A 70,259-nucleotide genomic window follows, 5' to 3' on the forward strand; every position below is an offset into this window, starting at 1 on the left:
CGCGATAAAATTGAATTATTTAATGTTGTATTGAAAATTATGTTTTTATTTATAACGAGGCAACTTTCGTAGACAACCTTATCTTTTCATATAATTCCATGTCTTTTGTGACACACATTTTTAAGTTTTCATTATAAATCAAATTAATATTTTTAGTTAGTTATTTCAGTCCAAGCAAAAAAAAAAAAATACCCTCAATTCTTTTTAATTAACATTAGGCAGAAATAGGATATTATAACAAATTGTCATTAAGATAATTTTGAATAATTTAATCAGATTTCTTTAGATTTAAAGAAATTGAAAGTTTCAATAAAATTGATAATTTTTTTATTCATTTTAGTATTTGGATAAAGTCTATATAGCACACTTCTCCTTCTTTTTCATTCTGGTACTTGTTATCTATATTCGTTTGAGAGTGATTCGGTTATCCGACGATCAAGTAAATATTCTATATATTAGAATGAGTAATATATTGATAAAAGTGTACCTTATTCTTATGTGATTGTGCTTATTTATATTGTTTTATGTCGTTTATGGATCGGATCTAATATGTATCTTTAATAAAAGTAATTATCATATGTTTATCGGATTTATAGTATGATACCTGATTTATTTCGTATCTCTTTATTTTCTATTAATGTAACCAATTTCGACTACTGATATTGAATGACATGACTCATTTGACTCCGACCGATACCAAAATTATTTTATTTTTAATATACGAACCAGATATTATTTTCTAAAATATATGAATATTTATAACAAAATAGAATGAGAATTTTCTTATTTAATATATATAATTATTTTTTTCAAAATTATCCTTAAGTATTCTGCTAACTTTTATGGAATCATTATATTTTTTTTCTTTTAGTATTTTTTACATTGAAAAGAAAACGAAGATAAATTAAAATATATTTTAAAAGTTTATTTTTTTAACTTTTTTATTCTAATATTTAATATAATTCATATTATTTATAAAGAATTTCAAAAGTACAAATGTTCCTAGCAACAACATCATAAATTCTTCTACATCTAAGCTACACTTAAAAAAAATAATTTAATAATAACTAATTTAGAGACAAAAAATAATTAGTCATTAATATGACTAAGTTAAATATTATTTTATAATTTAAAAATATTGATATATAAAATAATTTATATTATTAATTAAAATTTTATAAAATAATTTTTAAACTATATCAAACATTAGTTATCAAATTTTTAGCCACTAACTACTTTATATTTTAAAATAGTTTCTAATTTTAAATTAAAAACTAAATTATAATCTAAAATAGTTAATAGCTAAAACTTTTATAATTATCTTTGATACCGATTTAAAAACTATTTTATATTTTTTATTAATAAAAAACTACTTTAAATATCAACTATTTTTTAATTTATAAATTAATATCTAATTTAGTATTTTTATTGTCTTTAAAATTAGTTACTAAATATTTTTTTTTTAGTAATATGACAATATTAGATCCTACCATTCCATAAATGATCTTTCATTATACCTCAATCTTCCTCAAACATGGTTTTGTTGGTGACATTGTAAAGAGATGAATGAAGAAGAAACGTAAGCACAATGTTGGTCTTGGTAAAGAATAATGGGTCATGGAAGCATCATGGTTGTTGCAAGGGAAGTTTAGTTGGAGAATAAGTTAAGTATAGTTATATTGTGGCACTCGACATTAAGCTATAACTTTGTTTAGTTGGAGGGGAGAAAAGGTCAAAAAGTGAGAATTATAGAATTTTATAAGATGATAATTGTACCTAAACTTGTGTGTTGCCCTTTATACAAATTAGGAAATGCAGATCTTAATTATATCTGAAATGAACCCAGAAAAATTATTAAGGAATTAACCAACATGGAACACAGGGCCAACACTAATAAAGTAATTCCACTTTCCATCGTGATGCAACAGATAGCCACATAACCACCAATAAAAGAAGAATGTCACTAACTGGTGGACACAGTTTTGTTTTGTTTTTTTTTTCTCATGGAAACTCCTTTTTCCTTGCAATAAAAGTACTGCCAAATATAACGCCGTTTGGATCAATTAAAGTACCTCGTACCTACATCATATATATAATGTCTCCTTCATTTTGTATTTATAAATACACACTCCGTATAAAGTTGTATTTCTAATATTTCTATAAGCACATTATGTTGAAATCACATACGTATTCAATTCATATTATACTCCAACTTCCCCCATTTTTACCCTAAAAAGATAAATGCGCCTACCCTACAACACAAGATGTGTCTATATTTTATTAAGGAACTACTTTCTTTGATATAAAATACATATGGATGCATCTTAAAATTAGGTTCAATTACCTATCTAGCACTATTTACATTTTTATTTTCCCATCTAACACCTTTTTGTTTTTATTTTTCTATCTAACACCCTTTTGTTTTTATTTTCCTATCTATCACCCTTTTGTTTTTATTTCCCTATCTAGCACCATTTCAAAAATAAATTAAAAATAATTGATAATTTTAATTTTGAATACATTAAAAAATAAATATTTTTATTATTTAAAATAGTTAGAAATATAATTAATGAATAAAGAAATAAGTTTTTACAAAATAAAAAATAAAAAAGTAATAAATTAAAAATGTTTAGTTTAAAATTATTTTTTTTAAGAATGAAGAAAATAAAAAAATTAAACTCTACAATAACGTAAAAGTTGAATCTATAAACATAAATTATTATTTATTTTTATTATTATTGATGATGTAATCATGTTAATTTCAAGTAAAAAATACATAACATAATTATAAAAAATCTCAAAGTCAATTAGTATTAATTAATAGTGGACACAAAAATAATATTGAAGTGTCTACCTAAATGCAAAATCCTAAAAAAAAAACTAATGCAATTATTACACTTAATGCTTAAAATTGAGAAGAAGAAAAATGAAAAAATAAATATATATAAAAAATAAAAACACCAACATTGCAACAGGTCTTTCATGTTACGAAATACTATTTATGGAACTCAAAAAGGAAGAGTATTGGCCTGCATACACTGGTCAAATACTATGTCCAAGTCCCGACATGAGAAGAACCTTAAAGGTGAGGCCTAAGTCAAGTCGAATAAGGATTGATATGGACATAAAAGAACTACATGATCGAACAAAAAAATGTTCATATGGTCAAACACCAGGACACACAAAAAACATTTGTCCCAACATTACTGGATTGTACACTTCTCATCATTAATTATGTTCCATTTCGCACAAACTATTTAATGTAACATTGAAGAAAATATTAAATGAATGATCATCTTTCATTTATTTTCCTTTTCATGATCAACATATACTTATTTAGTATCGCCTTATATCTTTTATCTTTATCTTGTTTGGATTTTTTTTTTATATCTTTTATCTTTATCTTATTTTGTTTTGCCTTTATTTTATATCTTTTAAGTTTTTAGTTATTTTTTTTCTACCATTCTTTATTTATGTATGTTTTTTATTTTTATTTTATTGTTGCTGTTTTTATTTTCTATACTTATTTATTTTTGCATTTTTTCTTCTCATTTTTAAGCATTAAGTGTATCATTTACATCAGTTTTTTTTAGGATTTTACATTTAGGGTAGAAACTTCAATATTATTTGTGTGTCCACTATTAATTAATATTAATTGTAACATCCCTAAATTTTTACCCATATATATATATATAATAAAATAAAAGTAAAACAAACACTATCTACTTAACATATGAATATATATAACTATCTCATAATTGTATCTAAAACAAATATCCCTCTTCATAGGAATTTTAATATATACATCAAAAGTTTTAAAAACAAACAAAACATTCAAATTAAAACTATCACATCCTCCAGTTGCTCACTTAGGAGCTCTATTACCTGCAATCAATCCCATTTGCTCCCGTGTACAACACGATCATCACAGATAAAGAACAAACACAAACAAATAACAGGGTAAGCTAGCTGTAACAAAATTTTCTATATAATTTAAATTTCAAATTAATACACAAAATTCATAAATTCTCATACAATTTCTCAAACATTTCACATAACCATTAAGTGTCTATCAACAATTTCAATATTCATTTTTCTCATATCAGTCATCTACTGACTCACAACCCATAGACACTTGACTCTACTTCCGGAAGACTCGTGTGTTGACTTAGACTCATATATCTGCACCTATCATACTATCTCACTGTTAAATCCACACAGCTATGCGCATAAATAATCTCAATATCGTCTCTTTCCTAGTATGACAGGGTTAATTCATATAACATGTCAAGTTAATTATCTTTCAAATAACTTACTCATTCATGTAAACCTCTTTCGACTCTCACTACCTGAATAACTTCATCTATATGATTTCATTATCTCAGGAGAGTCAGGATATCTCCTTCTAGACAAATCCCTAGTCAATGCACATCCTAAACAATCTTAACACAGTATTTTCTTTCCTGAAAATACTATGTCTTGATTAAAATTCATATTTTGACTCTCACAATATCCAAATCACACAATCAAATCATACCAAAGTTTAGAATTTCCAAATCACACAACAATTCATTCACTAATCATATAAATATTTTAAACTTTTCTAAACAATTCAATTATATCTAAAAATTCACTTAAACACATAATTAAGTTCCAAATATATGCTTTCTAAATCAATCATCATCTAAAATCAAACAACCACTTCTCATCAAACATCTCATTTAAGTAATTCAACAAAATATTCAAAAATAGTTCAACTCATTTATATTATCATTCAAACATTTTAAATTTTCAAACACTGCAAGCATAAATTTGAACTGGTGACCACGTCACTCCCACATCCAGATCTTCTAACCTAGGGTTCTATATAAAATATAAAAACTAGCTTCCCTTACCTGGACTTGAGCAGATGCTCACTAAGAGCTCCAACCCACAAAAAGCTTAAGGATAACCTAACCTACACCGCAAAGTCCTGATCACAAATCTAACTATATCACTAGGACCCTGATCTAACAGAGACTAATTCTGAAGATAAAAACCTCACATGCAAACTTAAACTAAAAGGCACCCTAACCAAATCAAAACTAACTCAAAGGAAAATGAGCCAAAAATGAACTTACTCTATCTAAGATTCTAATCGGGCAATCTCGTAGAGTTCACTGCCAGGAGTCCAATGGCAGACTCTGATCATCAAACTGATGAGCGAGCAGGTCAGAATCTTAGAGAGAAGGGAGAGGAAAGGAAAAAGGGAACAAAAATGAACTTACTTTATGAAAGATTTTGATCGAGCAGTTTTGTAGATCTAGCTACCAGGAGTCTAATGGTGGACTCCGATCGTCAAACAAATGAGCGACTCAAAATCTTAGAGAGAGATGGTGGTTCTTTTAAAATGAAACCTAAATAACTAATTTTCTATTTATATAGCTTTTTTACTTTAATAATAAAATATTCAGATGTCATTTTAATTGTATCATTTCTACTCTAAGACTATTTTTCTCGGTCCTTACACTAATTGACTTTGATTTTTTTATAATTATGTCCTGTATTTTTTCCTTGAAATTAACATGATTACATCATCAATAATAATGAAAATAAATACTAATTTATGTTTATAAATTCAACTTTTATGTTGTTGTAGAGTTTAATTTTTTATTTTCTTCATTTAAAAAAATAATTTTAAACTAAACATTTTTAATTTATTACTTTTTTATTTTGTAAAAACTCATTTCTTTATTCATTAATTATATTTCTAATTATTTTAAACATTAAAAATATTTATTTTTTAATGCATTCAAAATTAAAATTATAAAAAAAATATTTATTTATTTATTTTTTAAATGGTGTTAGATAGGAAAATAAAAAATAAAAGAGTGCTAGATAGGAAAATAAAAACAAAATTGTGCTAGATAGGAAATTGAGCCTAAAATTAGAGATGATACAATTTACTAAATCCATCTATCTTGATTTGACTAGTCATTCATTCTTTAAAAAGAAGATGAGATAAATAGATCGCGAGTCATAACAAATATGATACCTTGAGTTTATTGGTTGAAATGAGTTGTTCAAGTTTGTTTGTTAGGGGTACTTAGGATAGGTAGAAGTCTTTGATTTTTATTTTTTATTTTTCTGTTTGTATAAGGGTTGAGTTACTCTTTAAGTGATCCATATTTATTTCTTTTTTTTTGTTAATACAAAAAAAAAATCTAATACCTTTTTCTCATATTTTATTTCAAAAGAAATATATGTATTAAAACATACATGTAAGTATTTTCGAAGTCTTTAATTGAATAAAAGTAAGATAGTGACAATACTGGACAATCCATTTCATTTTGATCTATGTATATTTGAGTTGTTAAAAATAGGTCGGAACGAGCTAACTAACATAAGACTTGTGAGAATAGGTTGAGCTTTTGATTCCACCTGCATAAATTAAAAGAAATTGAAATTTTTTGGTAGGATTTGTTTGAAATTTTTTAATTCCAAACTTGAGTATTTTATAAAAATAAAATAATTTACTACAATTATAACAATTATAAAAAAAAATCTTAAAGATTAATTATTTATGATTTACTACAAGTAAATAAGGAAGGATACTATAAAAAAAATATTAAAGTGGATCATAAAATAAAATTTAAATTTATACTTATAAACATATGATATTGATGAAATAATGACGAAAGTTATTCAGTCATATTCAACACTGAAATAATACTACACTAGAATAAAAGGTTAAAAAAATTAATGCAAGTTTGCGAGGCGGACTAGCTCATACTTTGACTCGCATGAGTTGCGAGTTATACGGAGAGAATCTATGAAACTTAAGAACTTAAATGTCTAGTCAATCTATATCTACTCGCATGACCACTCTCATATTATCATCCATATTATTATCTTTAGATTATAAATTTATAACATCATGTATTATTATTGTAAATTTACTTATATCTTGGTGAATTAAGAAGTATAAATATTCTAAAATTTTCTTTTCATGCTTAATAAATTAATTTGCAAGTTATAATATTTCTATTTGTTTTGAAAATTAATAATTTAATATATATATATATATATAGTTAGTTAGGAGTATATTGGGAGGGCAGTGAGAGGTTTATATATATATATATATAGTTAGTTAGGAGTATATTGGGAGGGCAGTGAGAGGTTTAGAGAGAGAAAGGGAAAGGTAAGGTTGTCTCCATGGTTGATACCTCGTTTTTCTTCACTAATATTCCGCCTGGTCATGAAGAAAGGAGCTTTGGAATATTTTCCAAAGATGGGGTAGAGTTCTGGACGTTTTCATACCCAAAAAACTTAATTATAGAAAACAACACTTCGGGTTTGTGAGGTTCAAAGGGGTGAGGGATGTTTGTGAGTTAGAAAGAAGGTTGGATGCTATTTGGATTGGGTTATGGAAATTACGTGTGAACATAGCCAGATACCGTAAGAAAGAACAGCCAAAGGAAGCACGTAATCAGAACCGGAGGGTGGAGGGCTCTAGAAAAGTTTGGAGCTAGAAGGAGATGCACCGTTCATTTGCAGAAGTGGTTATGTCTGGGAGTGCGAGTTTGCCTCAGGGAAAAAAGAGTGATGGTGAACAGAAGGAGCTCGAATTTGATTTGCCTTGTTTTAAGGTGGACGTGGAGCCATCATTGTGGCTCGAGAGTTGTTTTATTGGGAGGTTCTCGGAACTGTCTAATTTTCAGGCAGTTAAGGAGAGTGTTGTGGTGGGTGGTTATGGTTCGTTAAGTCTTAGCTATCTTGGAGAGAATTTTATGCTGCTAGCTGGTAATGGTGAGATTTCTGTCGCGAAGGTCATCGATGATAACAAAGAGTGGTTTGGGGATATCTTTGATTCTCTTGTCCCATGGGATAATTCTTTCTCCGTCTCTGGTAAAGTTGCTTGGGTTCAAATTAGGGTTTTACCATTGATGTTTTGGAATAGACAATGCTTTGAACTTATTGGGGAGTTAGTAGGAAAGTTTATTGAGGTGGATGAGGCGACGGAGGCACGAGAGATTCTTGAGTTTGCTAGATTACGGATCAAGATTCCAGCGGGCGGGAATGCAAATGTGGTAAAAAATATTATTATTAATGATTATCGGTGTCGGATAACCTTTGAAGAAGATACGTGTCATCGTTTTTCTCAACTTGGTTGCAGTAAGTGCATGGAATGGGGGCAGCTGTTTGAGGGGAGTTCGGAGGCACGCTATTTAGTCACTGATGATGAAGATGTGGTTGAGTCCGTATTTTCGGACATTGGAGGAGAAGATGATGGAGCTAAGGGCAACTTAGTTTTATTAGAAGATCCAGAGTTGGTAGATTTTTCTTCTAAAGTTGGTGTAGACCTTAAAGAGGGAGCAATGCCTGCTTTGGGAAGCCAAAACAATGAGTGGGAAAGGTTGGGAAGCCAAAACCGTGCATGGGAAAGAATGGAGATGGGCGGCGCATTTAAAGGGGTCCAAAACCATGTGTCTGGTGGTGTAAATGAGGGTAGTTCTAGAAAAGAGGGGGGGTGGTCTGATGAGTTTTTCTGTGTTGGACCTACTTTGGCCCAAGTACACGTGGTTGGTGGGGCGAAACAGCCATTGGTTTCAGACCCATCTGCAGACGTGGCAGACCATGTAGGTTTCCCTGCAACATGCAACTTTGGGGTGGGCGGAGAAGTGTATCCAAGTGGCGTTGCCCTTGGTGGTACGCCAGCCAGCGACGACGCGGTGGCTCCGATAATGTCGAATACTCTGCCTACGGAGAGGTGGTCGAATAAAGCGGAGATGAAGGTTGACGACGACACCGTGTTAGTTACGTCAACGATAACAGTGACGACGCCTCTTGGGCACCTACTGGGTGCGTCGGCGTGTGATGAGGTGGCAGCGGCGCCCGTTTACAGAGACGAAGGGCTCGAGGTCACCGGCGGAAGAGGTCTAGGTTACAATGAGCATTTGGGTGGTTCGCCAGCCGTGGAGGGCTTGTCTGAAGCGGCAGACGGAGGAGAAGTTGACGGTGCTAATAGGAGTGTCGGGAAGGAGTCAGTAGGGGCGGTTGAGATGGTGTTTTCGGCGAAGGCAGCAGGTGGAAAAAGACTTAGCAAGACTTTTTCTAAAACTAGCCTTAAGAATATGAGAAGGAAAGTTGCTCCGTCTTCGATGGCGGGTAAAAGGTTAGAAACTGTTGTCTCTTCTATTTCTGACAATGATGTAAGGAACTGTAATAATCGTTATTGGCTGGAAAATAAGGAATCGGAAGCCCAAAAAAATTGGAACATGGGAAAAGTTTTGGGGTTTTTGTTTGCTGGGAAGGAAGAAGTGGTAGTTAAAAATTTGCAAGCCTTGGAAGCTCGGGACAGAGATAACATGTTGCTCAAAAGGAAGGAGAGTGTAGTGTCTGATGATGAAAATAATTAGTTTGAATGTGAGGGGGTTAGGAGGAAGTAACAAAAGAAGATATCTAAAGGAGTTGATTTTCAAAGAACAGGTAGGAATGGTGTGTATTCAAGAGACTAAGTGTTCTAAGTTCGGAGAAGAGAATTGCTTCAATATGTGTGGTTCTATGAAATAGACTGGATTGAAATTGGGGCTATCAATAATGTTGGTGGGATTATTACTTTATGGAGGAGGAGTTGTTTCCATTTATTAAGTTATGTTAATGGGAATAATTTCTAGATTATTGAAGGAATATAGAAGGGTGGTGATGGAGTAAGAGTAACTATTGTGAATGTTTATAGCTCAGGTTCTCTGAAGGAAAAGAAAGCGAGTTGGGATGAGATTAATGCTCATAAAGCGTGTCAGTTAAACAAGATCTGGTGTGTAATAGGGGACTTCAACTCAATCAGAACAAAAGAGGAGAGGAAAAGTTTGGCTATGGGCTTAAATTATAATAGAGAAATGCGGGATTTTAATGAGTTTATTGGAAAGGCTGAATTAATGGACATTCCGATGGTTGGTCGGAAATTCACGTGGTATAAACCGAATGGTACTGCTAAAAGTAGAATTGATAGAGTCCTTGTCTCTAAGGAATGGATGGAGGAGTGGCCGAACAGTAAGCAGTTTGTACTTAGTAGATCTGTTTCAGATCACTGTGCTTTGGTAATTAAAGATTCCTGTCCAGATTGGGGTCCGAAACCTTTTCGCATTCTGGATGTCTGGTAAAAAGACAACAAGTTCAGGGAGTTTGTTCGAAGTAAATGGCTTAGTTATGAAGTTTACGGTAGGGGTTTGTTTGTATTCAAAGAAAAATTGAGAAGCTAAAATCAGATTTAAAAGTATGGAACAGAGACGTGTTCAGAGATGTTAATCTGAAAAGGGAGATTTTAAAAAAGAAAATTGAGGATTTTAATGCTCGAGATGATGCTGGTATCTTAGATGAGGAAGGCAGAGTGGAGAGGAGGTCTTTGCTAGCAGAACAAAATGAAAATGCTTTTAGACAAGAAACAGTTATTCATCAGAAAGCTCGCCTTAAATGGTTAAAAAATGGTGACCTTAATTCAAAGTTTTTTCATTCGACTGTTAAATGGAGGAGGGCAAGAAACGGAATTAATGGACTAGTAGTTGATGGTCTGTGGAGTGAAGATAAGGAGGTGGTTAAGGGTAAGGTCAGGAACTTCTTCAAGGCTAGATTTGAAAGTGTTGTTGGGCTTCAAGTCAAGTTGGATAATGTGCCTTTCAATTCTATTTCTGCTGCGGATAATGAGATGTTGGTTTGTACTTTCTCCGAAGAGGAAGTCAAGGAGGCTGTTTGGGATTGTGAAAGCTCGAAAAGTCCTGGTCCGGATGGATTTAACTTTGGGCACATCAAGTTTTGTTGGGAGTTTATTAGGGAGGATATTCTGCTGGCCGTAAACGATTTTGCTAGAGTCAGAAAATGGCCTAGGGGGACAAATGCGTCGTTCGTGTGTCTGGTCCCTAAGCTGGAGAATCCACAAAGTTTATGTGATTTTAGACCTATTTCTCTGGTTAGATGTCTATATAAGATCATATCGAAGTTGCTATCTCTGAGGCTTAAAAAGGTGATGAGTAAAATCATTGACTCGAGAAAGTCTGCGTTTCTAGCTGGTAGGGGAATTTTGGATAGTGTGTTGGTGGCCAATGAAGTCTTAGAGGAGGCAAAAAGGAGGAAGAAGAGCTGCTTATTTTTCAAAGTGGATTATGAGAAGGCTTATGATTCAGTAAGGTGGGATTTCATCAGTTATATGCTTGAAAGATTAGGTTTTTGTGAACAATGGATTGCTTGGATTAAATCTTGTCTAGAGTCTGCAACGGTATCTGTGTTGGTTAACGGCAGTCCGACTAAGGAATTCGTTCCTTCAAAGGGTTTGAGACAGGGTGATCCTTTGGCTCCGTTTCTTTTCCTTATTGTAGCTGAAGGTTTAGCAGGAGTGGTAAGGAATGTTGTCTTGTTTGACTAGGTGGAGAGTGTGGAGGTTGGGAGGAATAAGGTTAAGGTTAATATGCTTCAGTATGCAGATGATACCTTGTTCTTCTGCAAAGCAACAACCAAAAGTGTTTTCTGTTTAAAATCTATTCTGACTTGCTTTGAGCTGGCTTAAGGTCTAAAGGTGAACTTTCTAAAGAGTAGCATTGGAGGTGTGGGGGTTGATACTTTCACGATCAATTGTTTCGCAAAAATGCTTAACTGTGAAGTGATGAATTATCCTTTCAAGTATCTTGGGTTGCCTGTTGGGGGATGTCACAAGAAGGAAGCGTTTTGGGATGGGGTGGTTGAGAAGATAAAGGAAAGATTGGGAAGATGGAAAGGCAGATTTATCTCTATGGCAGGAAGGATTTGTCTGATTAAATCTGTTCTCTCTGCTATACCCTTGTTCTATATGTCATTGTTTAAAATCCCTGCTATTGTTATGAAGAAGATTGTGAAAATTCAAAGAAATTTCCTGTGGGGTTGGAGGTCAGGTGGGCGAAAGATTGCGTGGGCTTCTTGGGAGAAGGTGTGCGAACCCCGTGAAAATGGTGGTCTCGGAGTTATTAATATTAAATTTTTCAACATTGTTTTGTTGGGGAAATGGATTTGGAGGTTGGGTTTTTCCAAAGGTGGTCTGTGGAAGGAGGTGGTAGAATCTAAGTACGGGGGTTGGAGAAAGTTGAAAGGGCCAAGTTCAAAAACGATGGGGTCTCTTTGGTGGCAGGAGCTAAAGGCGATTTGGTCGTTGGAGGAATGGGGGAGAGAGTTCGACGACCGTTTCAATTGGAAAGTCGGTAATGGGAAGGAAAGCAGGTTTTGGGAAGATAAATGGGTGGGCGATTTGGAGTTGAAAAACAAATTCCCGAGGTTATACTCTCTTTGCAGGGATAAAGATGAATTGTTGGAATGTTGTGGGGTCTGGGAAGAAGGAGAATGGAGCTGGAAGTTTGGGTGGAGAAGAAATTTATTTGATTGGGAGAAGTCTCAGGTAGGCCAACTTTTTGAAGAAATTAGAGGTTTGAGTATTGATCCAGATATTGATGACTCGTGGGTTTGGAGGGATGGTATGCATATTGATTTCTCGGTTAAATCGGCTTATAGTGTTTTAAGGGGACATAGTGAGGGGATTTGTCAAAATTGTACAACTTTTTCTGGAGTATTAAGGCTTTGCCTGCGGCCGAGGTTCTAGCATGGAGGGTATTGAAAAAACAAGATTGCTACTAAAGTCAACTTGGCACGGCGAGGGGTGAAGACTGACGTTTTAGTTTGCTGTTTTTGCAGGTTGAAGGAGGAATCTACTAGTCATTTACTCTTTGACTGTAGAATTGCCTGGCTCGTTTGGGGTCAATGTTCTGCGTGGTTAGGAGTGTCGTCGGCTGCTTCCATTGATCCTTTCGCTCACTTCTTGCAATTTTGTAACGTTATAAAACCGTTTAACTTTGTACTGGGAAGTGTGTGGATCTCGATGGTTAAAGAGATTTGGTGTCATAGGAACAAGGTTATTTTTAAAGGAGGTGTGGTGGATCATTCTGAAATCTTCACTTTGGCTCAATTGAAGGATTAGTCATGGGTAACTTCTAAAATACCCTCTCCTTGCTTCTCCTTTTCTGACTGGTGTCTTGCTCCTTTATCGTGTTTGAAATCGATTTAATTGGCATGACCCAGTTTAGGGTGATAGGTATCTTTATTTCGATGGTTGTTGGTTTTTGTGGGTTGTTGGGTTGGTGGATAAGAGTTGTTGTTCTTTTTGCCCCTTGTTTTGGTTGCAGTGAGTTTGTTTTGAGTTTGTACGAGTTTGTTTTGATTATTGTACGGGATTATACGGATTTTTTAGTGGTAGAATTTTTTGTCTCTCTCATTTTGTTGGTTTGGAAGACCTGAGATTTGATTCATATTATATAGGTATGTATAAGTGTTGAACCACCCTGGTTCCTGTTATTCAATTCTTATTGTTGATATCCTTTAAAAGTCACACAAATAATTGTTTGGAATACAGTGAAGTCATGATGTGATTCCAATAGCCACATAGAACAAGATTCTTGACATTTTTAGGAATCACCTTGAGCTGGAAAATATAGAGGCACTTTTCTTAGAGTTGGATCATGGTTCTAAGACAAGAACTCACCAATTACTAGTACCAAATCCCAAACTCATTTGGATGAACCAAATATTGTCAAATTGAATCAACAAAGGAATTAAAAATTGAAAAGACCGAACAGAAATAAACCAATACTCAATTAAACCGAACAGAATTAAGAAACAAAAAAGAATATAGGTGCTGGAAAAAATGGAAGAGCCGAAACTAAAAACAACTCAAAACACAAGGCAACATGAACAATTGAAGAAGAAGAAAGGAAGGAGAAGAGAATGCTCATGAAGATGGAAGGAGGATGGATGATCTCGCCACTAGAAGTGTGGAATGCTCCTAGATGAGAGTGATGCCGCCACTTGAGGACTCCATGGATCCATCAAGATAAGACTAGAAAAGAAGGCTCCAAAAGCTCTCCAAAGGTCACTCAAAATTTGAGTATAGTTTTCTTAGATTAATTCCAATCTGAATTTTACAAAGGAAGCACCTCTATTTATAGCCTAAGGTGCTGAAAAATAGGTGGGAAATTTCAAATAAACTCATTTGAAATTCCCACCAAAAACAAGTCACATGGGAGGTGTGACCTTTTTCTACTATGACACCTCCCAAAAACTACACCTACACCACTCTCCTAAGTCACATGGACAATGTGACTTTATTTTACATTTTCACACACCTTTATTTAATAACCACACCTCCTAAAACTATACAAGAGTATTTCAAAGCTTGGCCTTGCCCCTCATGGGATGGACTTGGGCTCTTTGGGCTTTGGCCTTCTTGGGCTTGGGCTTGGGCTTTGGGCTTGGGCTTTGGGCTTGGGCCTCATCTTTATTTTATGTCTTCTTTTAATTTTGAGAAGACTAGAAGGAAGAACTTCAAATGTGAGGGTGGATGTCCTCTTCCTCCATTAATAAAAGCCTCCTTTATTTGATTCTCATCAAGTCATATGTATATAAGTGTGATAATTTTTTTAAATTATTTTTAAAAAACTAAACAACAAACACAAATAAAGCGAGAACAAATGCCATAACCATATGAATAAAATTAGATAATAAGGAAAAAAATTAACAAGTATATATGTGTAGTTTAAGTTTTTTATAATGATTGATCAGAATAAATAAGATTTACTTACTATAAAAACAATTGCATTTATATATAGCAAATCGACGATCCATTCATGAATTATTATTATTAATATTATTATTATTTCTTCTTCTTCTTCTAATCGACGATCCATTCATGAATTATTATTATTAATATTATTATTATTTCTTCTTCTTCTTCTTCTTCTTCTTCTTGGTCGGGGATGTGGATTGTGTCCATTCTCCGACGTTGGTGAGAGAAGACGCTGGGTGTGTGAGGTGTCGTCCTCCTTTTACATCGATGCCTCCGTTGCTGAGTTTCTGGACGAGGTTCCTGTCTTGAAGGCTTCGGCTTAGCAATCCTTGTTGGCGTTCGATCCTTGTTCTTTGGAGGATCGTGTGTATAGGGAGCAATCATCTACCGAGCCTCCCTTTTTCTTCATGTATGGTTATCTTTTTGCGGACCTGCATGTGTCTCTCCCCTTTGATGCCTTTACGGTCGGGGTTTTGAAGGAGCTCAACGTGGCTCCGACCCAGCTTCATCCCAACTCGTGGACGTCTATGCAAGCGTTCCGCATTGTTTGCCGGACGTTTGGGTTGCGCCCTCTCCCCTCTTGCTTTCTTCACTTCTATTCGTCGTACACGGCTAAGCTTGCCAGTTGGCAATCGCTGGTCAGCCGGGGGGGTAGCGTGTTGTTCAAGCCCTTCACGACCTCTTATAAGAACTTTAAAGAAAAGTTCTTTAAAGTGTACGTGGAGTTGGCCGGGACGCGTTATTTTTTTGACGAGGTCGGCCAGTCTCGTTTCCCACTTTTTTGGTCGAGGAGTCCGACGAACATAACGGATTGGCCGAGGCCGACACATCCGAGCGAGCATGAGTGGCTCGTTTTTGCTTTGTTTGATAGTCTCCCCAGGAAGCTCCCCGCCCGACCGCTCATGTCGCTGTACAATTTGACTGATCGCGCGGAGGCTTTTGAGGGTATGCTATTTTCATGCACTTAGTTATTACTTGTTGTGTTTTGTTCTAACCGATCGTTTCTTGTTGTTTGATTTGCAGAAATCGCGAAGAGAGAAATCCCTCAAGCCGTCGGGATGTTACACTCGTTCAAAACCAAATTGAACGAGAAGAGGGGGGCCACCAGCGCCAAGCCCCGCGCAGAGGAGGGTGCCCGGGCGGGGCCCTCAAAGAAACGTGGCCGCGAGGGCGGCAACATTGCCCGCACCGTGTGGGAGGCAGGACAGATGCCAACTCCTCCTCCTAGCCGGTCGGGTAGGAATGCTTCCCCTCCCACTGATGACTTCAACCGCCCGATCCCAACGGCGGTGGCGATGCCCATGCCGGCCTCTGGGGGGTCGGCCCTGGCTTTGTTGGGGGGCGACCGATCCTTCAGCCGGGTCGTATCCTTTAGGTTGCCCCCAGGCCTTGAGGGGGGGAGATCAAGTCAATCCCCGAGGGCGATCTTCTCAATGGCGGCATTGAGATGATATGCCAAGGTCTGGTGCTGGCCAGGCGGGGGGGCAGACGCTCGGAAGGGCCGAGTGGAGGAACTTTCCCGCCTCGAGCATGAGCTGCAAGAGGCGGGCCAAAATCTGAAGTAGGCCGTGGAGGCCAACACAACCTATGAAAAACAGTTGTGTGCTCAAGCTGCCGAACTGGAGCTGCGTCAGAACTGGCTGGCCGAGCTGGAGAAGGTCGATGCGGAGAAAGCCGCGGAGGTTGCTCGTCTCCGCAAGGCATTGGAAGCGGCCGACCATCGGGTCACCTTGATGGGAGAAGAGGTCGCGGCCGAGCGCGAGGGGAAAAAGGCGGTCGAGGCCGAGGTTTTGAAGACCATGGAAGATACCATGGTTCTGATCAACCAGAGCTTCGATCTGGCCGTCCGCCAGGCCCCGGTACTCTATGGTGGTCCTCCTCCTTCCGGTCAATTTGACCAAGACATGGAGGTCATCGATGGCCGCTTGGTCCCTGTGGAGGCCGGCCAGCTTGCTGAGGAAGCCGATCCCGCCAGTGTTGTTTTGAATATTGTAGACTAGGCAGTTTGACTTTTGGATTTTGAACCCTTGGGGTCGGGGTGTGGCCCCCACCTCTTTTTGATTAATATAAGTGTTTTTTCCAATTGTTTCTGCATTTTCTGGACGAACGAGCCTTTACGAGCCGAGTGGGCTGGAATAATTAACCTTAAATTGTGGTAAAGTTAACTAAGTAAAAAGAACTAAGTAATCGGTCGGTAGATGGAATCAACTGAGTGACTAATAATTAAAATCAACCAAGTGATTGTAACGGACTTCGATCAGTCGATCGTTCTTTAGCGAATTCGATTTAGACGAATTTTATTGGATGTTTAGGTGAACCGGGGCTCTTTGCCGAACGTTATGTGTGCGCCGAGAGAATATGCTGGTTAAGGCTACGTTCTGGCCGAGGTGGGTACAGGTTCGGGAGGGTATGCCGTTTGGGGCTACATCCTGGCCGAACCGTGTGTGTTACGGGAGGGTATGCCGGTTAAGGCTTCATCCTGGCCGAACCGTGTGGGTTACGGGAGGGTATGCCGGTTAGGGCTACATCCTGGCCGAACCATGTGTGTTACGGGAGGGTATGCCGGTTGAGGCTACATCCTGGCCGAACCGTTCGTGTTACGGGAGGGTATGCCGGTTGAGGCTACATCCTGGCTGAACCGTTCGTGTCATTCATTATATACACTTATGTACGAAACACCTCGTTAAAACATCTCCGACCGATGGATCGGTCAGGCGAGGAAAGAGTGCGTGTATTTTATTCATGTTTAGCTGAAATAAAACTTTAGGTGTGTGGCATTCCACGTCCTAGGTACAATTTTTCCCGATAGATGTTCCAAGTGATAAGCCCCCCCTTCTCCTACTTCTCGGATTCGGAACGGTCCTTCCCAATTTGATGAGAACTTGTCGTCCGACTTCCTAGCGTTGCTGCACATTCTCCAGACGAGGTCGCCTTGTTGAAAGCTTCTGGGCTGGACCTTTGAGTTGTATCTCCTTGACACTCGGAGCTTGCATGCCGCTTCTCGTATCTTGCTTTTATCTCGGAGCTCGTTCAAGAGGTCGAGGCCAACCGCCAGACTTTCCTTGTTGAGGGATACGTCGAAGAGTTGGCGTCGGATGGATGGCTCCCCGACTTCTACTGGTATCATGGCCTCGGTGCCGTACGTGAGGCTGTAAGGGGTTTCTTGTGTGGTGGATTGCGGGGTGCAACGGTATGCCCACAAGACCTCGGGCAGCTCCTCCGTCCATCTTCCCTTGGCAGTGTCGAGCCTCTTCCTTAGTTCGTTCAACAAGACCTTGTTGGCCGCCTCGGCTTGTCCGTTCGTTTGTGGGTGCTCGACAGAGCTTGTGAGGGATTTGATGCCAAGGTCGTTGTAGAATGTCATGAGGCCTTGGTCGATGAACTACCGGCCGTTATCGGAGACTATTGAGTGTGGTATGCCGAATCGGCACACTATGTTTTCCCACACGAAATTCTGGACGTTTCGAGCGGTGATTGTGGCTAGTGGTTCGGCCTCTATCCACTTGGTGAAGTAGTCTACCGCGACCAGCAGGTGCTTCGTTTGGCCTTTGCCTGGTGAGAATGGGCCGATGATGTCCATCCCCCACATGGCGAACGGCCCGGGTGATGTCATGCTGTGCAGTTCTTCTGGTTTTCGGTGGTGGAGGGGGCCAAACTCTTGGCATTTTTGGCATTTCTTGACGTAATTAGCGCTATCTCCATGGACGGTCGGCCAGTAGTACCCCGCACGGATTATCTTGGCCGCCATCGTTCGGGCTCCGGAGTGGCTCCCGCACGCCCCTTCGTGGATTTCTTGTAGCTCGTATTGGGATTGTTCCTTGGTGAGGCACTTTAGGAGTGGTGTTGAGTACCCCCTACGGTATAGGTCTTGGCCGATCATGGTGTATCGTGCGCACTGCCGTCTGATACTCTTCTCTTCCCCCGGTTGGCATGTTCCGTGTTCCAAGTACTGGGTGATCGGGGTCATCCATGTGTTGGTCTCGGTGACTGTCATGCATTCGGCATCACCTACGCTCGGCTGTGCCAGTCGCACTTGGACGACCGATCGGTGGTGGCTTTGTTTTTTCGAGGATGCAAGTCGCGAGAGTGCATCGGCACACTCGTTTTCCTGTCGTGGTATGTGTTGAACCGCCACTGTGTCGAATTTGGCCATGACGTTACGGACGGTGTGGTAATATCGTTGGAGGAGGGGCTCCTTGACCTCGAATTCTCCATTGATTTGACCGACGACCAGTTGGGAGTCACTCTTGCATGTGACCTCCCGCGCGCCTAGGTCATTTGCTTAGTTGAGGCCGGCCAGTATGGCCTCGTATTCTGCTTGGTTGTTCGTTGCTTTGAAGGAGAGCTAGAGGGCTTGTTCAATCAGTAAGTCCCCAGGCCCCTCGAGGACGACCCCGGCTCCACAAGCCGTTTTGTTGGACGAGCCGTCCACGTAGAGGACCCATTTGGCCGAGGTTTCTGTGTTTCTGGGGAGCTCGGTTGCGAAATCTGCCTAGCATTGGGATTTAATGGCACCCCTTGGTTCGTACTTGATGTCGAACTCTGAAAGTTCGACCGACCACCCTATCATCCGTCCTGCAAGGTCGGGTTTAGATAAAATTTTGTATATAGGATAGTTGGTCCTTACCCTGATTTCGTGATTCTAGAAGTATGGGCGCATCCTCCTCGCTGTCAGCACCAGGGCTAGTGCCACTTTTTCTATCATTTGGTACCTGGTCTCGGCTGCATGGAGCGTCCGGCTGACGAAGTACACTGGGTGTTCTTCGTGGTCCACTTCTTGGACAAGGGCGGCGCTGACCGCTTCCTCCGATACCGCAAGGTAGACCACGATGGGTAGGTCCAGATGGGGCTTTTTGATGACGGCCGGTGACGACAGGAATTCTTTGAGTTGGCCAAAGATTTGTTCGCACTCCTCGTTCCAACTAAATTTCGAAGTTTTGCGGTGCATTGTGGCTATCGGCCTGATCCGTTCGGCGAGGCAGAGGATGAATCTGGAAAGTGCTGTCAGCCGACCGAGTAGCTGTTGAATTTCCTTCAAGTTTTTCGGGCTTCTCATTTTTGTCATGGCCTTGCACTTGTCAGGGTTTGCTTCGATCCCTCTGTGGGTCAGCATAAAGCCGAGGAACTTGCCACCTTCTACGCCGAACGCACACTTCTCGGGGTTAAGGCGCATGTTGACCCTTCTTAGGGCGTCGAAAGCTTCTTGTAGGTCCTTTATGTGTTGGCCGCACGAGTCGGACTTCACCACGATGTCGTCAACGTACACCTCTACACTTCTATCGATCATCCCTTTGAAAATCTTGTCCATGAGCCTCTGGTAGGTAGCCATGGCGTGTTTTAGGCCGAACGACATTACCTTGTAGAAGTAGTTTGTGTCGTCCATCGTGAAAGCCATTTTGCCTCTATCGCTATGGTGCATGCTAATCTGGTTGTAGCTGGAATAGGCGTCTAAGAAGCTCAATATTTTGTGACCGGCCGCTCCGTCTACGAGCCGGTCGATGTTGGGAAGGGGATATGAGTCTTTGGGGCACGCCTTGTTGAGATCTTTATAATCTACACACATCCGCCATTTGCCGCTTGACTTTTTGACCATCACAACGTTGGTCAGCCAAGTGGAGTATCGTGCCTCGGCTATAAAGTCGGCTTTTAGGAGCTTCTCGGCCTCACTTCTGGCGGTCAGCCGCTTGTCCTCTCCATAGTTTCTTTTCTTTTGTGCTACTGGGCGCGCTTCTTTATACACCGAAAGGCGATGGGTGATGATGTCCGGATGGACGCCCGGTACGTCGGTAGTCGTCTAGGCAAAGAGGTCGACGTTCCTCTTGAGAGTTTGGTGAACGAAGTCCGCATCGGCGGCGACCATTGCCGTGCCTATGCTCGTATACCGGTCCTCCCCGTCAAGTTCGGCTTGGCGTAGCTCGTCCTTGGCTTCGAGTCTTGGCTCGATTTCCCTGGGATCCAGATCTGCCATGGTGATGCCCTTCTTTGGTTGGGGTGAGTGCCGGTGGGGGCTTTTCCTGCGGCCGGCGATCTTTCGCTTGGGTGAACAGCTGCCACTGGGCCTCTGTTGTGTAGGTTCGACTCGCAGGCTTTCGGCGTAGCACTCTCGGGCGACCTTTTGATCTACGTGGATCGTCAGGATGTCGCCTGAGAGGGAAGGGAATTTCATTGCTAGGTGGGGCGTGGAGACGATTGCTCCAAGCTTGTTAAGGGAGGACCTGCCGAGGAGGATGTTGTAGGACGTGTTGGCGTTTATGACCAGGTATCTGATCTTGAGGGTTTTGCTAGCCCCTTCCAGACCGAACGTTGTGTATAGCTCTATGTAACCCCTCGTTCCTACGCGTTCCCCCGAGAAGCCGACCACGTGGTCGTTGTAGGGCATCATTTCCTTCTCCGGGATTCTCATGGCTTTGAAGGTCTTCCAGTATAATATGTCGACCGAGCTTCCTTGGTCCACAAGGGTCTTCTTGATCGTAAAGTTATCGATATCGACCGATATCACCATGGGGTCGTCCTGTGTCGGGTCTATCCCCTTGAAATCTTCGTCTGTGAATGTGATTGGTGGCATCCTCGGCCGGGCGGAGACGAGGTTTACTTGGTGGATGGCACGTAGGTGCTTCTTGCGTGCGCTGTTGGAACTGCCTCCGCCACCGAACCCTCCGGCTATGGTGTTAATTACCTCTCGGCCCCTGCGAGTGTCGGCTTGTGGGGGGTCGTCCCTTCGTCCCCGTCGGTCTCCACGCCTGTCACCCTCTCGTGGGCCTGGGGGGGTTCAGTCTCTTCTCCTAGGCGTTTGCTCCTTGCATGGGGAGCGACGCGTCTCCCGGATCCCACGCACAAAGCGTTTGAGATGCCCGGCTTGTATGAGTTCTTCGATCTTATCTTTCAGGGCTTGGCACTCTTCGATAGAGTGGCCGGTATTCTTGTGGTACCGGCACCTTTTGCTGCGGTAGGCATTTTCTGGGCTTAGGGCCCTTCGGGGCGGTGGTATTAGCTCGGCGCTCAGGGCCTCTTGCAAAATTTTGCTCCTTTCCGCGTTCAGAGGTGTGTAGCGGGAGAAGCGGGGTCCACGATTGTCCCTTTTTTGGTCTCGGCCAACTCGTGACCTTCCTTGCCGTTCCTATCCTCTTTCTTTTCCCCGCTCGCCTCGGCCCGGGCGTTGTTCCTGAACTCGCGAAGTTCCTCGAGCTGCATGAATTTCGCCGCTCGGCGTCTAAGGTCATCAAGGTTGGTAGCAGGCTGCATACACAGGCTATCGGCAAAAGGACCGGGTCTGAGGGCGGTCAGCATGTGGTGCATCGCCACCTCGGGGCTAAGGTTGCGAATGCTCATAGCGGTTTTGCTAAACCGGTCAATGAACGTTCTGAGGGACTCTCCCTTCTCTTGACGAATGCCGACCAGTGTTATGGATGTTAGATGGTGGGGGCGGCTTGTTGCGAACTGGACATCGAATTTCGCTATTAGGGTTTCGAAACAATCTATAGAGTGTGCTGGGAGCTTGGTGAACCAGCTCAGAGCGCTGCCCTTTAGAGAGGTTGGGAAGACTCGGCAAAACACTGCGTCGTCCGTGGTATACAAGCTCATATGGGTCGTGTATGCGTCCACGTGCTCATCTGGGTCGGTCGTCCCATCGTATCGATCCCTGTTGAAGCCTTTCCATTTGTCCGGCAGGGGGTGTCCATGACACGGTCGATGAAGGGATGGCGCCGGTCCGGACCCGCCGGAGCGGTAGTGTTGATTGTCTTGCTGGGATGGGACTCTCCATCCATTTCCAGAGTGAAGTCGTTTTTGGTGTCTTTCTCGGCCTGGAGGCCGGCACCGGTGGCGTGGGACCTGCCGGCCTGATTGGTCATGGCGAGGGACGGCACCCCCTCGACCAGCTTCTTCATTCGCTTGTTCTCTTCTTGGAGGCTTTTGATTTCCTCCTCGTTCTTCTTAGCGGCTTCCTCGTGCGCCTTCCTCATCTCTGCTAGCTCCCTCTGAAGGGCCATCATCATTGTTGTTTGGTCTGCTTCGGTCATGCTTGCCATGCTGCGGTTGATACCATCTACTGCTGTGGTTTTTGCTGGCTCTCCTCGGCCCCACGGTGGGAGCCAATTGTTCTCGAACTAGATTGGGGACTGGGAGAACTATTGTCTTCAGATGTCACTCGGTCGGTCGTATCTCACGTTCCTCCTTCGGTCTTCCTCGCCGAATGGCTCCTCAGACTGGTAGGGTACCTGCAGATGGCACTCCAACGCTCAAGTCAGTGGGGTATCGTATTCGGCTGGTTAGAATACTGTAGATAATGACGTACCTTCTTCCTTGGAATGCGTGATATTTATATTACCTTGATGGGCCCTTGCTGTTGGGCCGGATTAGGGGGTTGTTTAGCGATTATGGTTGGATTAGGTCGTTTCCTAACCATAGGTTAACCTTTGCTAATTGGGTCAACCTTTGACTTGAGCACCTTGTGTCGGTCGGCAACGCATGACACGTGGTCGACCTCGTACCTTAAAATAGGGTCTTAACGCATGGATTGACCGGGTCCATGCACCGGTGATCATCTCGATACATTATTAAATCGTAAATAATAATTTGTATGTCTTGTTGAACGGATTTATATGAGAATATTAATTTATATATAATACTTAATTTATTTACTAATATAAATTCGTTGATAATTCACTTTCAAATTTATATTCATAGATAATAACAATATTAATAATAATAATAATATTATTATTATTATTGAATTTATTTATAAATAAATATTTGTGAGTAATTATTTATGAATTTATATTCATAGGTAATAATTCATATATAATATATAATTTACCTAGTAGGTAATAATTGATATGTAGTGTTGAAATTACCCATATGTATCCGATTGTTTAATAATAATTAGGTAATTTTTATTTATTTATTTAATATTAAAAATTTATAAAAAAGTATTTCATATTTTTCAAACCTTTACTTATTTAAATCTTTAAAGTGAAACCTCCATCTGCAATTAAATTTAAATCTATACATGTATTGTTAAATATTGATTACTGTGCTGGTAAGGCCCACTGACACATATGACGTGGCTTGGTCTCCTTGGTCGAGCTGATCGAGACACACGTTGACGTGTCTCAGTCTTCCTGATTGAGTTGATCGAGACACCACGCACGATTAGACTGACCGATACATATAACCATTAACGCTCAAACCAAGGTCAGTGAAGCTAAACTACCATTAAGAATTAGGTAATGCAACCATAAGTATGATCCATTTCACTAATCAGACCCAATCAGATAAGCCCATTAAAATAATATAAATAACACACATTCCAATGAACAAGGTACGTCATTTATTATTGTACACCTATCCGGGTACCAAACACCCTTTACTGACTTGAGTGTCGGAGGGTCTTCTGCAGGTACCTCCCTCATTTGGCATTCACCAATACCGAGAGCCGAAGGAGTAGCACGAAGGCGAAAAGGATCCTAGTGAAGCCCTAGCAACCTGTCCGACCGAAAGAGAAAGACGAAGACTTCAATAGTTATATAGGTCTCATCTCCCTAGCAGAAACAATTACTTAATTCACAATTTGAAGTAAGGACAATTGATTAATTTTTATGATTTAAATGAACTTACACACAAAAAATATATATATATATATATATTATAATTCAATATAATACATAACATAATGTAGAATTTCAATATATAATTGTAAGAAAATATCAATTGTAAAAAGTGTATAATAAATCACTAACGTGAGATTAGGAAAATTTTACTGTAAAAAATGATATAACATAATAAGGATTGAAAATTTTTAAACTCATTAAGTTTCTTAAAAACTTAGTTTGGAATTTTTTAAAGGAAGTTGCTTAAAAGATAAAATATAGATAAGGAACTAAAATTCTTACTCTCTATTGAGACTTCATCTTTATTTGTTCTCTTAAACATGAATTTCTTAAACATGAATTTTGTGACTAGAAGATTTTCATCAAACACCCCAATCTCATTTGAAAATACATAGAAAAAATTACAAATTATCCACTAAGATTAAGTAATGTTAATATAGAAGAAGTGATTTCTTTTTTAAATTCTTGAAAACTATTCAAACATATAAAATAAGTGTTGAAAATTCTTAGAATAAATAAAAATATGAATTCATTATTATTATTATTTAATTTTAATTTTATAATCTAAATGTTATCGTGACAAAATCAAGTTGAAACATAAAAAATTTAATTGTACAGATTTTTTTTTAATAAACATAATTTATTTGTACATATATCAGGATTGTAGACTAATAATGTAAGAACGTAAAAAAAATAAGAACATGTAGAACCCTCCTCCCTTACACCACAATACATTTTTCTTCTATCTTTCTCTCTCTAACTCTCTTCTACTCTCTTCCTTCTCTCTTATAACTAATCTATTTTTTAACTCTAATCACGCCATATGTAGCTCAAATAATTAATTTTTTTTTTAAATCTAATCACGTCATATGTAGCTCAGGAGTCAGAGTACATTTCTATTTGATCAGATTTTAAAAAAAAGTAAGATCCCTTATTCTCTGTTTTTCTCTAAGATTTAATCATCAATCTTAGTGGGGTCAGTTGAGAAAAGTAATCATTGCAACTTATTCTATTATATACTGAATTTCTATTCTATTTGGATAACTTGCATTAAGCCCTTATATTCTGAAGCTTATCCACGAGGCTAAAATCCTAGAAGTTGCTTGGAAAACAAGCAATTAAGGTAACAAAAACTTTTAATAGCACCATAGATTAAAAGATCTGGATGTGGAGGGGACGTAGTCCCAATATTCAATTTTTCTTGTAGGGGTGTTGTGTGTTTATATATTGTGTTGTTTGTTTATATATTATTTAAAATTGTAAAAATATTATATTTTGATGGTTTAGTATTGAAGTGTTTTTTTTATGCTAAATAGACTTTTTGAATGTAGTGGATCGTGTTTGAAATGATATTGTATGGTGAAAATGGTATGAAATTAAATCCATACATTTGGGATAATGTATGGACTGATGTTTGTTATATATTAAATATTGATGTCTATGTGGTAACAGAGATCTCTGAGCTTCATTGTTGATCTAAGTCACATAGACTAAGATATTAGGTGGTGAGAAGCTGATGGGGGAGTTTATGCACACCGTGACATATGAGATGCACGACTTGTGTTGTATTGAACTTACCCTGATCCTTTCTCTTAGATTTACTGATAATCTTTGAATCAGGTGTTAGTTTTTTGTAGGACTTACTTAATACGGGTCTTCCGGAAGACATTGTTATTTTGTTTGTTAAATATCCTGGATGTGTAGATCTATGTGATGATTTTATGTTGCGATTTGAAGAATATTGAATAATTCGAAAATTGTTTTCATGTAATTTTTCTCTTTTGATTTAGTTGTGTATATTATAAAATTTTATTTTCACTAGTTTATCATTGTTGCTTTTTTTATTGTATTTGAACTGCGATGTTTATACTATGTACACCATACAAGTGCAGGAGAGTCTGAAAGGCTTTAAAGTTTTGTTTTGAACTATGAATTGTAAATATATTTGTATTTTTATAAGTCATAATCATGTATTAGGAATGTTTTGAAAAACTCTAAGCTTGTATATAAAAATGTAGAACTTGTATTGTAATAATTAGATGTATTTTTGGGTGTTACAAATAATATCTTGCATAATTTTAAAAGAAAATTAAGTTAGCATAAAAAATTAATACATAAATACGAATGTAATATGTCATCTTATTAATGTAATTTGATTTGTTCGAAATGAACTTAATTAATGCTTTGGATCAATATATTTTATTTGTGTTGATTGAGGTGTGCTTTTGAAAAACCCTGGACTCGATATTATTTTGTTTCGATGCGTTATCCATAGATGTTTTATCGATCCAATACCACTAAAAAGACCAACCCCAGAAATTAAAAATAAATAAATCAAAATATAAAGTTTTTTTTATAGGTTTTTATAAATGTGAAAACAATCTCTATCAAAATTTCCACTTAATAAAATTATGATTATGAGTGAAAAAACGAATTAGTTTGAACCATTTGTTTTGACTATTGTTGATCCGTCAAAAATATGCCTTGATCTGATTGTCAAAAGATGGATTAATAGGTTAGTTCGCCAGTTTTTTTTTATTTTTTTTATTTTAATATATATTTTAAAAATACACCTAATTGTATAAATATTTTTAAAACGTTTAATTGATTAATTAATATTTTAAATTAAATAAACTAAAAAAAATATTACTTTTACATAAATTATTTCATTATAATTAGTAGTTGAAACTTAACTAGTAATGGTTAACGATTTAAATTACATATTTACGTCCTTGGGATAATATAATATAATAACAAAAAATTATTTTTTACTTTAATTTTTAATTACAAAAATAGATAAGAGTCAACTCGTTCTTTCTCATCTCTATGCGCATATTTAACATAATAGCAAAATGGGTCAAAACATATTCATAGGTTAAAAATACCAACTTGACTCACTAAATTATGCCAAACTGACAAGTAGATTTGTCCAAGTTGATGAATTTTATGATGCCTAATCATGATAAATAAGTAATTTTATTAATAAGTATATTTTTTACCTTTTTAACATGAAAGTTTATCCTTTATAAATTACCCAATGCAATTACAAATTTCAATGGAAACGGTAAAATACCAATAAATCAAAATTGAAAAAACAATAGAATTTTATATTTGATTTTGAAAATAGATTGAATCCAATCAATATCTCTTTCTCTCACAAATGTCCTAATGAAAATTGTGAGGCTTGATTCTAAAAAGGAATGGAGAGCAATATGGTATCCATTAAAATGGATTGATTCAAATTTAAATGTATGTGATATGGAACAAAGAGAATGCTCGTGGATTGGGGATTAATTAGAGTCTCGGTTCTATCAGTGGATTGACCGACCTAAGGCCCAATCTCAGTAGGCCGATCAATGGTATAAATCTTATCACACTTAAGCAGAATCAACAAATCTAATCCGCGGTTAGCAGCTAGGTAATGCAACCCTAAACGTGAACCAACTCCTTAACCTGACTCAATAAGGAAAGCCCATTACAGGTAATATAATTAGCACACATTTCAAGGAGCAGGTACGTCATTAATTACTGTACTTCTCCAACGTCCTTTACTGACTTAAGCGTCAGAGTGTCTTCTGCAGGTACCCCCATTCGGCATTCTCCTCAGAGACTGAGCAATCAGGCGGTCGAGACTTAAAAGAGTAGCACGAAGACTAAAGGAGTAGGCTGAAGTGCGAGCTAACCGACTGATAGGAGGAAGGAAGACTAAGCCAATGAACAGTTCTTTAGGTCCCATCTCCCTAATAGGAACATTGAACTTTAAATTAAGTCGATTACATGAAGAATTAAGAAAAATAAAATGATTTGATAAGATGGGGTAATTTTTCTTTTCAAAATAAGTTGAAATTATTTTTTGATATTTCTTCCGTAATATTATTCATATTAATTTTAGCATACACAATTTGAATAAATAATGAATCTTTCTTTAATTCGTCTTTCCTATAAATAGGATAGTTGGGTAATTCATTTTTATAAAACTTTTATTTCTGTATTATTATTTTATCTAAGATAATTATATTGTTAATATGAAAGAAGCAACAAAAACTTGACGAAGAAATCTGAAATTTTATCTAAAAGGTTGACGAAATTTTATCCGATTATTTGTGTGAATGAGTAAGTCTAAGTTTATTTATTCTTAAAATTTTATATGGAAAGAATTTCTATTTTTTAGAAGATTTTTCTAATTGAATTATGTTCATGGGTAATGTTGCCGATGATTTTGAGATAAAGGAGAGTTAAGGTTTGGGTCACAACATTCCTATTTGAGGAAATGAGCCAACAAAATTCAAGTTAGGAAAGTTAACATTTAAAGACAATAACAAAGATGCATGATACGCAATTGTCATAGTGATTATAACATGTTATGTTTGTTTGAAACCTTGTTTTTGTATTATTTTAGATATTTAAGTCATTGTTTGGTTGGTTGTTGATGATCTGAAGGGTGAGAAACTTGCTTGTTGAGGGTGAAAATGGAGGTTTCCTCCATGAAAAGGTTTGCTTTGAGCCTATTTTTTTTTAAACGAGAGTGTGATGATGTTTATATGACACAAAGTGGTGCAATTTTCGCTGAAGCGAAAGTATAACGATGTTGATGTGACTTAAAGCAAGCGATAAATTTTCCGCTCAAGTGGAAAATGCTCCAAAAAAAAGTTTTTCTTAGATCTATTTTAGCTCAAATGGAATTTTTTTAACTTAGGCACACAAAAATTCGCTAAAGTGAAAATAGTCCAGTGGAAAGAGAATCAGTTTAGGTTAAATTTTGCTGAAACGAAAATCAACTAGAATTGTTGGACATTTATGAACCTCTTTGAAGTAAAATTGAGTAGTTATGCACATGTTCTTTGAGGTAAGCAATATGAGGCTGAGTAGAGTCAGAAATTGGTGTCCATAATCTATTACTTGTGTGTGAGACCGAGTAGAGTGAGAAATTGGTGCCCGTAATCTACTGAAATTTGTTGATGATTTGTTTGGTAATCTACCAATGATGACTAATTTTTTTTTATCAAACCACTCATAATTATTGGTATAATTATTAAGAATAGTTTAATTTTTTAGAAACAAAATACTATTAATAAAAATAGCTCATTTAAAGAGATTACCTCCTCCTCATTGCCTTTTCTACTTGGGAATGTAATGTTTACCCTCTAATTTGTATCATATTGAAATGCACAATACTATATTTTAATATAACATTTTATTACTAAATACAAAAAATTATTATTATCAAAATAATATTAATAGTGTTCATCAAGGAAGTATCCTTACAAATGTTAACCACTAAATAATATTAAATAATCATTATAAATTTTAACTAATTTTTTTTTCACATCTTAAATAAAGTAGAGTGCCATTGCTAAAAAGTTTTAACAAATGTTAATAAAAAATGGTTCTCACCTAAATAAGAAATAAATCATTTTAACAATGTCAATAAAATATAATTTCTATCAATGTTGATTAAACAATCCCAACTTACATCGACCACAATAATTTCATTGATGTCGATAAAAAAAAATCTAATTGGTATTTAGCCAAAAAATAGTCCTATTATTGTTGGTTGAGAAATAATTCTAACATACATTTTAAATAAAATATTTGATGATAAACAATCTTGAATTATATCAATTGAAACTAATTCAAATTGATAAAAATTGTGTTTTATATCAATTGAAAATATTGTTAACATTGACAATGAAAAATTTGGCTAATAACAGTTAAGAAATACAAACCTATATTGGTAAAAAAAAAATTGATAATAACTAAAAATAAAAATTAACTTTAGAAGAGAAGAACTTTAATAAAGCTTAAATTATGTTTTTAAAAAACTTTTTTTTTTTGCATTTAAGCCTATTAGACACTTTAAGGTTGTCTAATGATTTTATAAAATAATTCATAATTGTTTTAAAAAATGTTTTATGACAACTAAGAGTGATAAAACACAAGTAATACAAAAAGACAATAATCACAATGATTTTTATACTCGCCCACCCTTAACCTGAGTTGCGTCTAATGGTTTTATAAAATAATTCATATTTTTTTTTCAAGCATGTTTTACGACAACTAATAGTGATAAACATATGTTATACAAGAAGACAACTAACACAATGATTTGTATACTTACTCATGCTTAACTTGGTTGCATCTAGTTTTTCAATGTCAATAATAAAGAGCTAAACTGATCAAACATGATTACAAGTTGTCTTACTACTACTTTTGACTATTCACTAATCTTCCCTTAAGATTAAATATGAGTACACAAGGTCTCTACAGAAAATGTACACAAATCCTATACAAGAAAAGTAAACAAAATATTTCTAGGCTATACAACAGATATGTTGTTTATATAAGACTCACACAAAAACGAGTGGATATGAAATCTAAAACTACTTATACTAAGAGATAACTTCACAAAAATAACAAATTTGCAAATACAACACTCTCTTTCTGTTGTCTAACAAACATTTTTTCTTAAGCACTTAAAAATTAAGAAAGAATGGTCATATGAGCTTTTGTACACTTGTTGGTTCAACAAACTCATATGCATGGTGAAACTTTTATTTATGAGTTATAAAAATGCTCGTTTTGACCTAATGCTTTGGACTTTGCGTTAGTGTTTTATTAGTGATTGTTTGTCTTTATGTTGACACTTCTTTGTTAAGCACCTTTTCTTTAGGTGAAGAACAAACTTTAGTAGTTATCTCTATTATACTAATTACACTAAAATGGGCATACAATGCTCATGTGTAGGTTGGCAAATGTCAACATTTGCTTTGAAAATTTTTAGAATCCATTTGGAACAAATAATCTTCCATGTGTCCAAGGTTGCAATTTTTAAAATGTTCCTAATTATATGATTGTTTAGTCTTGATGTAAGTGTTTACTGCTTATAGACTTGTCTATTCATTAAGATCTTACATCTAATGTTTTTTTAGATACTCGTTTGGTCTTTGTTGACTTTTATCTAACGTTTTAAGCAAAAATGTCCGAGCTCCTATATGCTTAATGATTTAATAGGGTGTGTCTCGCAAACATTTATAAAGTGATATTGATCATAAAAATTTATCAATTATTTTTATAATACATTAACAAACTTGTTAAATGACAAAAAATTTGAAATTATTTGTTATTAAACAAAATTTTCTTATCTCTATAAATTGTCATGTTTTAATGATAATAAAAAAAATAATTTGGATTCATTTTAACCTAAAAGAAACATCATCAACATCAATAAAAGAAATTTTTATATAATAATATTCAAACTGAAGCCACCTAAACTCTAAAAACACTCAACTTAAGAAAAAAAATACGAAAAAAATATAAATAAAGTAGAAAAATAAATTAAGAAGTATTTTAAATTCTTTATTTTTAAATAAAAATTAAATTATTCAATTTAATTAATTAAGTTATTATGATAGATTTATAAAAATTTACAACCAAACAATATACTTTATTATAAAATATTTTAAATTTTCTATAAAAAATAAACTACTTTTAAGGGAATATTGTGTCTATAACTTTTGTTACCATTACTAGACATCCATGATATGTGTCTTGGTTATTCATAGATACGTTTAAAGACTAACTTTCATTTTATTTTAATTGTTGATACTGGTTACCACGTGATTTGGGACTAACCCTAAATTGAGTAGCAGTATCATAATTTTATTTAAGTGGAGAAGTTATTAATTTATAATTTACTTTTGTATTAATAATAGATAAGATACGTCCATAAAATAAGATAAATGGAAGTTTGCATGGGTGGGTGAAGGAGAGTGAAGTGAAAGTTTGATGGGATAGGAAGATAAGATAGGAGGTAGAAGAAGAGAAGAGAAGTTAAAATTGGAGTGTAACTGTAAATAAATATAATGAAAAGCTAAAGACAGAAAAGTGCACCGTCACCGTAATCAAACGGTGGTCCAGGAGGGTGGTTGTATCCAGTGGAGGCTTTAACTTACGAACTTCTCCTTATAATCACACCCTCACCGTCGCTTCTTCTTTCTCTCTCCACTCCCATTCCACACCCTACCCACACTCTTCTTCTCTCCCACGCTTTTTCTTTTTTATTATTATTATCATTAGGGTTTTCATTTGGGGAAATCAAAATAGGGGGAAATACTCTGGAGGAGAGTGTGTAGAAAACATGGTTGTCGATGATATGACGAAGTGCATCATCGTCGGCTATGGAGGTTCCTCTTCTCGATTTTCCGATGCTTATCCCAAAAGGTAATAATTGTTACTTCAACATCTCTCCCTCTCTTTCAAAACCTACTTTTCTATTCTCTCATGGATTTCATGCTTTTCATTCAGTGCTTTCCCCCTGATTTTCGAGGGATTTTCGAGTTTCCTGGAATAGGATTAAATATAGTTCCCCTCTAGCGTTTTCGAAATCTCTTCCTCTCTTCTAGAGATCGAAGAGAAATCATTCTCACTCTCTCTCTGTTATATTTAGATAGCTAGATAGATAGTTAATTCGCTACCTCTGCTCTTTGTTATTGTTCAGGTTCTGGTTCTCGTTTAGATCTATTTTTTTTTATTGATTTATAAGAAAAATAGAAGAATTGTTATTATTTTCTATAGGTTGGATTTGTTGATTTTTTTTCTCTCTTGTTTTTTCGACTCAATTGATAAATCTAGGGGTTTGATGGAGGGGAGATATAGTGGGGATTGATATGATGAAGGTGTTTATAAGGTTGTTTTGTTGAATTGTTTTTGGGATGGCAATATTGTACGAACCAGCAATAAAACACAACAGCGAGATGAGGTAGCATGGGTCTTGCTTCTTTGTCAATGGAGAATCACCACCCTTCCACGCTCTTGTCAATGGACTCAAGTGCATCTTCTCATGAGGAACTGGATTTGGAGATGAATCGCCAAATCATACTCTCTCGCCCGCCCGATATCAACCTGCCCCTCTCAGCCGAGCGCAGCCCTCCCCCACAGCCGTGGAATTCTGAGCCCTGTGATATTCTTGATGTTGGTCTTGGCACCCAAGGGTATGAGACTGAGAGTTTTATTAATCTGCCCAAAGCTGGAAGGAAGTGCGCTAAACGCGTTGATAGCATATGGGGTGCTTGGTTTTTCTTCAGTTTTTACTTTAAACCTTCTCTAAATGATAAGTCTAAGGCCAAGATTGTCAGGGACAGCAACGGTGTTTCAGGGTTCGATAAATCTGATCTGAAGCTTGATGTTTTCATGGTTCAACATGACATGGAAAACATGTACATGTGGGTTTTCAAGGAGAGGCCTGAGAATGCGCTGGGTAAGATGCAGCTGAGGAGTTACATGAATGGGCATTCCCGTCAAGGGGAGCGCCCCTTTCCCTTTAGTGTCGACAAGGGTTTTGCTCGATCCCACAGGATGCAGCGAAAGCATTACAGAGGATTGTCAAACCCTCAGTGTGTGCATGGCATTGAGGTTGTTTCCGCACCCAATCTGATGACCCTGGACGAGGATGATCGAAAAAGGTGGATAGAACTCACGGGGCGAGATTTGAATTTCACAATCCCACCAGAAGCAAGTGATTTCAGTTCATGGAGAAATCTTCCCAACACGGACTTTGAGCTTGAGAGACCACCTCCCCCAATCAAGAATGGTCCTAATGCTCACCCGAAGAAACTGCTTAATGGATCTGGACTGAATTTGTCAAGTCATCTATCTAACCACAGTAATGGCGATGGCTTGGACCTCTCTCCTGTCAGCAGCAAGAAGAGGAAGGACTTTTTCCCTCATGGAAATGAAGAAGAATGTTACTTGGCTGTTAATCCTCCATCTGATCGTATTCCAGATATAGAAATGCACCCAAGCGAGCCACACTGGTTGAATGACTTCAGCGGGGTGATAAAGAGTGTTTATGGACCTGTTACAGCTGCAAAAACTATTTATGAGGATGAACAAGGTTACTTGATCATCATTAGTCTGCCCTTTGTAGACCTTCCAAGTGTGAAAGTTTCGTGGAGGAACACTCTGACTCACGGTATCATAAAGGTTTCTTGTATGAGCACATCTCGAAAACCTTTCATCAAGAGACATGACAGGACATTCAAACTTACAGATCGATCGTCAGAGCACTGCCCTCCTGGAGAGTTTGTCCGAGAAATCCCTCTTTCAACCCGAATTCCTGAAGATGCCAACATAGAAGCATACTATGATGGGCCAGGATCAGTGCTTGAGATCCTGGTGCCAAAACATCGCGTGGGTCCAGAAGAGCATGAAGTCCGTGTTTGCCTCCGCCCTCATCTGGGAGGGAATGATCTTAAGTTAACATGAGATAGGCACTAAAAGATTGTTAGGATTTCAGTTTGGTGCGCATGTCATTGTTTCTAACTATGTACCATACAGTGTTATCTGCAATAGAATTGTGTCTTATATACTTGTCTTGTCTCTAGCAATTTTAGCTCACTGACTGCTCTTGTTCTTTTTGTTCCGGAGCATCTGTATGCTTTTGATTACCAGTATTGAACAACTAGTTCTCATAATTTATATGAAATTATCAAATCAATGCCTTTGAAATTATTTGTCATTTGATTTCGACCTTTAATTGGATTCTGATTTATTATGCTGTTGTCGTAATTATCTCTTAATTTGAATAGAATTGTATTCAAGAGTAGATGATAGTTTTGCCTCCCCATGTGTGTTTATTCTTGGGAATACATCCCTGCAGTTGCAATGTAAAAGAGTCGTGATAGAGTTAACTTCCACTACTGTACAATGATGAATCTAACGAACAAATAAACTGCTCCAATTGGTCTCCATGACTGTGTTACTATATTAACGTCGTTCGTTATCTTATACAGGACTGGGTGGGTTTCTAACGGAAAGTCTGAAACCATTGGCCATAATATCCACACCTTTTCTAACAGAAATTTCAATTCGAGGTACCTACCTTTTTAGACTATGTTGGAATATTGGTAAAAAGAACAAAGTCAACACCCACTATTAAATTAGCAAACCTGAAGAACCTGTTACCTGTGGAATAATTTTATTGTTTTCTGAAATTTCCAAAAATGATACGTTGACTAAATAATACAAGATATTTTACCAATCTCGTTATGTGATTCCTATGAAGTTTGTAATGGACTAAGGTTTGAAACGATGTTGTGGGTGTCCAGAGAAAAAGGAGGCATAGGGGGATATTTTGGGTAACAGAAGGAGCAGGAAGCAATTGTTGACTAAAAGATTGGTGTGTTTGTGTGGTGAGTGTTTAGAGCGCAATGGATGGATGGATGAGATAGAGTGGAGTGGGGAAGTGTTTCCTTCATGTTTGTTGGGGAAGGATGATGATTTTCTCCCTCTCCTTTTTTCATCAGTGCATGTCCTTTTCTTTTATTTTCTCTCTCTATTTGCTCATTAAATATTTACTCTTCTCATTTACGTGTTAGGATGCCTACCATCCTCTGATAAACAGATGGATAACCAGTGGTCCAGTTAACCTTTATTTTTGGAAAGGAGTGCCACTGGGGGTCAATTTCATATTCAAAATTCCTTTTATTATTATTATTTCTTTATATAGTTAACAACTCTCCCACCAATATCTAATTAGTGCTTTTTCTATCTTTTCATTCTAGTAAAAAAGGACGTAGAATAATTTCTTTCAATTTATAGAAACTACCTTACTTTTCATCCTTTTCCCAAAAAGCTTTGTGCCAGTTTAACCAACCAACCAAAATTGAAATTTAATGTGAATGTTTTCGACAAAACTCATACTTTTTAATTAACTCTAAAAAATCAATAACTTCTGATTTATAAGATTTACATTTTGTTTGGAATCATTAGAAAATTAAAGTGAAAATATACCAAGTTTTTAAAAAATCATTCAAAGTTAAACTAAATTTCCACAATAAAATAAGTATTTTTTTTCAGCAATAAATAATATAATATAAGTGATACAAGGGATACAAATATACACATATATACAATATGTATGATTAAAGGACCATATCTATAAACAATATGACAAAAACATCATTTAATTACAATTTTTTTTATTATCAAAACTATCATATAAGTAATTATATAGAACTCGTTGTCAAAAGTATAATTTTCTTACTACAACCAATGACATTACCTATTTCCATTCCACGCATACTTTATTTATCATTGTCCTATGCACCTGAGTTTTCCTCCACCTGCATAATTTTGTGACACTTCATTACCATCCCAAACATACTAATCAAAGAACATACCCATGAATGCACCTTGTCTGTATAAAATCCCCAATATATTTACAAGAAACTTCTGTACCAGAGGCATATCTGCTATTAATAGTAGAACCAAAGAACACCCTACTTTTATACGTTTAGAATCATATACACCTTCCAACCATCCCACTCTGCCTTCTCTGCTCACAACCACTTCATCCAATCTATTTACACATGCACAGTCCACGGCAGAAGCATCATTGGAAGAATAATGGACATTCCACATTATCTATCTTCTTATGCCACTTCCATGAGTACATCTTTATCTGCTGAATACTTTCCCTCCAAAGTACACTTGTTTTCTCTCCACAAACTCAAAGTAATTGCAAACCATAATATACTCCACACCTCTTAAAAATACATTCCCCTTGCTTATGTTGCCAGAAATGTGCTTCCACTGATCCAGAAAACCAATGTTTACCTCCACCAGCCATAACATGTTTTTCATACCCAATCCACCTTACGACAACTGAACAAAATATGCTTGAAAGAGTCTGGTTCCAACTTACACATAGGTCAGAGTCAGGTTGGAGGATATTTCTCTTACTCAATTGATGCATTGTTAGTAACATATTCTTAATCGTTATCCAGATACAAAAAAAACTTACTCTGCAAACATATATCAGACTAAAAGTTTACACTATTCTCATCAAACCACCCATTCAGACTCTTTTTTCAAAACACCATCTTTAAATACCTCCACCATGAAGTTGCTTTTCTGATATCCACTTTTTTGTCTTACTTCATCCCACCCACCATCCATTTACTTAATAAGGCCTTATTAAACAAATTTACATGTTTTACCCCTAAACCACCTACTTCCTTAGGCCTACAAATCCCATCTTTTCTAGCAGATCTTTCTTCTCTCCCACAGATAACCATTCTTCAATTGAACTAGCTTTTTCACAACTTTTTTAGGGATCTTATAGAAGGATATGAAAAATAAAGTAATAACCAATAGCACAACTTTGACTGTATACAAAGTCTCTCAACATGTGATACCAGTTTTCTCTTCCAATTCCCTTTCTTTGATTAGTTAGCACTAATAAATAGTCCTAAGTATGTGAAAGGAAAAGAAAAGGTTCCACAATTGAGTTTATTAGCCATAGCTTCCAAAATGCTTCAAAAACTTTTATTTGAACCACACTACCAAATACCTTCTTTAATCTCCTCCTTAGTGAACTTATATACAAGACTATTAATTTTTTGTTTCTGAGATCCTTCTGAATTGTACATCATCTAGTTGAATGCTACCTTTGCTCTTCCCATCAAATATATTCTTAAAGTATCTTTTCACCTCGTCCTTAACCTTACAAGGCTCTTGCTCCCATGTTCCTCTGATGAAAAATCCCTCCCAACATATTCTTACTCCTTTTCCTGTTAAGATAAGAATGAAAGAATTTAGAAGTCTTGTCTCCTTCCTCCAACCATCTTATCTTAGTTTTTTTGTCTATATACCAAGATTCATTTGATTTTGCTAGTTCCAAAAATTTTCTGCTACAGTAAGCAATTTTCCCATCTTTCTTCACCTTCTAAACTCTACACCTCTTCTTTGATGTTTAGCTCATTCAACTTATTTACCACCTTTTGAATATTTACTTCTATGTTTCCTATTCACACCCAATAACTTTCTCTCTCTCGTTCATTCTTATTATATCGAGAACTTGTTCCAATATATAATCACTGATTTATGATTTATATATGAAGAAATTGTATTTTGGTCAAATTTTATATAAATAGATGAGATTGTATATTGGTGGAAGTTGTCAAATGTTATATTATTGAAAAACTAAAATATCAATTTCTTGAAGTCTACTTGTCAGCGGAATTAGAATTGTGATAAGAGTGCTTGGAATGTCACTCTTCAAATGGTATATTGAACTAAATAACATTTTAAACTAGCTTTTAATATATTATTATACTTGTAAATTAATCTTTTAACATTATTATTCTAAAACTAAATCTGCAGTATTTTTAAAAAAAATAAAGTAATACACTCTTAAATTATAAATTGAAATATACAATGTAATACGCGTTTCCTCATTTATTTCAATTTAAGCTTAATTTGAAGTTTTGTGATTTATGTTTCTATTGAGTTAATAGTAAAATTTAGTGTATTTTTTTTTCTAGTGCAGAAGTTACTTAATATTTTTTTTCAACTCAGTCAATTTCCGATGTAAAATCAAATTAAATTGGTTCAAGCTCGTAAAAACTATCTAAAATCAAATTAATAACCATTTTAACGTGATTGTTAAGAATTTAAAATGAAATCAAACACACACTCGAGAATAAATCTAATTTTCATCTATAACAATATACAAGGTAGATTTTTTTTTACATTTTTTAATTTTATCGTTTATAATATTAAATATAATAATTATTTATTTTAAATTAAAATTTTGAATTTTAAAAATTTAGAAAAAATTGACTTGTATAAAAAACAAATAACCCAATTTCTTACAAATTTACTCTTACTTTTTTTAAAAAATTCAAATAATTCTTCCCAATTAAAAACTACTTACACAATAAAAAATTGCATACAACAAAATTAAAAAAATTATTTATTTTATAATTGCTTTTAATAAATTTTTTATAATTTAATAATATATTTTTATTTCAATAGTTATTATAATAATAGTAATTTAATAAAAAACAATTGAATTGTTTTTAAATAATAATGTACTTTATTTAGATTATTTAACTTTTAATAAAAATAATAATTTTTTATTTATTTAATAAAATAAATAATTGAATAATTTATTTTTATTTTAAAACAGTTAAATAACTTCTCTTTTTATAAATAACGATTATATATATAATAGTTGTTATAATTTAATAAAAAAAATTATTTCTTATAAATTGTAAGTAAGTTTAAGTAAACCTATAAATACTATTTTTTGTTAGATATTCTATTTAAGTAAAAATTTATTGCTACAAATTATAAGATCATATCAACACATTACCTTTTTATGCTAATCAATTTTTTTCTCTAAACCCTCAAACTATTCTTTATGTTTATCCTTATATTTAATCTTCTCAACTACTATTTTTTATCCCTCTTTCAAAAATATATTTCAGCATTTTTTAAGATATCAATAATTAATAAAATCACATGACAACTTAAATTATTCATTATATATCTAAACTATTGTTTATAGTATAATTTATGCATTTAACATATTTTTATCACAAAAAGAAATATTTACCTTATATTATACACAAACTAAAATACCAATTTCTTTCAAATTTTAAACCAATGGATCTTAAGTATATATATATATATATATATATATATATATATAAGAGAGAAAGAGAGAGAGATTAATTAGTTTCTTCAATCATAAAAGATTTTGATTATATTTGATGCATTTTAAAGCATAATATCATTAAACAAATGTTTGAATAATTTGAATTTAAATATTAATATTAATGTTCGTTTGAATTTATTATTAATACAAGTTTGAACTTATTAAAATAAAATCAATTTAGTGGTGTATATATTATAATAATGACGACTTTTTATTAAAATATTGAAAGATAAAAATTTGAATGTGCATGTTGTCTTTACATAAACAATTAATTAATAACCTAATGCAGATATTCAGTTTTAATATTATTGTGATCCTACATGTATAAAGAGTATTGTTATTATTTGTTTTTTTATTATAAAAATTATTAGTTATTAGATGTGTTATATATTTTTTTTCAAGAACTTGTTTTTGTTCCGATAATTTAAAATAAGAACATTTATAATGCGCATTGTTTTTTTTTCTAAACAAAACAAACTGTTAGTTAGAAATAAGTAAAATAATATTTGTATTAATATATAAACATTAATTTTAATACTAATTAATAAAGAGCAACATTTGAAAAAAAAAAATATGTGTTAAGTCAATTTATAGAAGATTATCCGAAACTATATTATAGATCGGATAATTTAGAAATATTTTGAATTTATTGAATTTCTAATATAGTTTTAGATTATATAATTCAAAAAATGATAGAAATTGTATAGAAAATAATATAGTTTGTGGATGTTTTTATATTTTCCTTTTTTATATTATTGGGGTGGTAGAAAATTGTGGTGTTCACGAAGAAGATAATTTTTTTTTAGAACAAATGACTTAATCTTCGGCTTAGAGTTGTAAATACATATTCAGTTTAGGACGAGTTTAGTCAGGTATTAGATCAAACTGAGTTGGTCTAGTAAAGTCAACTTGAGTTAGTTCAAGTTCAAGTAGATTCGAGTTAGTTCGGATTTAGGTCGAGTCGAGTCGGCTTGGGTTCAAGTTGAGTTGTGTTGACTCTAAGCCAAGTTGGTTTGGGTCTAAGCCAAATTGAATTGGTTTGGACTAGATTTAGCCAAGTCGACCTGAATTAGATTGAGTTAAGTCATGTTGGGTTAATTAGATAGAGTCAAATTGACCTAGATTGAGTTGAGATTCTACATCAAATCGATCCCACATTAAAATTAATTTAATTAACAAAGTAAAATTAATTTAAATTTAATCTAATAAAAATAAAATTAAAAGTAACTAAATTTTTTTTATCTATGAATCTGAATTTCAAATCTAATATTGGATTTTGATTGGATTTAGACTGAATTTCAAAATCCAATTGTTGACCCACCCTAACAATAAACATATAAGTATCTCTTAATTTAAGTTTAGTTTATAATTATATTGGTGAAGATTATTATTCTTCGATGTTGGTGAGTTTGTGCAAAAGAGTTAAATAGGCACCAGGTATTTCTAATGAAGTGTACATATAACCTTTAAGAAATGAAAATTAAAATAACTTCAGTTTAATATGTTTTTCATTTCCTTATTTTCATATGAAATTGATTTTTTTTAATTTAAACTTTATAGCCCATGTGTACTTATATTAATATTTTTATAATAGTTATGTATGCATACATGTAATATTATTTAATTACTTTTAAAATAAATTTATTAAATTTATAATAATTACTTTTAAAATTATATCATTAATGTCTTTAATTAATTTACATCAAAATATATTTACATTAACAATACACGTGGCATGTCTATAAAGTAAAAGAATCAAATAATGTAACGCTAGAATTAGTCTAACGGCAAGTTCTTAATATTTTTGTTCATTATTAAATATTGTTATCGTTTTAGTTAAAAATCTTAATAATTTTATCGTTATTAAATGATAATACTTTTCATCGAGAATGTTTAAAATGGGTCATATTTTAATTTGAGAATTTTATTGTATAATAAATAAATTTTGTCTATTCGTTTAATAAAATAAATAATTTTTAATATTATTTTTTTGAATTATGACTATTTTATGTTTTAGACGTAATTGTATGATAATATATATATATATATATATATTTATTTTTACTATTATTTATTTTTTGATATAATAAAATATGTTTTCCGCTAAGTAAAAATGTAAATACCCCTTTCCGTAGTAATACAAATTATTAAAATAGATTTTTGAATTAATTGGCAACCTCACCAACCTTATCTATGTGTGTCTGTTTCTTTAGAATGCGAAAGTAATAAACACAATGGGCTTATAAATTATAAATTATAAATGATGATGAAACGCATGTAATTGCTTCTTCTTTCTCTCTCCGCTCGATTTCACACAATTCTTCTGTTTCACACTAACAACAATTACAAATAGGGTTTTCATTTGGGGGACACGAAATAGGGGGAAGTATCCAGGAGGAGAATGTGTAGAGAACGTCGATCATCGTCGATTTTATGAAGCTTCCTCTTCTTCTCCAATCTCTGATGATTATCCCAAAAGGTAATCATCCTTGAAGATCTCCATCCTACTCAGTCTCTCTTTCAAATTTTTTTTTTTTTTTACTCTCCAATGGATTTCATGGTTTTAATTCAGTGTTTTTCTCCTCATTTTGGAGAGATTTTTGAGTTACGTGGAATAGGGTTAAATATAATTCCCCTCTAGCGTTTTCGAAATCTCTTCCTCTCTTCTAGAGATTGAAGAAATATCACTATGTCACTGGCTGAGTTATATATAGGCAGCTAGATAAATAGTTAATTAGTCAAATTTTTTTCCTGTTCTTGTTGTCGTTCAGGTCTATTCTTTTTATTAATTTATAGAGAAAAATGAATAATAATAATAATTATTATTATTATTATTTCGAATAGGTTGGATTTTTTTTATTTGTTTTCTCTTTTATTCAATTCAATTGATATATCTAGGACTTGATGAAGGTGAGATATAGGGGGATTGATAAGATGAAGGAGTTTATAAGGTTTTGTTGAATTGTTTATGGGATGCCAATATTGTAAGAATCGGCGATAAAACTCATCACCGTGATGAGGTAGCATGGGTCTTGCTTCTTTGTCAATGGAGAATCACCACCCCTCAACGCTCTTGTCAATGGACTCAAGTGCATCATCTCATGAGGAACTGGATTTGGAGATGAATCGCCAAATTGTACTCTCTTGTCCGCCGGATATCAACCTGCCCCTCTCCGCTGAGCGTAGTCCGCCTCTACAGCCGTGGAATTCTGAGCCTTGTGATATTCTTGATGTTGGTCTTGGCACCCAAGGGTATGATACTGAAAGTTTTCTCATTCCGCCCAAAGCTGGGAGGAAGTGTGCAAAGCGTGTTGATAGCATATGGGGTGCTTGGTTTTTCTTCAGCTTTTACTTTAAGCCTTCTCTAAATGACAAGTCTAAGGCCAAGATTGTCAGGGATAGCAACGGTGTTTCAGGGTTCGATAAAACTGATCTGAAGCTTGATGTTTTCATGGTTCAACATGATATGGAAAACATGTACATGTGGGTTTTCAAGGAGAGGCCGGAGAATGCATTGGGTAAGATGCAGCTGAGGAGTTACATGAATGGGCATTCTCGCCAAGGGGAGTGCCCGTTTCCTTTTAGTGTTGACAAGGGTTTTGTTCGATCCCACCGGATGCAGCGAAAGCATTACAGAGGACTATCAAACCCTCAGTGTGTGCATGGCATTGAGGTTGTTTCCGCACCCAATCTAATGACCCTGGATGAGGATGATCGAAAAAGGTGGATAGAACTCACTGGGCGAGATTTAAATTTCACAATCCCAGCTGAAGCAAGTGATTTCAGTTCATGGAGAAATCTTCCCAACACGGACTTTGAGCTTGAGAGACCACCTCCCCCAATCAAGAGTGGTCCTAATGCACACTCGAAGAAACTGCTTAATGGATCTGGCCTTAATTTATCAACTCATCTCTCTAACCACAGTAATGGTGATGGGTTGGACCTCTCTCCTGTTAGCAGCAAAAAGAGGAAGGACTTTTTCCCTCATGGAAATGAAGAAGAATGTTACTTGGCTGTTAATCCTCCATCTGATCGTATTCCAGATATAGAAATGCACCCAAGTGAGCCACACTGGTTGAATGACTTCAGTGGGGTGATAAAGAGTGTTCATGGACCAGTTACAGCTGCAAAAACTATTTATGAGGATGAACAAGGTTACTTGATCATCATCAGTCTTCCTTTTGTAGATCTTCCAAATGTGAAAGTTTCATGGAGGAACACTTTGACTCATGGTATCATAAAGGTTTCATGTATGAGCATTTCTCGAAAACCTTTCATCCAGAGACATGATAGGACATTCAAGCTTACAGATCCATCATTAGAGCACTGCCCTCCTGGAGAATTTGTTCGAGAAATCCCTCTTTCAACTCGAATTCCCGAAGATGCCAATATAGAAGCATACTATGACGGACAAGGATCAGTGCTTGAGATCCTAGTGCCCAAACATCGTGTGGGACCAGAAGAGCATGAAGTCCGAGTTTGCCTTCGCCCGAATCTGGGAGGGAATGATCTTAACTTGAGATAGTCATTTTACAAATTGTTAGGGATACCAGTATGGTGCGCAGGTCATTGTTTTCTAACTGTGTACCTTTACAGTGTTATTTGCAATAGAATTGTGTCTTGTATGTTTTTCTCTAGCAATTTTAGCTCACTGACCCGGTTCCTTTTGTTCCGGCTTTTGATTATTAGCAGTGTTAAACACCTAGTTCTCATAATTTATAAGAAATTACCCATTCATACCTTCGGAATAAATTTCGACCATTACTTGGATTTTGATATATTATCCCTTTGTTCTGAAGTATCTCGTATTTTTTATAGAATTGTATACCAGAGGGTTGTTTTGCCTGGCAATGCGTATTTGTTTTCTGAAATGCGCCCTGTAGTTGCAATATAGCAAGACTTGTGATGAATATGGAGAACAAATAAAACTGCTCCTATTCATCTTTAAATGTAACCATATTAACGTCGTTCGCTATGTTACACAAGAGTGGGTGGGATTGTTACGGAAAGTCTGAAACCATTGTCCGATATACCCACACCTTTCTAATAGAAACTTAAATTCGATGTACGTTTCCTTTCAAAACTACGTTGGAATGTTGGTAAAAGGAAAAAAGTCCACACTCACTATGATATTAGAAATCCTGAAGAAACTGTTATATGTGGAATGTATTTCTTGTTTTCTGAAACTTCCAAAATGGTAAATTGACTAAATAGCAAAATATATGTTACCTATCTATCTCCTTCTGTGATTCGGGAAAGATTCTTATTAGGATTGTAATTGGCTAAACCTGTTTGAAGTGAGGCTTTGAAGCTGTAGCTCTCCGGAGAAAAAGACGCAAAAGGGAAGGAGTTGGATATTTGTGTGGTGAGTGTTTAGAGGTCAAGGGATGGATGATGAGATAGAATGGACGGAGAAGCTTTTCCTTCATGTTTGTTGGTCAAGGATGGGATCTAAATGAAATGATGAGTTTATTCCTCTCCTTTTTTTTTATGTCCTTGCTTTCAACTTTTATTGTTTTCCCTCTTTATTTGGTCATTAAATACTTCTCCCATTTACGCGATTGGAAGCCTACTGCCCCTTGATAAAGTAGATGTATGGACTCAAGTCTCTAAGCTCGGAGCTTGAAGCGGAGGGGTTGTTGTGTTATTTGTGCTCGATTAGTCCAGGATGGTTTATTAACATTACTGATAGGATATGACTGTAACGTAAGATAATTAAGTATTTAATAGGTCAATCTCGATGATGTCATCCATGCATTTAAATTATCTTTAAAACATATCTAAATAATTAGTGAATAAGGATTGAAATCACAACTTTATAAGATTATAATAGGAAAGAAAGAACACGAGAGGATAAAAGGAGAGACAAGAAAAAAGAAGAAAAGGTAGACTAGAAAGTAACTAGAACATTTTTTTATGTAGGACAGGTAAAATTAATCTTGCATCATTCTAAGATGCGAACAACACGAGAGACTATGGCTAATGGAGAGGAAGAGGAGACGATGATCAATACTATGCAAAATATGATGGCCATGATGGAAGAAATAAGGAGAAAAAAATATTAGTGGTGTTCTAGGCAGGTCAGTGGGCGACCTTAACCCATAACATTCATGATAATTAAGAACAAGTGTGTTCTTAACCTAATTTGTAATCTGCTTATTTATAAGGTTTCATCTAGGGTTTAGCCAAGTGTGGATCTCTTGTCTGGAAATTCTCTGCTACCTGCTCCATCACTAATTGTGAATCACTTCTAACCACTAACCTTTTCACTCCCATATCAATTGCTATTCTCATCCTATATTCTGCTCCATCACTAACCTTTATATTCTGCTTGATTGTTACTAGCCTGAAATGCGAACTTTAAAGATTGTTCCACCAACATTCCATCTGGACCCTAAAAAATTATGCCTGCTCCACTGCCTTGGATATTAGATGCTCCATCCATTGATAAAATCCACCCCCCGCTCCTCCTATCATTTCTTCATCACTTGGAACTGTTAACTCGGCAACAAAATCCACCAACACCTGCGGTCGCACCAATCCCCTACCTTCAAACAAAAGTCCATACTCAGATAGCTCTATCGCCCATCTCATCATTCTTCCTACCAGATCCACTTTATGCAAAACCTGTTTTATTGGCAAATTTGTTCTCACCACAACTTGAAAATTCTAAAATAGTACCTCAACCTTTGCGTTGTAATTACGACAGCTAGTGCAACTTTTTCTATTTTTTGGTACCTTATTTTTGCCCCTTGTAAAGTGTAAAGCCTGACTCACAAAATAGATTGGTCGCTGCTCCCTCTCTCTTTCCTGAGTTAACACAATACTTCTTGCTTTCTTAGTAACACATATATAGATAAATTGGTGTTCCTACTGTAGGTTTAATCAAGATCGGCGGAGAAGCGAGCAACTCCTTTAATTTCTGAAAGGCTGCCTCACATTCCTTTGTCCATGTGAATCTACTATTCCCTCGCAAACACTGAAAGAAAGACACCGACCTTTCTCCTGCTTTTGGAATAAATTGTGATAGTGATGCCATCCTTCCTTCCAATTGTTGGACTTCCTTAATCAACGATGGGCTTCTCATGTTTAAAATTGCCTCGCATTTCTCCAGATTCATCTCAATCCCCCTCTAGGTCAACATAACCCCCAAAAATCCTGCCTTTACTCCAAATACACACTTCTCCAGATTCAACTTAAGTTTATATTTATCTAGAGCCTAAAAAAACTCTTTCAAATCTTGTACGTGACTACCAACTTTCACATATTTTACCACCATGTCATCCATATAAGCTTCCACATTCCTACAAATCATCCCCTCCAAAATCCTATCTATCAACCTTTGATACGTCGCCCTTGCATTCTTCAAACCAAACGACATTACAATGTAACAAAAATTTGATAAGCTTCTTATAAACGTTGTTTTATCCACATCCATAGGATGCATCCGAATTTGAATATATCCCGAATATGCATCCATGAAACTTAACAGTTCACAACCCGCCACCCCATCTACCAACATATCAATGTTTGGTAATGGGTAAATATCTTTAGGACATGCCTTAATTAGATCTGTAAAATCAGTTCACATTCTCCATTTACCATTACTCTTATGGACACGTACCACATTGGCTAACTAAGATGGGTATTGTATTTCTCTAACATACCTTACACTTTGTAGCTTCTCCACTATTTCTCGTCTTTCTCCACACAATTTCTTCCTCTTTTGTACAACCAATTTTGCATTAGTATTTATAGATAAACGGTGACAAATAAAATCGGGATCTATCCCCGACATATCCTGTATTGTCCAAGAAAAAGCTCCTATATTTTCTTTTAAACATTCTACTAACTCTTTTTCTCTTTCAGCCTCTAGACAACTACCGATTCTTACACATTTATTCTCCCTTAGGATGGCTGTTTAATTTCTTCCACTGGTTGAGGTCTCTCACCTTCATAATCTACCCTTGGATCTAACTCCACCTCTTTTCCATAAAAAAATCCCTTTTCTACATGCCAATATCCCCTTTTATTTTTCAAACTTCCTTCATAACACTTCCTAGCTGACCTTTGATCTACCCGTATGACTCCCATCCCACGCCTATCTGTGGGGTATTTCATTTTCATATGAACTGATGACACCATCGCTCCTAATTTATCTATTGCAGGTCTCCCTAGCAAAATATTATATGACGACGAAACATTTACACCATGTACCTGATATCGATTGTCTTAGCTTCACTTTCTTCCCCGAAAGTCGTCCTTGCCACCAGATATCCCTGCACATGTGTTGGCTCGCTTGAAAAACCCACTAGTGCTCCCTCATACGTTTCCAAATCATCTACCGATCCACACATAGCGACAAAAGCGTCCCAAAATAGTACGTCGGTCGAGGAACCCTGGTCCACCAGAACTCTGTGAACACGTCTACTCTTCATAATAACGAATATTTTCACAGGATCATTATCATGTGAATAAAGATCTGCGAAATCTTCCTTTGTGAAGGTTAGATTTGGCATAGTGCCACTTCCGTCGCCAAATGCATAACTGTCCTAGCATACTGCTTCCTTCCCGCACTTGACACTCCACCTCTTGAGAATCCTCCTACAATCATATTTAAATCTCCCATCATCGGTTTTTCGTGCCCCCCTTCACCTCGGCTACCCCCTTCTTCATCAGAGTACTTTTTTTACATCCCCGATGCTTCCTTCGTCTCCTCAACCCGACCTTTGACAATCTGTAATAATCCCCGCTTCACATGTTCCTCAATTTGCTTCATTAACGCGTAACAATGTTCAATGTCATGACCATATGCCTTATGGAAATGACACCAAGCATTGACATTCCTTCCCATATTTTTATCATTTTTTTCAGGAAATGTAACAGTCATGTTGTATTCACATCCTTAACAACATCCTTTTGAAATGCTACCAACTTAGGTGGGTAGCATGCATGCATCTCCTCCCTTCTCTCATTCATATGTCTCTTTCCTCCATATGGTCCTCCTTCCAACCAATCCTCTCTCCTTGCTTTGGTTGGACCTCCATTGATGGAATAGGGCCAAGCACCACCTTAAAAGAAGTTCATCCACAAAGACATCTAGGGCCAACCACAAGGGCAATGACCAAGAGGCTTGATGAGGATTGGGACAAGGCCACCGATGGTAGAGAAACCTATCTTTACATGTTCCAAGAAGCCCAACATCAAGTGTAGCATAGCTTTAATTTCTTGTCCAAATAGTATAAAATTTACTTTTGTAAAATTGTTTAAATTGCAATTAGGATTAAACTAAGTTTACCTAAGTTAGCTTACGGTTTCTAGAACCTACTAAACTAACTTAGGCCGACCATGTGAAGGATAGGCGCACCATGTGCTCACATTTCCCATGTGCTCCCATGTGCTCACATTTGCATGTAATTTGGCTAGTATTTCCTCTTCATTTACATTTGCATTTTCGGTCCTCCAAGGCTATTTAAGGAGGAGCCTACCTCATGTTTTGATAAGATTAATTTGAGTAATGAAATGCTGCCAAAATGTGTCATTCTTACTCCCTTGCCTAAAATCTCTCTAGATTTAGGTCTTTAATCTTCAACCTTTTCACCTACCAAAGAGAGCTGGCCGAACCTCTCTCACTCTCCTACTCTTCATGCACCTCCAAGGCTACCACAACTCTTAGGAGAGCCTTGCTCCACCTACAACCCATTGAAGCTTCCGCAAACCACCACAAAAATCGTAAAAGAGAAGAGCTCAATGCCATACACTTTGAAGGACACAACAAAGAAAAGCAACAAGTCAAAAGGACTACATAACTTAGCAAGCTGAAATTTAATTTTTGCAATTCAATTTCTTTGCATTTCTTAAGTTGTAATTACACTTCCCTTTTGATAATTAGTGGATTAATCACGAATTATACGGTGAGTGTGTCCTCAAAGGCTCAAAGTGTCTAAGAAGCCTCACCTAGGAAACGACTAGTTTAAGCTTTGTAGATTAACTTTGTTAATTGTTTTAGCTAGATTTCCTTACGTCAATATTTGTTTAATCTTGCTTCAATTTGCTTATGCTTATCTTTGTTTAAAGCTTTGATAAATTGCTTTAGTTGTTAAATAGCTTTGCATTGTTTTTCTTGCATAAAATTTGATTTTTCCATCCTCATTGTGTTCTAAGTGATTTACTAGAAAAAAAATTGTGTGAAGATTTTGAGGGATAGTTTTTGGCTAAGGCAAGACTTGGTATTTAAGTAGTCCTTAGTGAATCACCTCTCTTACCTGGAAAGCTACCTTCATTAACTTTCCTATTTTTTCTTAAATTAAAGCACTTCTAAACACAAAGTTTTAGTCATGTCTTCTCACTCCTCTAAATCTCTTGAAAGTGATGTGAAGTCCTTAAAAAACCTTTTAAGACAACTTTCCAAGGACGTTCAATTAATTTCATATAGACAATTGGAGAATGAAGCCAAAATTAATGAATTGACTAAAGCAAAGGATGAGAATTCTCAAAATTAAAAAAAAAATCACATTCTCATGCATCTAACTCCAAAGATCATGATTCTCTTGGGAAGGAAAGTCTTAGAATTAATGATTACTATCAACCACTTCCTAGGAGAAGTAGAAGAAAAGAGCAAGACAGTCCAAGAGAGGTTATGGTAGACCTACCTCATTTCTATGGTAAAGAAGATGTAGAAGTATACATAGATTGGGAGATGAAGGTAGAGCAACTTTTTGCTTGCCATAGAGTGAGTGAAGAAAGGAAAGTGCCCTTAGCCACTCTTAGCTTTCAAGGAAATGTTATGTATTGGTGGACATCTTTAGAGAGAGATAGACGTCTTCATAGGGAGCCTCCCATAGAATATTGGAATGACCTTAGGGGAGCCCTAAGACGCCGCCACATACCCTTCTACTACAATAGGGAGTTAATGGACAAACTCCAAAGACTCCAACAAAGAAATATGAGTGTAGAAGAGTATAGGCAGAAAATGGAGCTTTACATGATGAGAGCCTCTATTAGAGAGGAAGAGGTCACCACCATAGCAAGGTTCCTAAGTGGGCTCACTCTTGAGATAAGAGATAGGGTTGAACTTCTCCCCTATCAAGACTTGAATGATTTGGTTCAACTTTGCATTAAAGTTGAACAACAAAATTTACGAAAAACTTCAAGTCAAAGGGTAGGTTCATATTCTAACTACTATCCCAAGAGAGATTTTAAAACGGAAGGTAGGTCATCTAGAGAGAAACCAAAAGAAACTATAAAACCTTTAGTAAAGGATACCTCCACCCCACCCATCCGTCCTAGGGACACCAAATGCTTTAAATGCTTTAGAAGAGGACATGTGCAAGCACATGTCCAAACCAAAGATCTTTGTTCCTAAAAGGAGTAGATGAATACACTAGTGGTGAGGATGAGCCTAGTGAAAAAGAAGAGGAAGGGGGAGATGATGAAAGGGTAAATCCTTTAGAGGGGGACTTATTAATGATTAGGAGAACCCTCAACAATCAACCTAGTGCATCCATAGAAACACAAAGGGAGAACATCTTTCACACAAGATGCAAAGTTTTAGAAAATATATGCTATCTCATTGTGGATAGTGGATCAAGCTGCAATTGTTGTAGCACTAGAATGGTTGAGAAGCTAAATCTACAAGTAGTTCCTCATCCTAAACCTTACAAATTACAATGGATCAATGAGAATGGGGAACTAAGTGTAGATAAACAAGTGGAAGTCAAGTTTTATATAGGTAACTATAAAGACAAAGTTTTATGTGATGTAGTACCTATGGAAGCTTGTCATATCTTATTAGGTAGACCATGACAATTTGATAAAAAAAACCTTGCATGATGGTCTAACTAACGAGATTTCCTTCACCCATAAGCACAAAAAGTTTGTACTTAATCCTTTACCACATTCCCAAGTGGTAAGAGATCAAATACAAATGAAACATAAGAGGGATGAGGAAAAAAAAAGAGAGATAGAAAAAGAGAAAGTCCTTAGGGATAGGAAGACGTGGGGGAAGAGTGTTCCTTCCCACAAGGTTATTCAACAAGACAAACCTTTTGAAAACACCTTGGAAAAGATGCTTCTTGTTGAAAAACCTAGCCTAATCTTTTGTAAAGGAACACTTACATGCACTGCCACAAATCTTGAACCCATGAGTCTACCTCCTCAAGTTAAAAATCTTTTAAGTGAATTTGAAGATATATTCTCTAAAGAGGGACCCAATGGACTTCCTCCTTTTAGAGATATAGAACATCAAATTGACTTGATTCCGGGGGCAAGCCTACCAAATAGGCCAGCATATAGAACTAACCCCGAGGAAACAAAGGAGATAGAGTTTCAAGTTCAAGACTTGTTGGCTTCAAAAGAGCCTAAGCCCTTGTTTTGTACCTGTCTTGTTGGTGCCCAAAAAGGATGGAAAATGGAGAATGTGTTGTGATTGTCGAGCAATCAACAACATCACCATCAAGTATAGGCATCCAATCCCAAGGCTTGATGACATGCTTGATGAGTTACATGGGTCAATTATATTTTCCAAAATTGATCTTAAAAGTTGGTATCACCAAATTCGAATCAAAGAGGGTGATGAGTGGAAAACCGCTTTTAAGACCAAGTTTGGACTATATGAGTGGTTGGTGATGCCTTCCGGTCTCACTAACGCACCTACATTCATGAGGCTAATGAATCATGCCTTGAGAGATTGTATAGGTAAATATGTAGTAGTATACTTTGATGATATCTTAGTGTATAGTAAAAACCTAGAAGACCATCTAAGTCACCTTAGGGAAGTTCTTCTAGTGCTTAGGAATAATAGTTTGTTTGCCAATAGGGATAAGTGTACTTTTTGTGTGGATAGTATAGTTTTTCTAGGCTTTATAGTAAACAAAAAGGGGGTACATGTTGACCCCGAGAAAATTAAAGTCATCCAAGAGTGGCCAACTCCACAAAATGTAAGTGATGTGAGAAGCTTTCATGGTTTAGCTAGCTTTTATAGACACTTTGTGCCAAATTTTTCAAGCATAGCTTCACCTCTCAATGAGCTTGTAAAGAAAGATATTACATTTTGTTGGAATGAAAAGCATGAGCAAGCCTTTCAAAGGCTAAAGGCTCAACTTACCAATGCACCCATTCTAGCACTACCAAATTTTGCTAAAACTTTTGAGATAGAATGTGATGCATCGGGAGTTGGCATAGGTGCGATTTTGCTACAAGGTGGGCATCCAATTGCTTATTTTAGTGAAAAACTTCATAGAGCCACCCTTAACTGCCCCACCTATGACAAAGAGCTCTATGCACTTGTGAGGGCCTTAAAGACTTGGGAACACTATCTTGTTTCAAAAGAATTTGTTATTCATAGTGATCATGAGTCTTTAAAATATTTGAAGGGCCAACACAAGCTCAATAAAAGACATGCAAAATGGATGGAATTTCTTGAACAATTTCCTTATGTTATCAAATACAAGAAGGGAAGCACAAACATAGTGGTGGATGCTCTCTCAAGGAGACATGTGCTCTTTTCAAAACTTGGTGCTCAAATTCTTGGATTTGACCACGTAAAAGAACTTTATCAAGAAGACCAAGACTTTGCATCCATCTATGCTAAATGTGAACATAGAGCACAATAAGGTTACTATGTGACCGAGGGTTATCTTTTTAAGGAAGGCAAACTTTGTATTCCCCAAGGTACACATAGAAAGCTTCTTGTAAAAGAATCACATGAGGGGGTCTCATGGGCCATTTTGGAGTTGACAAGACTCTTGATCTTTTAAAAGGAAAATTTTATTGGCCACACATGAGAAAAGATGTCCAAAGACATTGTTCTAGATGCATTTCATGTTTAAAAGCAAAATCTAGAACAATGCCTCATGGACTATATACCCCTTTACCGATTGCAAATGCTCCTTGGGAAGATATTAGCATGGATTTCATCTTAGGACTTCCTAGGACTGCAAGAGGTCATGATTCCATCTTTGTGGTAGTGGATCGTTTTAGTAAAATGTCACATTTTATTCCTTGCCACAAAGTGGATGATGCTCAAAATATTTCTAGACTCTTCTTTAGAGAAGTGGTGAGACTTCATGGTTTACCAAGAAGTATAGTATCCGATAGAGATCTTAAGTTTATAAGCCATTTTTGGAAAACCCTTTGGGGAAAGCTTGGCACAATACTACAATTTTCAACATCTTGTCATCCCCAAACGGATGGCCAAACCGAAGTAGTCAATAGATCTTTTGGTACTATGCTTAGGGCAATCATGAAGGGTAACCACAAATCTTAGGATGAGTACCTTTCCCATATTGAATTTGCTTACAATAGAGTAGTTCACAAAACTACTAATGCTTCTCCTTTTGAAGTTGTATATGGATTTAACCCTATTACACCCTTGGATTTGTTACCTCTTCCTAATCCACAAGAATTTGTGCATAAGGAAGGAGTTATCAAAGCCGACTTTGTTAAGAAACTACATGAGAAGGTTAAACTCCAAATACAACAACAAAATGAAAAGTATGCAAAATACAACAATAAAGGGAAGATAGAAATAATTTTTGAGGAGGGAGACTTAGTTTGGCTTCATCTTAGAAAAGATAGATTTCCTACTAAGAGAAAGTCCAAACTTAGTCCCCGCGATGATGGACCCTTCCAAGTCCTTAAGAAAATCAATAATAATGCTTACAACTTGGATTTACCTATTGAATATGGAGTACATGATACTTTTAATGTAATTGATTTATCTCCATTTGTAGGTACCAATGAAGATGATGATGATTTGGATTTGAGGACAAATCCTTTTCAAGGGGGAGGGGATGATGGAAGAGGGCCAAGCACCACCTTAAAAGAAGGTCATCCACAAAGATATCTAGGGCTAGCCACAAGGGCAATGACCAAGAGGCTTGATGAGGATTGGGACAAGGCCATCGATGGTAGAGAAACCTATCTTTACATGTTCCAAGAAGCCCAACATCAAGCGTAGCATAGCTTTAATTTCTTGTCCAAATAGTATAGAATTTACTTTTGTAAAATTGTTTAAATTGCAATTAGGATTAAACTAGGTTTACCTAAGTTAGCTTACGGTTTCTAGAACCTACTAAACTAACTTAGGCCAACCATGTGAAGGATAGGCGCACCATGTGCTCACATTTCCCATGTGCTCCCATGTGCTCACATTTGCATGTAATTTGGCTAGCATTTTCTCTTCATTTACATTTGCATTTTCGGTCCTCCAAGGCTACTTAAGGAGGAGCCTACCTCATGTTTTGATAAGATTAATTTGAGTAATGAAATGCTACCAAAATGTGTCATTCTTACTCCCTTGCCTAAAATCTCTCTAGATTTAGGTCTTTAATCTTCAACCCTTTCACCTACCAAAGAGAGCTGGCCGAACCTCTCTCACTCTCCTACTCTTCATGCACCTCCAAGGCTACCACAACTCTTAGGAGAGCCTTGCTCCACCTACAACCCATTGAAGCTTCCGCAAACCACCACAAAAATCGTAAAAGAGAAGAGCTCAATGTCATCATCCATTGTTATTATTTGATCAGAAATTCACTACCGCCTTTTCTCCTTTTGACCGCGTTCCATCTTCACTTCCCATTTCCCCTTCCTTATTTCTTTTAGTAAATTCTAACACCTTGATATAAGACATGGCTTGGAGATTTATATCCGCCATATCTGATGGGAAAAAACGCATGCGGAAGCAACACACACAATCACAAATCAACTGCATAAAATAAACAACACAAAATTTAACGTGGTTCAGTTGCCAATTAGGTTTTCTATTTGTTCCAATTTTATTACAAACACAAAGATCTCTTAAATAGATATTATAGAAGGGACACAATAATTAAGTCCACTCATGAAAACATGGTGTCTAGTCAGCCTAGCCCAGTTGGTCCTAGCTTCACATTCAACAATCTTCCACTTGAAGCCACGAAACAATGTTCACATGCGCTTCAACTTTGTACATGTACTTCTGTAATTTGTCAACGGAACTCAATGTTCCACCTCTAGCTGCTAATCATCTTGAAGACTTCGTTGAAACTCCCCTAAGTTTCAACACATTCGTCATGACTGAAACTACCACTGACCCGTCATATGTTCCTACCGACTCCCACTTACACGAAATGTCGGATCTTGGAATAGTCTGAGAACAAACATACTCCATACTCAACAATTGTAATAATGGTTCTCCTAACCCATTGCCATAAGTACCTTTGACTGGTTTACCTAAACCTTTCCATGCTCGTTCATCCTGAATCTGACATGTGGCTCTGGGTTTCTCTCTTGTAAAGACAACCCTCTTCTGCCCACGAGATTTTGTGAACCGGACTTTGTTTATCTTCTGAATTGGGACGGTCACTCCCACATACGATAATCCGACCATATACAACGAATCTCTCTTTCTTTTGCAGGCCATGACAAAATTTTCCTTGACGACCTTCCACTGTTGATTTCTGAACTTCACATCATGTCCCTGTTCGTCCAACTGCCTAACAGAAATCAAACTTTTCTTTAAGCTTGGAACAACTCTGACATCCTTTAAAGTCCAGAAATTAACTGGCGTCTTCAACACTATATCACCCATGCTCGTAACATCAAGAGTTTTGTTGTCCGTTAATCTTACCTTTCCAAAGTCCCGAATAACTATATTCTGCAATGCTTCACTGCTGTGGGTTGCATGAAATGAAGCACCAGAATCCACAACCCAAAAATCCACACTGTTATCCGCGCAACAGACTAAGAGGTCCTCGTCCACGAAGTCTTTTGCAATGTTGACTTGTTTATCATTTAGGCATTGATTTATGAAATGTCCCACCTCCTTGCAGTTCCAACATGTTACACTTGAGCAAATTTTGAGTCTTTGAGTGACTCATTCTTCTGATCTTGCTTCCACTACCTCTGATATTTCTCTTACCTCTTACGACATTTAGCCAATCACTAGATAATTTCCAAGAACTCCTTCTTCTTACATCCTCGCCAAGAACGAGATCACGAATCTTCTCAAAAGTGAATCTATCGGGTCCCGCTGAACTGGTAACTGTTGTAACCGTTCTGGACCAACTGTCAGGTAATGACGATATCAATAGTAAAGTTTGAACTTCATCATCGAACTTAATGCCCACTAACATAAGTCTGGCTAAGATCGAATTCATTTTATTGATGTGCTCAGTAACTAAACTAGGCAATCCTAAATTTGCATTTTCCACCAACTGAAATCTATACCATGAATTTTTCAATTCGAAACTTCCCGTCTTCTGCCATCTCAAACGACTAGTCAAGATACTCAATACAACTAATTTTGCACCACCCAAAATAACAAACCAACCGACCTGGTCGCGGTCCCCACTGCATTGGCGCTCCGCCGTATTGGACCGCAGTTGCCAAGACGCGCATCGCCGCTGTTCGCACTCCGCACTTCATGGCACGCTCCGCACCACCACCGTTGCTGGTCACCGTCATCGCACTGCACTCCGTGCTGTCTCATACCAACACACCTGTAGAACACATAACAACCCTAGCTTTGGGACGCCGTTGTCGCCCTTGCAAAACCCTAGCTCTGGGACGCCATTGTCGCCCATGCAAAACCCTAGCTTTGGGATGCCATTGCTGCCCTTGTAAAACCCTAGCTTGGGAAGCCGCTGCTGCCCATGCGAAATCTTAGATTTGGGATGTCGGTGCCGCCCATGCAAAACCCTAGCTTTGGGACGTTGTTGTCGCCCCTGCGAAACCCTAGCTTTGGGATGCCGTTGCAGCCACAATTTTCACGTCTCGTCGATTAATTTCTACTGATCGGATCTCTAGTGTGTAAACGAACCAAGCTCTTATACCACTTGATGGGAAAAAAAACGCACGCGTAAGCAACACACACAATCACGAATCAACTGCAAAAAATAAACAACACAAGATTTAACGTGGTTCGATCGCCAATCTACAACCTACGTCCACGGGCAACTAATTAGGTTTTTATTTTTTTTGTTACAAGCATAAAGATCTCTTAAATAGAGATTATAGAAGGGACACAATAATTAAGTCCACTAACTAAAAATTGTGTCTAATCAGCCTAACCCAATTGGTCATGGCTTCACACTCAACAATATATGTCGATCTCTTTTTCACCAACGACTCACCGAACGCCCCCAATCTCAATCCCCTAATAAAAGCCTTCACACACATATCTTCATTAGGCTGAGGAATTTGTACTACCACCTCGTTGTAACGCATGTACTATTTTACCAACTCTCCTTTTGATTGTTTTACCTCAAACAAATGTGCCATGATAAGAGGTTTGGCTTTATTTTTCGCAAAGTGCGTAACAAATAACTGCACAAAAACTTACAAAGAAGTAATCGATCTCTCAAGCAGGTTACTAAACCAATCCAAAGCAGTACCTACCAAAGATCCAACCAATATTTTGCATCGGAGAGCATCCGAGCCTTCATGAATTAACATTTGTGCCCTGAACGTTTTTATATGAGCATTCAGATCCTGCATTCTCGTGAATGAACTAATTTTGGGAAAAACATAATTCGTCAGAATTGGTTCATTCACAATACATTCTGAAAATGGTTGGAAATTTGGCTTTACCTCCTCCATCACCCGCTTTCCAGCCACTCGTTCATCTACTCACCTTTGCAACTCCTCATTTCGCCTTTGAAGTTGTTCCTGTCCTCTCATTTCTTCCTCCATTCTTTGTCTGGTCTCATCATGCAATCTTCTAAACTCCTATGCCCGCTCATCATTTTGTCTCCTTATAGTCTCCATCATTTCCATTAACATACGAACTGCATCTGGTGAAGATCCTTCATTATGGACTCCACCAACTTCTTCCTTCATTGTCACGTGTCTCGACCCTCTCATGTCATTCTTAAATCAGCACATGTGAAATAAAGAAAATTTTAAGTATATTGTAGAGGTAGGCAAAATTTTAACTAGCCCCACAGTGGGTGCCAAAATGTTCTAGACAGGCAAGTGGACGACCTTAACCCAGAACATTCAAGAACAAGTGTGGTCTTAACCTAATTTGTAATATGTCAATCTGTAAGGTTTCACCTAATATATATGGAGTTAGTCTTAACCTCCATGTTTATCGTTACGATTCTCTCTTTACTAACTAGTTAATGTTAATTACTTTAGATTCTCTGTTTCATACTATTCCTTTCATATTGTAGATTGGAATCTTACCCTTAGGCTTTGTTTGGATTGGGGAGTGGAAAGTTGAAGGTGTGGGAGAGTGAGAGTGTGAGAAGAAAGTGTGAAAAAAGTGAGTGTGTTTGGATTAAGGTATGTTAGAGTGGATGTGTGAAGAAAGTTTATTGAGATACATGAGTGATGTGATGGTTGTAAAAGTATTTTAAATTATTTTGAATAGTGTAAATTGTAAGATTACAAATTTACCCTTATATATAAAAAAAGAATAAATAATTATTAATTTTGTGCTTTGTTAATTAAAATAATTTAAAGTTCCATTTATAAATAAAAGAAAAAAAATGTAAAATTCAAAGAAATAATTATATATAATTTTAAATGTAAGTATAATTTTATTATTTTTCATTTTATTGATTTAAATTAATTTTTTTACTTAATTTAATTTATTTAGATAATTTTAATATTATTTATGATTTTATAAATTATATTATGTTATATATATATATATACACAAAATTATTATTAATAATAATTTTCATTATTAATATTAGTGTATGAGAAAGTAAGGGTACCATGGTCTTTTCATTTCATTCACTCTTCTTTCTCTTTAATTATGAGAGGATCCTAAATACCCTCAATCTCCCCCTCTCATAAAAGCAAACAAGGTGACACCCATTCACCCTTACACTCAACCTCCATCACCCTAAAAACAAACACACACTTAATGATCCTTGGACTAGGCTCATGACCCAACAAGAGGCAAGAGGAAAAATTTAATGATAAGTTAAAAAAATATTATTCAATTAAAAAATATAGAACAATGTAATATATATATTGAACATATATATATATAATTGAAAGATGAATTACTTTTACATGATTAAATTTAAATATGTAATAAAATTATGAAGGTTAAGCTCACGCTTGTTTAAAAATTGTGTGGCCAATCCGTTGACTAAGCTCACACTTATTTGAATAAACAATATAAAATATACTTTTGTGTGGGCAACATGGAGACTAAGCTCACGCATGTTTAAAAATTATGTGGCCAACATGTAGGCTAAGCCCATGCTTATTTAAATAAACAATATAAAATATAATTTTATGTGGGGAGCCTGTAGGCTAGACTTACGCAAAAAACACATCATTTGTGTCCCACACACCCGCCACTATTTTTATGTCGAGCATATTAGCTTCCAAATTTTAATGATAACTATATTTTTGCGTCCATTTATTATAGCTAATGTCCCTTTTTGATCCATGCTAATAAAGATATTTTTTGTAGTGAGATACGTGGAGGGAAAGTATCACAAAAATAATTCAATTTATGTTAATAATTTTGATTAGTTCGAAGTTGTCCAACATTGAATCATTTGGCGAAACTAGTTTAAAATAGAAATATTCAAACCATTTCTTTCTTAAATTGATTCGGGCAGAATTTTCTTAAAAGCGAATGACTCTTTTCGGCTAATACTAAACATTCATTTGAGAATAGAAAATAGAAAGAAAACTTTGTCTGTGTGCGTGGGCGAAAAACAAACCAATCGATTGATGAATACAATTTTGTTAAAATCTATAAAAGTAACATTTCTCAAAACCATTTATTCTACTTAAAAGTTATTAAATTTTGTAAAAAGTAAAACTAATATTTTATAAGCCCAAATTACTTTTAACATAATCGCACATATTAATAAAATTAATTAATTTTATCATAAATCAATATTATTAATACACCGAATTTACTTTATTATCAAGGAATTTTAATATTTTATTTATTAATAAAAGAAATACCCATATCATAATATTTAATATAAATAAAAATAAATGATTTTTTTTAAATACCCATTTCATAATTTTTTTCCAAATCCCTAAATTTAGAATTTATGAGTTTTTTCCATCACCGTGAGTAGGAAATATTCATGGATTGTGTTTATTAATCTTTCATCGGATAATATTTTTAACCAAAAAATTTTTTGGGACAATAATGTATTTTTAGAAAAAAAATAAGGGATCTTAAAAAGTGTACCTTAGTGTTTTTGTTTATTTGTTTGTTGGTGAAGGGACATCTAGGACCAGAGAACCGTTCAACTACCAACTTACCCTGCATGGTTGTTCTTTCTGAATTAGGAAGAATGGTCCAAACAAATAATGCACTAATATATAATTCAAGCCCTATTTAATTATTTTTAAATAAAATCTATGGCAAAGATTAATATGAGATTATTATACTAAAAAAAATTCAGTAATACTTTTTTTTTAACTATCTAGGCCGGATGGTTGAAAGGTTAAAAGACTGAAAGACTGAAAGGTTAGTAGGCCGAAATATTGACCAAAAGGTAGAAATGTCAGCAATTAAACTGAAAAATCAAATACGAAATGAATAAATGATACATTATTGTAACAAAGCCCATTAAATAGGCCCAAAACACAAAAAGTATGTTTAAAGAATATTAAGTACAAAGAGTAAAAGGTCAATTAAGTTTAAGGTCCAATAAGAAAGTACTATAAATAGGTGACCAACCTAAGAGGTAAGTAGAGTGAATTTTATCTGATAATTAACTAAAATCAATTCTGACTTTATCATCGGAGCTCCTTGCAGGTACACACACTTACTTGTGAGCGGATACCGAGACCAAAAGTCGAGAGATCCAATTGACCAAGTCCAGCGAGTGAGAGTCAATAAATCATACCCAAGTCTAAGCCTAAATCAAAGGAATAGTAAGCTGAAAGCCCAAACCGAGATAGAAGACCGAGAAATCAACAGGTTCAGAAGAAAGAAGAAGTTTGTTTCTTTACTTTTTGTTGAAGTTGGTGGAAGCTTGATGAAGGAGATGGACCAAGGAGGGCTCCAATGGAGCTATGGTTTCGGGTGCATGAGAGGTAGGGAGAGTGATTGGTTGGCCCATATCACTTTGAGAGGTGAAGAAGAAGATCAAGGTGTCCTATAGAGTCTAGACAAGGGAGTGAGAAAGCTTGCAAACTTGGGTAACAATTCACTCATTTATTCATCTTAGAAAAATGAGAACCAAGCACCTCAATTTATAGGAGAGAGGGTTGAACATTTTGGAGCCAAAGTTTGAAAATTCAAAATAAAACTCTCCAATGAGAAGGTGTCATATGGACTCATGCTTTCCATGTTTAGCTCATACCTTCCATGCTAAATCCTCTCCACTCCTAGGCTGCCATGTGGACGTCCATGTGCTCCATGCCAAGGTAATTTTCGTCCTCTAATATACCCTAGATGTTTTCAGGTTACATTGGGCTGAAAGATGCCCAATTGTTACCCTAACTAGTCACTTTTAACCCCTAATTATACCTATTTTACTGTTGGCCCAAATACAAGCTAAAAAACCTATGCTACTTGGCCCAAATATTTGGTCCAATTATTTTATGCTACTAGGATCAATACATGGCCCATGAAATCTTAAACAACTTTATATAATTTATTTAAGCTAAAGTTTGGCTAAAAAATAATGTTGACTAGTCGGCTGAAACTCAGTCTTCTTGTATTCTTCTAACCAAAGTTCTAGTTTATGTTTTGATGAGTTGGAGGTCTTCTCGGATATGTTTGTACATTACTTCATCCTAGAGTTGTCCTCTTGATTGGGCCTACAAAAATAAACAAAAGTCCAATTAGACCCATATTTGCAAATAAATCCATAAAAACCTTTATGTCTTCATCCTCCTTATTATGTGATTGTGTGTGATTGGGGACTCTGCCATCAAAATTGTGTGGTTGGGGGCTTTTCCATCAAAATTACTTACTAAAATGGATTAAATTATTGTCTCGAAAAATGATAAATAATTACAAGTAGTTTTACAATATTTAAAAAATATATATAACTATTGAATGCTGAAGGATAATGCGAGTTTAAGATATGCTCAAACTATTTGATATATATATATATATATATTATTTTCAATAATTAAAAAAATAAAATTTAATACATGAATTATATGAGAGCTTTTGTAGACTAGTTTATCTACAAATTAAAAATTATAAAGAAATTATAAGAGCTTTTACAAATTAATTTATGCATAAAATAATTTTAACTTCTGTTGAATCATTCTTTTCATTTTTCCTTTCCATTAATCTTTAGGGTCTCCAAGACAACAAGTTCATTAGGCAGAAGAAGCAGTCATCATGGATGAAAGACTATGATAATTGTGTCTTCGGTTTTAGAATACCAGGCACGCTTTGAAAAAATATGTAACTATGTCAGGGGTTTGTCCTTAGAAATCATTTTGAACGGTTTCACTTCAGACCTCCTTCCCGAAATTCGAAGGAAACTTTCTATACTAAATCCCTATTCCATTTTTCAGGCTATTGGCCTTGCCAAACTCATTGAGGACAAAATCAAAGACTCCAAACCTAAAACCTTTCGTTCACCAAACCTTACTAATTTTCAGCACCATACCACGAATAACTTACACCACCCACCCTCTTCCAACATCCACTACTACCCAAACCAATCTGAATCATCCTGTTGTACCCTATAACCCACTACCCGCTCTTAACATACCTATTAAACGTATCACAACTGCACAACTTCAGGAAAGAAGAGCATTAGGTCTATGATACAACTGCAATGAGAAATTCTACCTAGGCCACAAGTGTTCTAGCTTTAGATTTCTATTACTCCTAGGCAACACTGATTGTCCCTCTGACTCTACTAAAGAAACCCTAGAACCCACACATACGGATGACATGATCCATTTCCACCTTTCACCCCATGCTCTAAACGACAACCTCTCACCACAAACCCTCAAATTCACAGGTCTCATCCAAAACCTTCCAGTCACAGTCCTAATAGACTCAGGTAGCTCACACAACATTTTACAACCCCGCATTGCCCATCACCTCCATCTACCCATCTGACTTAGTCCCTCATTTACAATCATGGTTGGAAATTGAGCATTTATCACATGTCAAGGCATTTGTCCCTCAGTTAATATTGTTCTCCAAAACATTACCTTCACAATTCTTCTTTACCTCTTCCCAATTGAAGGAGTTGATGTCGTTTTAGGGATTGATTGGTTGCGCACCCTAGGCCAAATTGCAGTTGATTTCTCTATTCCCCAGCATAGCCTTCACCCACCTCAACCAAAAGATCACTCTAAAAGCCACCACACCCACCACACCAACCCCAACTACCTATCATCAGTTTTGCCAACTCCTTTCCACTAAAGCCATGGCATCCATCCATCCTTTATCCATTAACACACCATCAGATTCCTCCCTACCTCTAGAATTCAGCATACAAACCCCATCCTCTCCTTTATACTCTCTGCCTATTTCAATACAATCCATCCTACTTCAACATCAAACCATTTTTCAAATTCCTTGAGGCTTACCACCTCCACAACCCCACAACCACCACATACCTCTCCTCTCCAACACTTCCCCCATCAATGTCAAACCCTATCGCTACCCTCACTCACAAAAAAACACCATATCTGCCCTCATTCAAGCAATGATTCACAAAGGTATTATCAAACCAAGCACTAGCCCTTTCTCCTCCCTGATTCATTTGATAAAGAAAAAAGATGGTACATGGCACTTTTGCATATACTACAAAACCTTAAATGCAGCCATAATTTGTGATCGTTTTCCATTCCCACCATTGATGAATTGCTAGATGAATTGGGTTCAGCTACTATTTTCACTAAGATTGACTTATACTCTATATACCATCAAATTCTCCTCACCCACAGATACTCACAAAATAGCCTTCAGAACAATGGATGGATACTATGAATTCCTAGTGATACCTTTTGGCTTGACAAATGCACCATCGACTTTTCAAACAACAATGAATGATCTCCTAAGGCCTTATCTCAGACGGTTTGTTCTTGTTTTTTTAATGATACTTTAGTCTACAGTCCCACATTGCAGGACCACCTAACTCATTTAGAGCTTATTTTGCAATTATTAAAACAACATCATTTCTTTGTTAAGCTATCTAAATGTAGTTTCGCTACCACCCAAGTTAGCTATCTGGGCCACCTGATTTCATCTATAGGTGTGGCACCAGACCCAGAAAAAAATTCAAGCAATCACAAGTTGGTTACAACCACGTTCACTCACGAATTTACGAGCTTTCCTCAGCCTCACTGGTTTTACAGAAAATTCGTTTACCACTTTGCCACTCTTGTGTCTCCGCTCACCAATTTATTACAACACAAACAGTTTATATAGACATCAGCAGCACAAGAGGCTTTTCAAATATTACAATCACACATGGCAAAGATTCTTACATTACGCCTTCCAGACTTTCAACAACCCTTCACCGTGGAGACAGACGCCTATGTCATAGGCGTGGGTCATCCTCAGCCAAGCCAACCACCCCATAGCTTTCTTCATAAAAAAGTTATGTCCTTGTTTTCAATCCGCATCAGTTTATGTCCGAGAAATGCATGTCATTACAAAAGCAATTAAAAAAGTGCCATCAGTATTTATTAGCACACATTTCACCATTTTCATAGACCAAAAAAGCCTCAACACCCTGTTATCCCAAACAATCCAAACCCCAGAACAACAAAAGTGGACTGCCAAGTTACAAGGATATGACTTTAAGATAGTTTACAAACTTGGCAAAACAAATGTCGTAACTGATGCCCTTTCTTGCCAAGAATCGACGCCCAAGCCAGTGTTTTTGTCTATCTCATCTCCCATCTCGACCATCTTCCAATACCTCCAACAATACTTTTCCACCATTGACGGCCTCCAAATAATACAACAATACACTCACAACCAACCTTCACCATCTTTATTCCACACACATAAAAGACTGTTATTTTTTTTTTTGCAACAAAGTTTTTCTTCCGGAGGCCAACAATTTTTGCCAACAAATCCTCCGAGAATGCTAGGAATCCCCCACCGCAGGTCACTCAGGTTTAAAACCCACATTGGCGCGAGTAGCTGCCTCTGTCTACTGGCCAGGATGGACGATGGACATCAAGACCTTTATACAACAGTGTTCCCCATGCCAAAGCAAAAAGTACCTGCCAAAAAAAAGTCAGGGGTTAATCAAACCTCTTTCAATACCAATTCAAGTGTGGGAAGACTTATCCATGGATTTTATTACACACCTACCTTCATCCGCAAAGCACACAGTCATTTGGGTCATTTGTGACCGACTCATCAAATACAACCACTTCCTCATGCTTCCAACTCAGTACACAGCTTAGAGTATTGCATGAAGATTCTCAAGCGAAAAAGGTCGCCTTCACGGGATTCCCAAATCCATCGTGTCTAACCGTGAACCCATTTTTATTAACAACTTCTGAAAAACATGTTTCAAGCACAAGGCACAACCCTCAAGTTCAGTTCATCATACCACTCCCAGGCAGATGGTCAAACAAAAGTGATAAACAAAGGCTTAGATGCATACCTTCGTTGTTTTACCAATGACCACCCCAACTTGTGGTATCACTTTCTTCACCTTGCGAAATTGTGGTACAACACATCCCATCATTCAGCCATAGGCACATTACCCTTAACTGCGCTTTACGGTCGTTTACCACCATCAACTTTGCATTTGCTACATACCCCACGCTCCGGAACCACCATGACCGAGTTCCTCCACCAACACACCCTCATCATACACGAATTGAAGAAGCATCTTCAGTGCACGCGCCAACGCACGTGGGACAACGCTGACTGCCATCGCTCCAACGTGTCCTTCAACGTCGACGAATGGGTGTGCTCCGCCTCCAACCGTACCAATAGTAATTCGTGGAATGTCACGCTTCACCTAAGCTCACGTCACACTACTCCGGACCATATCAAATCCTTCGCCATATAGGCATGGTGGCGTATGGACTCCGACTGCCAACGATTTCGAAGATCCACCCTGTCTTCCGTGCTTCGTTACTTCAAAGCTACAAAGAACCCCACCCTTACACCTTTCAAACTCAAGTGCAATCTCTCTGCCCATTGAAAATAACTCTAACTCAAACACTCTCTCACCTAATTCACTAGCCGCACCAACCCTGTCCACAGAAATTAATGTTAACTCACACCTCCTCTCACCTAATTCACTAGTCACACCAACCCTGTCCACTGAAATTAATGTTAACTCACACCCCCTCTCACCTAATTCCCTAGTCTCACCATCTTTCTTAGTCAATGGTCATTTGCCACGTCAAAAGATGCACATGGAAAGGCACCTCGTGATGTGATTCCACTAGCCATATAGAGAAAGGTTCTTGACCTTCTTAGGAATCACCTTGAGTTGGACATTATAGAGGCACTTTTCTTAGAGTTGGATCATTGTTCTAAGACAAGAACTCACCAAAAACTAGTACCAAATCCCAAACTCATTTGGATGAACCAATTGTAGTCAAATTGAACCGAACAAAAGAGCAAGAAAAGCAAAGGAACAAGATGAATGGACAGAAATATAAAACTGCCGAACCAAAACTCATAAAAAACAGCAAGAACACCAAACCAAAACTCAAGAACACAAGCTAACAAAAACAATAGAAAGAGGAGGAAGGAAGGAGAAGAGAGTGCTCATGAAGATGGAAGGATGTTGGATGATCTCGCCACTAGAAGTGTGGAATGCTCCTAGATAAGAGTGATGCCGCCACTTGAGGACTCCATTGATCCATCAAGATAAGACTAGAGAAGAAGGCTCCAAAAGCTCTCCAAAGTTCACTCAAAATTTGAGTAGAGTTTTCTTAGATTAATTCCAATCTGAATTTTACAAAGAGAGCACCTCTATTTATAGCCTAAGGTGCTGAAAATGCAAGCTAAACAATTTCAAAATTCCCTCCCAAAACATTCTAGAACCGGTGCCTATTCCATGCATGAGGAAGGTGTGACTCTTTCCTTCACTTTGGCACCTCCTATTCTACTCCTACACCTATCTACTAATACACCCCCCTAAAGTTCCTAACTAAAGCCTAAAAGATGCTAAAACAAAAGAGGTTTCTAATGTTTCCCTCTAAGCATCTTCAACTAAAGAAATTACAAAAAGAGAAAATAAATGTCCTCTAGCTCCCAAAGCTTTGAACATGCTTCTTGTAATCCTTTGAGGTGGACTTTGACCTCCATGGGCGTCTTCTATTTGTGCCTCCACCTCGTCTTGATCTTGTTGATTGGCCTCCATGTCCTCTTGAGCTTGATCTCCATCATACTCCCCGAGTTGGAGAGAATTCGACCACGAATTCTGGAGACCTACAGAAAAAGGAGTTAGATCGCTGACATTAAAAATATGACTACCTAAGAATGTATCAGGCATATCTAACTCATAAGCATTGTCATTAATCCTCTTGAGGACTTGGAAAGGTCCATCCCCTCGAGGCATTAGTTTGGACTTCCTTTGAGTAGGAAAACGATCCTTCCTCAAGTGAAGCCAAACCCAATCGCCCTCATCAAAAAACAATGCTTTTCTCCTTTTATTGGCAAGTTCAACATACTTGCCAACCTTCTTCTCAATTCTCTTCTTGATGTCTTTATGCAAAGTTTTCACAAAAGAAGCCTTTTCATCCCCATCTTTGCACAAGACATCTCCAAGAAGGGGAATAGGAAGAAGATCAAGAGGTGTTAAGGGATTAAACCCATAGACTACCTCAAAAGGAGAATGAGAGGTGGTAGAATTTACTACTCGGTTATATGCAAACTCAACATGGGGTAGTAAATTCTCCCACACTCTAGGATTCCCCGAAATAAAGCATCTCAATAATTGTCCCAAAGTTCTATTCACCACCTCGGTTTGACCATCAATTTGTGGGTGGCAAGTGGTAGAAAATAAAAGCTTAGTTCCAAGCTTGCCCCACAAGGTCTTCCAAAAGTGACTCAAGAACTTAGGATCTCTATCGGACACTATAGACCTAGGAATCCCATGCAAGCGAACCACTTCTTGGAAGAAGAGGTTTGCAATGTGGCATACATCATCCACTTTGTGGCAAGGAATAAAGTGAGTCATCTTTGAAAAACGATCCACTACCACAAAAATGGAGTCCTTTCCCTTTAATGTCTTGGGTAAGCCTAAGATGAAATCCATAGATATATCTACCCAAGGCATTGAAGGGATAGGAAGAGGAGTATAAAGACCATGGGGATGCATTTTAGACTTAGCTTTGCGGCAAGCTATGCATTTATCACACAAACTATGAACATGTTTATGCATATGTGGCCAAAAGAAATGTTCATGCAACACATCCAAAGTTTTAGCAACCCCAAAATGTCCCATTAAACCCCCCTCATGAGCTTCTCGAACAAGAGATAATCTAATAGAGCTTTGGGGAACACAAAGACGTTTTCCTTTAAAAAGAAAGCCATCTTGAATAAAAAAATCTTTGTGTCCTCCTTTAAGACACTCTTGATAGATGGGAGAAAAATCAAGGTCATCATGATAAAGTTCCTTAATGTGATCAAAACCAAGATATTGAGAGGTTAAAAGATTTAGCAAGGTGTATCTTCTAGAAAGAGCATCCGCCACAATATTTATTTTGCCTTGCTTGTGTTTGATCACATAAGGAAATTGCTCAATGAATTCCACCCACTTAGCATGCCTCTTGTTAAGTTTGTTTTGGCTTTTCAAATATTTAAGAGATTCATGATCACTATGTATCACAAACTCTTTGGGAAAAAGATAGTGTTGCCAAGTAAACAAAGCCCTAACAAGTGCATATAATTCCTTATCATAGGTGGAATAGTTGAGATGACTTCCCTTCAATTTCTCACTAAAATAGGCTATGGGGTGGCCCTCTTGAAGGAGAAAAGCCCCAATACCTATGCTTGAAGCATCACACTCAATCTCAAATGTCTTAGTGAAATTAGGAAGGGCCAAGATGGGAGCATTAGTCAATTTTTCTTTCAAAGTGTCAAAAGCATTTTGTTGTGCTTCTCCCCAATGAAAGACCACATCCTTTTTCACTATGTCATTGAGTGGTGCGGCAATGGTACCAAAGTTTGGGACAAATCTTCTATAGAAAGAAGCAAGCCCATGAAAACTTCGGACCTCATTCAAAGATTTCGGTGTAGGCCAATTTTGAATGGCCACCACCTTTGTTTTGTCCACATGGACCCCTTTACAACTCACAACAAACCCTAGGAATTCTATATGATCCAGAGCAAACATACATTTAGCAAGGTTAGCATACAAATGTTCCTTCCTAAGGGTTTCTAAAACTTGCCTAACATGCAACCTATGGTCATTCAAAGATAAGCTATAAATGAGAATGTCATCAAAGTAAACCACAACAAACTTACCAATGAAAGGTCTAAGAACATGATGCATGAGGAGCATGAAGGTACTTGGTGCATTAGTTAAACCAAAAGGCATAACTAACCACTCATATAAACCAAAGTTGGTCTTAAAAGTCGTCTTCCATTCATCACCCGGTTTGATACGGATTTGATTGTAGCCGCTTTTAAGATCAATCTTTGAAA

General features: G+C 36.5%; 2 protein-coding genes across 4 annotated transcripts; both read left to right on the forward strand.

Moving 5' to 3' along the window:
- The first annotated feature begins 31,975 nt into the window (after positions 1 to 31,975).
- LOC137829103 (uncharacterized) lies at positions 31,976 to 34,731 on the forward strand. Of its 2 annotated transcripts, none has more exons than XM_068635896.1 (2): positions 31,976 to 32,442; positions 32,854 to 34,731. In XM_068635896.1, exon 2 carries the CDS (start codon positions 32,986 to 32,988, stop codon positions 34,483 to 34,485), a length of 1,500 nt encoding a protein of 499 aa, XP_068491997.1. In that variant the 5' UTR covers positions 31,976 to 32,442; positions 32,854 to 32,985; the 3' UTR covers positions 34,486 to 34,731. The 2 variants fall into 2 exon arrangements, with proteins under 2 accessions (XP_068491997.1, XP_068491998.1); XM_068635897.1 differs by having other exon boundaries at positions 31,987 to 32,442; positions 32,956 to 34,731.
- A 7,194-nt stretch (positions 34,732 to 41,925) lies between these two features.
- LOC137829482 (uncharacterized) lies at positions 41,926 to 44,502 on the forward strand. Of its 2 annotated transcripts, none has more exons than XM_068636283.1 (2): positions 41,926 to 42,203; positions 42,635 to 44,502. In XM_068636283.1, the coding sequence occupies exon 2, from the start codon at positions 42,750 to 42,752 to the stop codon at positions 44,247 to 44,249; it is 1,500 nt and encodes a 499-aa protein (XP_068492384.1). In that variant the 5' UTR covers positions 41,926 to 42,203; positions 42,635 to 42,749; the 3' UTR covers positions 44,250 to 44,502. The 2 variants fall into 2 exon arrangements, with proteins under 2 accessions (XP_068492384.1, XP_068492385.1); XM_068636284.1 differs by having other exon boundaries at positions 41,952 to 42,203; positions 42,623 to 44,502.
- Positions 44,503 to 70,259: the final 25,757 nt, after the last annotated feature.

Source organism: Phaseolus vulgaris, chromosome 7 (genome assembly GCF_000499845.2).
Source record: "Phaseolus vulgaris cultivar G19833 chromosome 7, P. vulgaris v2.0, whole genome shotgun sequence".
In the NCBI taxonomy this organism is placed as follows: Eukaryota; Viridiplantae; Streptophyta; class Magnoliopsida; order Fabales; family Fabaceae; genus Phaseolus; species Phaseolus vulgaris.

Excerpts from the sequence above, each read along its gene's own strand:
- LOC137829103 (XM_068635896.1), top strand. The coding sequence starts at position 32,986 with ATGGGTCTTGCTTCTTTGTCAATGGAGAATCACCACCCTTCCACGCTC.
- LOC137829482 (XM_068636283.1), top strand. The coding sequence starts at position 42,750 with ATGGGTCTTGCTTCTTTGTCAATGGAGAATCACCACCCCTCAACGCTC.